This window comes from Abramis brama (genome assembly GCF_963993115.1).
Source record: "Abramis brama genome assembly, chromosome: 10".
Classification (NCBI taxonomy): domain Eukaryota; kingdom Metazoa; phylum Chordata; class Actinopteri; order Cypriniformes; family Leuciscidae; genus Abramis; species Abramis brama.
In genome coordinates, this window is record NC_139972.1 from 28,747,031 (window position 1) to 28,819,119 (window position 72,089).

At 36.7% G+C, this 72,089-nt stretch overlaps 5 protein-coding genes and 1 long non-coding RNA gene across 10 annotated transcripts; 1 reads left to right on the forward strand and 5 right to left on the reverse strand.

The window, feature by feature from the left end:
- Positions 1 to 3,439: 3,439 nt before the first annotated feature.
- On the reverse strand, positions 3,440 to 6,040 carry ctrl (chymotrypsin-like). The gene is made up of 7 exons (XM_084127041.1): positions 5,862 to 6,040; positions 5,551 to 5,654; positions 5,134 to 5,213; positions 4,971 to 5,052; positions 3,959 to 4,139; positions 3,729 to 3,859; positions 3,440 to 3,646 (listed from the first exon to the last, which is right to left on the reverse strand). The coding sequence occupies exons 1-7, from the start codon at positions 5,908 to 5,910 to the stop codon at positions 3,485 to 3,487; spliced, it is 789 nt and encodes a 262-aa protein (XP_083983167.1). The 5' UTR covers positions 5,911 to 6,040; the 3' UTR covers positions 3,440 to 3,484.
- Positions 6,041 to 9,302: 3,262 nt separating this feature from the next.
- Positions 9,303 to 11,903, reverse strand: LOC311090701 (chymotrypsin-like protease CTRL-1). The gene is made up of 7 exons (XM_084126163.1): positions 11,547 to 11,903; positions 11,285 to 11,433; positions 11,037 to 11,116; positions 10,689 to 10,770; positions 10,138 to 10,321; positions 9,883 to 10,013; positions 9,303 to 9,763 (listed from the first exon to the last, which is right to left on the reverse strand). Exons 1-7 carry the CDS (start codon positions 11,590 to 11,592, stop codon positions 9,602 to 9,604), a joined length of 834 nt encoding a protein of 277 aa, XP_083982289.1. The 5' UTR covers positions 11,593 to 11,903; the 3' UTR covers positions 9,303 to 9,601.
- hsc70 (heat shock cognate 70) lies at positions 11,826 to 24,814 on the reverse strand. Of its 5 annotated transcripts, none has more exons than XM_084126159.1 (9): positions 24,373 to 24,814; positions 22,351 to 22,560; positions 21,912 to 22,117; positions 20,854 to 21,006; positions 18,391 to 18,946; positions 18,104 to 18,306; positions 14,932 to 15,130; positions 14,579 to 14,811; positions 11,826 to 12,452 (listed from the first exon to the last, which is right to left on the reverse strand). In XM_084126159.1, the coding sequence occupies exons 2-9, from the start codon at positions 22,553 to 22,555 to the stop codon at positions 12,264 to 12,266; spliced, it is 1,944 nt and encodes a 647-aa protein (XP_083982285.1). In that variant the 5' UTR covers positions 22,556 to 22,560; positions 24,373 to 24,814; the 3' UTR covers positions 11,826 to 12,263. The 5 variants fall into 5 exon arrangements, with proteins under 5 accessions (XP_083982285.1, XP_083982284.1, XP_083982286.1 ...); XM_084126158.1 differs by having other exon boundaries at positions 22,351 to 22,556; positions 24,373 to 24,778; XM_084126160.1 differs by having other exon boundaries at positions 24,378 to 24,773.
- An 829-nt stretch (positions 24,815 to 25,643) lies between these two features.
- Positions 25,644 to 44,972, reverse strand: LOC311090976 (TBC1 domain family member 15). Its single transcript, XM_084126651.1, has 10 exons — positions 44,585 to 44,972; positions 40,246 to 40,431; positions 39,862 to 39,980; positions 39,588 to 39,691; positions 37,912 to 37,979; positions 29,012 to 29,158; positions 28,255 to 28,345; positions 28,023 to 28,171; positions 27,305 to 27,446; positions 25,644 to 27,006 (listed from the first exon to the last, which is right to left on the reverse strand). Exons 1-10 carry the CDS (start codon positions 44,829 to 44,831, stop codon positions 26,844 to 26,846), a joined length of 1,416 nt encoding a protein of 471 aa, XP_083982777.1. The 5' UTR covers positions 44,832 to 44,972; the 3' UTR covers positions 25,644 to 26,843.
- Positions 44,973 to 46,100: 1,128 nt separating this feature from the next.
- Positions 46,101 to 48,230, reverse strand: LOC311091646. The gene is made up of 4 exons (XR_014608136.1): positions 48,005 to 48,230; positions 47,621 to 47,681; positions 46,346 to 46,738; positions 46,101 to 46,245 (listed from the first exon to the last, which is right to left on the reverse strand). It is a non-coding gene; the product is annotated as an uncharacterized lncRNA (long non-coding RNA).
- A 2,225-nt stretch (positions 48,231 to 50,455) lies between these two features.
- Positions 50,456 to 56,999, forward strand: LOC311090383 (ras-specific guanine nucleotide-releasing factor RalGPS1-like; the record flags this gene model as incomplete). Its single annotated transcript, XM_084125640.1, has 5 exons — positions 50,456 to 50,646; positions 52,992 to 53,094; positions 55,147 to 55,239; positions 55,443 to 55,548; positions 56,896 to 56,999. The coding sequence occupies exons 1-5, from the start codon at positions 50,573 to 50,575 to the stop codon at positions 56,997 to 56,999; spliced, it is 480 nt and encodes a 159-aa protein (XP_083981766.1). The 5' UTR covers positions 50,456 to 50,572.
- Positions 57,000 to 72,089: the final 15,090 nt, after the last annotated feature.

Consider the following 72,089-nt stretch of genomic DNA (forward strand, 5'->3'; position numbering starts at 1 on the left):
CAGACAATCTGGTATTATCATGATAAGCAATTATCTCTGTGGTTAAAACATTAAAACACAGCACTCCACAGGAAAAGTGTTAAAAAAAACCATCGCATCCATGCACAACAAATATTTCTATTGATTGAATATAAAAAATGTTGTAACTTCCCAGTAATGATTTCATGTTTAAGTGTTTAACTCCATAATTTGAATGGCATATTTAATCTAAATGTTTATATCATAAGTAAAACATAGTTTATCATTATTTTATTTATTTAAACTGCGTCAGTTTCACTAAACGGCCCAACGCGCTCGCTGGCGCGGACATTTAAGAAGGGATGGATATTTGCTTCAAGTGACAGGCTTGGTGAGTGAAATTATATTTGTATTATCTTTCTGTAGATGTTTAATTTTCTTTAGATTTTCTGTCTAAAAAGACACTAATCTCCAGCTCACCATCGGTGTCGCCAAACTGCTCCATCTCCAAAACGTTCGTACGCATGGGTCAGAGTTTGCGCAAATTTTCCCGTCAAGTTTGTTTTTATAAATCACAACTTATGCGTCGGAAGTGGCATACGCCTCTTTCAGGGCCTGTTTTGTGCGTACGCAACGGTTATAAATGAGGCCCCAGGGGCCTCATGTATAAAACTTTGCGTAGATTTCATCCTTAAAGTGTGCGTACGCACATAAGGCAGAATTTGCGTACGCACAAAAGTTTTCAGATTTATAAAACCGTCCGTACGCCAGAACCTGCGCAGAATTCACTTTATAAATCCCAGTCAGCGGAAGATTGTGCGCACATGCGTCTCCACCCTGAAATAACCATATATGGAGCTTACAACGCCTAGTTTTACTATGCATATCCTCATCTGCATATCATTTGCATATGATTATTCATCCACGTGATAACGTTTAATGGTACAAGACACATTACATTAATAAAAATCATGTATTTGCCTATCCTTGTCTTGTTTTTGAATACATAAATCAAATAGTGTAAAATACATTTAATCTTTTCCACTGGCCGAATAGTTTTTTTAATTGATTTATATTTTTAATGGAAACAGATAGGCCTTGGGCATTATTTGCACGAAACTATTTTCTCAGACAATCTGGTATTATCATGATAAGCAATTATCTCTGTGGTTAAAACATTTAAACACAGCACGCTACAGGAAACGTGTTCAAAAACATCGCATCCACAACAAATATTTCTATTGATTGAATTTGAATATAAAAAATGTTGTAACTTCTCAGTAATGATTTCATGTTTAAGTGTTCTCCATTAATTTGAATGGCATATTTGATCTAAATGTTTATATCATAAGTAAAACATAGTTTATATCAGAAGTATTTTATTTATTTAAACTGTTATTTGCATCAGTTTCACTAAACGGCCCAACGCGCTCGCTGGCGCGGACATTTAAGAAGGGATGGATATTTGCTTCAAGTGACAGGTTGGTGAGCGAAATTATATTTGTATTATCTTGTATTTCTTTAGATTTTCTGTCTAAAAGTGATCTTCTGCAAGACACCAGTGCAGAGCTATAATGAAATAGAGTCAAAATTTTATTAAAATCAATGAATCTATCAAACTCCATCATAATCATATCATAATGATAATTCAGGTTGATGCAATTTGATTTATTGGGTGATGTAATAGGATAATTTAGAAGTTTTTCATTTTAAATAGTTATTGCTATTTGGGCCAGTTGGTGTCGCCAAAACACATACTCTTCTAAAAGAGTGCGTACGCACGGTCAAGAGCATCCTTACGGTGCGCACTTATCTACGCCTAGTTTATTTTTTATAAATCCCGATATGTGCGTGGAAAAATGCGTACGCATATTTCTATGCCCATTTTGTGCGTACGCAACGTTTATACATCAGGCCCCAGGTCTGAGATGTGGCTGCTGGCCAATCATACTTTAAAGCATTAATTTGCTCAGTTAATCTTCTAATTAGGTGCTACATTTAGTAATTTATTTATATGATTACACTGTCAGGTTACTGATTGGGTCTACATTAGTATTTAATTGACAAAAAAAAAAAAAAAACATTGATATGAAATGAATGTTGCACAGATGAGACTCTTACCCATTTTCTGTATCTCTGCAGCTTTGTGTTCCCACAACTTGGCAAAAGATTCAACAGCTGGTAACAGGATCTCCTCTTCTTATATGAAAGAAACAAGTGTGGGCTGAGAATGTGGAAAAGGAAAATATTTTTTCTGTTGAAAACTATTAGTCTGCTAACTTGTCTGCGCATGTTGCATGCCTACTTGGAGGGCAGGGCACAATATAATATATCAGTATTATATATATATATATATATATATATATATATATATATAATACTGATGTATTGACAACATTAAAATGTAAAATATTTACGTATTGACAGCACTGAAACATAAATTATTTACGTATGAACAACTTTACTGACGGACAAATTTGTACAGACGCACACACACACACACACACACACACACACACAGAGAGAGAGAGAGAGAGAATAACAACTTCAATGGTCTGTTCCTCCTTTCAGTGCGACGTGTTTTCCACACAATCCTGTGGTCTTATGGTCATGCAACAACAGTTACAACAATGCAATTGGCAGATAAAGTGTAAAAAAGGCCTTTGTGCCAATCACTTTGACTGATACCTTGGCAGAACTGTGAAGATGTGAACAAGAACCACAATCATGTCCCGCCTAAAGCAACTACACTAAGAAAGCAAATACAAATGTTAAAAATATTGCAATATTATAATAAAATATTAATTACATACAAACTATTTTTATTTATTTATACTACATTCAAAAAATTGGGGTCAGTATTTGAAAGAAATGAATTCATCAAGCACACATTAAATTGATCAAAACTGACATTAAAGACATAATAAAAATGTTACAAAATATTTATATATCAAATAAATGCACAACTATTTTCAACATTGAAACTAATGGTAAAAAAATATTAGAATGATGTCTTAAGGATCATGTGACACTGAAGACTGGAGTAATGATGCTGAAAATTCAGCTTTACCATCACTGGGATAAATGACTTTTTAACAAATATTTATATCTAAAACAGTTATTTTAAATTGTAATCATATTTTACAGTTTCTCTGTATTTTTATCAAATAAATTCAGCCTTATTGAGAACAAGAGACATCTTTCAAAAATATAAAAAAACGTAAAAAAAACAAAAAAAACAGTGCCTATTATTTCCCTGATGTTGTTGTGTATTATTAACAGTGCGCTCTGTTTTGTTTTTGTTTGGGTCGTGGCTCCTGGAAACAGCAATTCTGATGAATCTTACATCACCTCACTTTCAATACACCATGTTATCAATACATTCTTTGACACAAACTCATACTCACATTTATTTTTTTAATCCTTATCACCCTATGATTTATGTTATGTGCTCGAGTCACTTCCCATAATCTTTAGAAGGTGTTTTTAATATTTTTATTGGCATTATTTTCAAATAGTTGGAGCTCTAGTTGGAAGCGACGATCTGGTCAATCCATTGGCGGAGGTAAGAGACCCGGGCATAGACGGCTGGGGTGCGAACATTGCAGTCGCTGGTGCCCCAGGACACGATGCCCACCTGATACCAAACACCGGAACTCTCACACACCAGAGGACCACCAGAATCACCCTGTAGTTGACAGACAAACCCATATAAGCACATCAGAACTAAATCACTGTATGTATGTATATACATTTTTGTCCTCATATACCTGGCAAGAGGAAACACCAGAGGCTCCAGCACAGATCATGGCGTCTGTGATTCTGCTCTGACCCCAGTATTGCCTACATTGAGCCGGACTCAGAAGCGGCAGCGCGGTCTGCTGCAGGATATTAGGACTTGCTGTAAAAACAAAGCAAATAGAAGAAAACTAGAATATCCAGTCATTTTAGTCATGAATGTAATTGTTTTTGACATCAGTGATGTTGATGATATATTTACAGGTGGTTCCAGTTTTGCCCCATCCAGTGGTGACGCAGCGAGTGCCAGAGGGGATACTGGTGGAGGAGGCAGCCAGACACACAGGAGAGATACGGGACGTCAGCTGGGCTGGAGAGGACAGTTTCAGCAGGGTGACGTCGTTGTTGAAGTTCTGACTGTTGTAGTAAGGATGGGTGATGGCCTACAGTGGGAGGAAAAATGAACTCATGAGATTATTTATTATACAATACATACACTATACTGTTCAGAGGTTTGGGGTCAATACGATTTTTTAAAAATGTTTTTGAAAGAAGTCTCTTATGCTCACCAAGTCTGCATTTATTCGATCAAAAACACAGTAAAACAATTTAAAATCACTGATTTCTATTGTAATATATTTGAAGTGTATTCCTGTGATGCAAAGCTGAATTTTCAGCATCATTACTACAGTCTTCAGTGTCACATGATCCTTCAGAAATCATCATTCTAATATGATGATTTACTTAGTATTTCTTATTATTATCATCAATGTTGAAAACAGTTGTTCTGCTTCATATTTTTATATAATTTATATTTTTTACTTTATAAATGTCACATTTGATCCATTTTATGTGTCCTTGTTAAATAAAAATACTGACCTCAAACGTTTGAACAATAGTGTCTAATACAAAACAATAGATCCCAACATATTTGCCAATATAGCTAATAGAGAACGACCTCTGAAGTTTTCGTGATATCTGTCAGATAGTAGGGTCAATTACTCACGATATTAAAATAAAAACTCACAGCAACTTTAATCTTGTGGTATTACAAGCTGAAAAAAGAGCAAGGCATAGCAAAATGGACAAAAGAGTCTGTTTGTTGCAAGTATTTGTTAAATCCTGCCCCTAGTAAGCAAGCAACACTTTTTTTTAAACTATGGCAGAGTGACAAAATTCTGTGGTTTCTGAGGTAATGCCCATATCAGAGAACCACAGCAATGCAATCAGCAGATAGTGACTCAAAGGGATACAGTATGGTTAAAGCAGTATACCTTGGCGATCCTCATGACTTGAACAGATTCAGCGCTGGAGCCGCGGTTATGCTCTCCAAGGATAACATAGTGATATCCAGCCCTAGGGTAAGATTGAAAAAATAAGAAAAAAAGAACCAGGTAGGGTATGTTTATAAAGTAAAACAGATTTGAAGGTTCTTACTGAACACGACAGTGAGCAGCAGTGACGACCCAGTACTGGTTGATCAGCGATCCTCCGCAGAAATGGAAGCCATTGGATTGCTGGTTCATACATTAACAAATAAACATGATATAACTCAGTGAATGATGAACACATTGCCAGTAAAAAAATTTATCATGTATTTATACATATCATCTTATAGGACCCTCTACAGGGATGTTCAATTCTACTCATGGAGGGCCACTGTCCTGCAGAGTTTAGCTCCAACTCCAATTAAACACCTGAACCAGGTTATCAAGCTCTTACTGGGCATACTAGAAACTTCCAGGCAGGCGTGTTGAGGCAAGTTGGAGCTAAACTCTGCAGGACTGAGTTTGGACACTCCTGCTCTAGTTCCTTAGGAACAATAATTGCATAATTAAAACTAGCCTCAGTTACCTGGAGCGAGACCTGCCAGGGCCACGAACCGGACACTGCATTCTCTCCATTCACAATTTTGTTGTAGCCGCTAATTACTGGTCTAATGGAAGGCACTCCACAGCCTATGGTAAGGAAAATTAATGCATGCAAAAACATACAATCATGGGTAAACCAGCTTAGTTCTTTTTTTATTTGAGTACGGTAATATCATATTTTGAACCTAAGAAATTCCTCTGTTCTTTAAGCCAGCGATTGCAGGTTTTAAAACTAGCTACAGTTACCAGTTTCAGATACCACACTCATTGCAAGTTGCAACAAAAGAAACTCACCCAGAGTGGAGGCCACCAAAGCAAAACAACTTATGATCCAGAACATCATGGAGACATGAACCGTAATTTCCTACTGTTGTTCCCATTGAGTCTGACACCTGCTTTATATTCTCTTTAGCATCTGATAAAACTGGGAATCATCAAGGTGCTTCCATGCAGCTGGAAGGATCTCAGAGCTCAGGAACGTTCATATCTTGTTCAGTACAGTCATGTGACAAAAAGTATGTTGAAATATTGACAAGAATAATTAGGTCAACTGGGAAAAAAGGGTAGGCTGCCCACCTTTGTTAAAACTAATGTTTTCTGAATGCATTTAAGTGCAGCTATGAGACAAACTGAGACGCTATTCTTTCACCTGTAAATTTATAACCTGAAGTTCTAACTGAACCCATACAAGCAGCAGATACTAGACCATACAAGCAGCAGATACAAGAAAAAAAAATTAGGGGGTGGGGGAGATTTAAGATCTTTTCTCTATTCTAAGACACTAAATCATTTGTTAACACTTTACTTGAAGGGGTGTGCATAAGACTGACATGACACTTTCATAATAATGAATATGAAGGAGGTTTTATGCATGTTAATGACAACTGTCATTAAGTGTCATTCGCTCAGTATGTCATTTTTAATGCAAAGATGACATTGTTTGAGATTATTGTTTTGAGATTATTGTTTGAGTCTTTGTTATGACAACTTGACATAAACCAAGTCATAAATATGTCATAAACATGACATAGCAGATTAATTATCAAACTTAAGAAACTACTTAGCTTTATGGGTTAACATTACATTATATTACTGACCACTTTTTTTTCCCCAGTGGTACAAATTTAATGTGTCATTAAAATGTCATTAAAGGAACACTCCACCGTTTTTTTAAATAGGGCTTATTCACCGTCTTCCCTACATTTAGATAGGTGGGCAAACGCATTTTTGTCTCAGTGCATGCATTGTTTTAGTTTGGCAGCGCCGCCGCTAGCTTAGCTTAGCATAATGAATGGAATCCTTTGTTGCCAGCTAGCATGTCATGAGTAAAAGTGATAAAAAAAAACTAATAAAAAAAAACCGAATTACTTCTTGTGGCCTAGCAATGCAGATTAAGACTAGGCGATTCCCTATGCAGATATTGACATGGGACTATATTAGGGGAAAGCATAGGCAAAGCACTGCTACTTGGGCGCAGAGATATCACGCAACACCTGAAATCCCCCAACTTCTGTCAACATACCGGCGTGAATAGTAGCTGGCTATTTTTCCTACAGTAGACATAGTGAATGGCGATGAACATGGCAGATTTTGTGAGAGACGAAGAGGGTGACTTCTCGGATAGTCAAGATCCAGAACCATACCTCTATGAACCAGAGTTTGAGAGGAGGAGGTTCATCGATGACCAGGCTCAACGTGGGGGGATTTCATGTGTTGCGTGATATCTCTGCGCCCAAGTAGCAGTGCTTTGCCTGTGCTTCACCCCAATATAGTCCCAAGTCAATATCTGCCTAGGAAATTGCCTAGTCTTAATCTGTATCGCTATTTGTACTCATTGTGAATATGCAGGCCACAAGAAGAAATTAGTTGTTTTTAAAAAAAATGTTTTGATCACTTTTACTCACGACATGCTAGATGGCAACAAAGGATTCCATTCATTATGCTAAGCTAAGCTAGCGGCGGCGTTGCCAAACTAAAACAGTGCATGCACTGAGACAAAAATGCATTTGCCCACCTATCTAAATGTAGGAAAGACGGTGAATAAGCCCGATTTCAAAAAACAGAGTGTTTCTTTAAGTGTTAATACTCTGTCAAATAATTTTATAACAGTGTCATGAATATTTTTCTTGACCTCAACTACAGTGATACAAATTTAATTTGTCATTAAATGTCATTAAGTGTTAATACTGTCAAATTATTTTAAAACTAATACTGGAATACTGGAAAAAAAAAATGGTCAGAAATATATTCATGACAGTTATAATGGCCTCATGACAGCCAATGTCAAAACCAACCACATGACAGTTTAATGGAATGTTAACCCATAAAGCTATAGTTTCTTAAGTTTGATAATTAATCTTTTTAATATTTCTGTTTATGACACATTTTTGACAGGTTATGATGTATTGGTTTGTCAAGTTGTCATAACAAAGACATCTCAAACAATGTCATATTTGCATTAAAAATGTCATAACTGAGCATAAACATGCATAAAACCTCCTTCATATTCATGACATTTCATGCCATGATTATGAAGCTGTCATGTCAGTCTTATGCACACCCCTTCAAGTAAAGTGTTATCAATCATTTTTTAAATAAATATTTTTTTGTGTCTCAGTCACATTTCATGTGTTTTGTGGTTGTTTAACACCAAAGAACACTGTGAAAAGATGTCTAACCCGTGTGGTTTTTAGGATGAACAAGTAAACAAGTCAATCACTTAGCTAATCACTTTAATGCTGACACCTTGGGAATACTCTTTGTCTGCACAGGTTATGTACAGTAACCATGATAATGCTCTACAAGGACAACATATAGAAGAGAACAGGGGCCTGTTTCAATAAGGAGGTTCAACCAACTCTGAGTTCAAACTTGAACTCTGAGTTGATTTACCCTGATACTCATTTTCATGCTATAAAAAAAAAAAAAAAAACATGACAGGAACTAAAAATGAACATTAAAACCATAATTCAATCAGTTAAACCTTTAAGCATAAAAGGTTCATGGCTGTAGGCTACATGACTTTACAAACATTTGACATATTCAATAAATATAATTCAGTGTCTATTTCAATGTGCCGCACATGTTTCCATGTTGTATAATGCTCTTTTCACATAATTAAACGTTCTCTAATCCAGCAAATGCATTTGATTGCAAATGCCACTTGCTTTGATGTTTTTTTACGTTTTTTTTTTTATATACTAGTTTTTAAAGCCTATACTGTTCAAAAGTTTGGGGTTGGTACGTTTTTTTTCTTCTTTTCTTTTTCTTATAAGAAATATAAGAGAATAAGTCTCTTATTCTCACGAATACTGCTTTTTTGATAACAAATACAAACAGTAATACTGTGAAATATTATTACAGTTTTGAAATGACTGTTATCTATTTTATTATATTTTAAAATGTAATTTATTCCTGTGATGCAAAGCTGAATTTTCAGCATTATTAGTCCAGTCTTCAGTGTCACATGATCCTTCAGAAATCATTCTAATATGCTGATTTAGTGCTCAAGGAACATTTTATATTATTATCAATGTAGAATGTGATGCATATTTTCAGGATCTTTTAATAAAAGTAAAAAAAAAAAAAAAAAAACTTAGTGACCCCATTCTGTTTATTAACTTATTATTAAAAGTTTAAGTTTAAAAATTAAAGTTTTATTTTTAAAAAACAAGCACTAATGCTTATTTTTGTTCAAGATTTGATCATTGCATTTTAACAAATACTCAAAGCATACCATAATTAATTTCATATTTATTGAGTAACAAGTGTAATACAATTAGTTAATTACAATTAGATGAAAACAGATACATTGTGGTTACATAAGTAGTGTTTTTAATAATTGAATTGCCATATGAGGTATTTTCAGTATTCAAAACAATAGCATCATAAAACAGTGTTTTGATAACTGGAAACCTTGACTAATGGCTGAATGTTCAGACACATGAGAACCATAAACCATGAACAACAAGAGATAAAATGTAGTGATGATAGACTTATGTGTCCTCTGGAGGGTAAATACTCTTGCTGGTGCTCTAGTTGAATTGAACAATTCCATCAATCCATTTGCGAAAATAAGAGACACGGGTGTAAACTATTGGAACGTCAACATTGCAGTCTGTTTTGCCCCAGGAGACGATGCCCACCTGATACCAAACACCTGAACTCTCATACATCAGAGGACCACCAGAATCACCCTGTAGTTGACAGACAGACATCAGTGATTAACATTGTGACAATGTTAACATTATTTGTTTTTCAAATATTGAAATGGATAGTTTGTGTATAATATGTTTGTAAATCTATCTTCATATACCTGGCAAGATGAGGCTCCAGAGGCTCCAGCACAGATCATGGCATCAGTGATTTTGTTCTGACCAAATACTTGCCTACACTGAGCCTGACTCACTATCGGCAAGGTCGCCTGCTGCAAGAACCGAGGAGTAACTATAAGCAAAAGAATAATGTGAGACAGTAAGTGTATGAATGTTTGAGCAAGGATCAACTGCTGTTATTTTATTTATTTACTACACAATTGAAAATGTACAGGTGAGAAGAATTGCGGACTTACTCTCGGTTCTGGTTTTGCCCCAGCCAGTGGTGACACAAAGAGTCCCAGGGAGGATGTTGGTGGAGGAGCTAGGCAGACATATAGGAGAGACACGGGCCGTCATCTGTGCTGGACTGGACAATTTCAGCAGTGTAACATCATTGTTAAATTTGGTCTGTTTGTTGAAATTGGGATGGGTGATGACCTATAAGTGTAATGTAGCAAGTTTTTAAGAAATTAATACATACAGCAAGGACACATTCAATTGATCAGAAGTGACAGTAAAGACATTTATAATGCAAAAAAAGTATGTATTTCAAATAAATACTGCTCTTTTGAACTTTCTATTCATCAAATAATTCTGAAAAAAAAAAAAATCTGACTCTTAATCATGGTTAAGCAACACAAAACTCTTATATTAAACTGAAATAATATTCAACAATCTTATTGTTTTTACTACATTTTTTGATCATATAAATGCAGCCTTTAATATACTTTAACTTTGCAATGATAGTGCAATTTAAAGATTTAAAACATCTGTGTTAATGTAATAATCACATTAAAGATGATACCTTGGCAATTTTCTTGATCTGAATAAGTTCCTTATTGGAGCCACGGTCACTCTGTCCAAGGACAACATAATGATTTCCAGGCCTATAAAAGACAGCGGGAAAAGGAAAAGCAGGACAAGTTGAAAACTTTTTTTTTTTTTTTTATCAAAACCTAAATACCTGGATAGAATGATAGAATACATAATTGAATGATGGATTGAACGATAGATAGATAGATAGATAGATAGATAGATAGATAGATAGATAGATAGATAGATAGATAGATAGATAGACAGATAGACAGATAGATAGATAGATAGATAGATAGATAGATAGATAGATAGATAGATAGATACAATGAATACTTACTGAACTGAACAGTGGGCAGCAGTGAGGACCCAATAATTGTTGATCAGGGAACCACCACAGAAGTGCTCACCTCTGGAATTCTGGTTAAAATATAAAGAACTTCATGAGTACATGATTAAACAGAGAATGAAGCCCACGACCATTATGATATGATAATAAATTAGAAGTGGATCCATTAATAAAAACATTAAAAACATCTTGCTTTGGAAAATACTTAACGATTTTGTTTTTAAAACTTGTAACACTACCTGGATAGAGACCTGCCAGGGCCAAGGGTTTGCTTTCATTCCATTAATAACATGGATTACATTATTTCCCCCAACTACACTTGGAACATTATCCTCAATTTTACTCCTGGCAGCACTATCCCACGGCTGCAATTGAGGCACTCCACATCCTGTAAGCAAAGATCATTAAAAGACTAATAAGAAAAGTATCACTAAACATGTTATGTTTAGTTTTGTACAGTACAATGACATACATACATACATACATGACCTCAAAACTCACCTAGAGTGGAAGCCACCAAAGCAAACAAGCTAAAGATCCAGATCATGTTGTTGACAATTGCCTTGTGTCTTGCTGTTGTTTGCTATTAGTTCTCTCTCTGGATTTATATTCTCTCTAGCATCTGTTAAATTTCACAATTCATACAGGTGCTTTCATGCAGTTAGGAGGAGCTCAGGAATGTTTGTATCTGTCATATGAGGAAAAGATCAATAGTTGAGCCAACCAAACAAAAACAAAGGGATATTACGTTTCTGGAAAGCAAAAACATGAGACAAGATATTCAGGAAATAATATGCTTTATTTGTATTGAGTCATACAGAAAACGCTAAAACAAATGAATTGTAAAAGCAGATGTGTAAAAACCTCTCCCTGTGGAATAATTATGAATAATGACTATAACGACTAAATGAACAAGTTACAAGGCCTCACCTAGGCATTTTGTTGTAATTGTAGCATGACTAACCTTGTAAACACTGAATAATAGCTTACAGACAGAATAAAAGATTTCCAAACATGATGCCAACATAGGCTAATATGTTAAAGCTGTTTTGTAAGTGCCATATTGCTTTGGTCATAAGCTATAAGTTGGTCTTATGTGGCACATCAATGTAAGAAAACACTAGTTAACATGAAGCCTGTTTGAAATGCAGCAAGTTGACAACAATCTGATTTTGATTTGGTTTCTTATATGTGAGTCTGGATGTTCTGGTGTCAAGATTAGTCCACTTCCTCAATGGTAGGACCAGAGGAGGAACCACTTCCTGCCCCTCCAGGAAATCCCCCAGGCATTCCACCCGGCATTCCACCCGGCATGCCACCTGCGCCCTGATAGAGCTTGGTGATAATGGGGTTGCACACTTTTTCCAGCTCCTTCTGTTGGTGCTCGTACTCATCCTTTTCTGCAGTCTGCGGTACAAGACATAAGAAAAGTCTTGGAAGATGCTCTTTGTTCTGTGAGGTGACTCATTGCTTAATGCAGCATTTCCCAATACTGTTGCTAGAGGCACACCAACAGTTGGGTTCAATGGGGTTACAGGCACACCTTAAGAAAAAGTGCTTTACTACTCCCATAGTGTGTGATTGCAGAAAAAAAATACATATGTTTTTATTGAACATTGATGGAGCAACAGATTTTGTGTGAAAATAAATCATAAATGTATGAGGTGGTAAGGAGGGCCTTTTATCCCACACACAGGGTAAAAGGCTCACCAGCATGGGGTAAAAGGCACACAATATTGATACAAATACTTAATATATTTAGAATAATATCAAAGTTAATACTTGTTCAAAATAATACTTGTAGTTAATACTTGTATTTTCTGTTTATTTTGATAATTAATGAAATAATGTATTTTGTTCAATAAATATACGGTCATTATGTTCATTTTAAAAATACAGAAACAAAATTATTTTAAAAAGTTAAGATTCTATAGGCATTGAATGAGATCCCCTAATAATTTAATATACCTTGACAGTAGTAATAATTAATATGATATTTTATGATATTAAATGATTCATATATTTTCAAATATGATGGTTTCATTATAAATATGGTGATTATCTCTTAATGTCTTACATTAACATATGATGTTATCTATCTAAATATAATCATGTCATGTCAACTAATGGAAAAGTCAGTCGGCAGTTTATTGTCATGTTAATTGTTTAGCCAATCGTGGGGTGCCTTTTAGCCTAAATACCATACTTTTGCATATTCTTCCAGTATTGAAAAACTTGCTTTAATTACCTTGAAGAAAATTAAAAAACATTAATAATACAGTTGTTTCAAAATATAGTCAATAATGTTATTGATTTGTCATTTACTACATAAACCAACAACATTTTAAAAAACATTAAATATTAGATCAAAGTAGCGGCGAAACAACTTTGCGTTGCTGTCTGTGATTATGTTACTTAAGGATCAGCCAAATTTCCTTGTGCATCGTCAAATGTGGTTGTTAAGAAAAGTGCTGAGGTTCATTTTTGTGCCATCTAGAAGTGTAAAGTCAAATGTGCCTTTTCCCCCAGTGCACCTTTAGCCCCGTTGTACCCTTCATATGTTTTTTTTTTAACATTTCCTAATTAAACTCACTTGATTCAACTCATCAGCTCATTAGTAGAGACTCCAAGACTCCAAATAGATTGGTAAGATATTTGAGACATCCAAAATGTGTACTGTTGGTGTACCTTTAGGAACAAGGTTGGGAAACACTTGAAATAGTTGAACACACACACACACACACACACCCCAGAAAAATGGAATCCTGGTTTATCTCGTTTTTGTGTTTCACACTGCTTATAATTTACCCTGGATTTACAATTTACACTGTACATTCCTAAACACTGGGTTAACATTCTTATTTACATATTTACAAGTGGTGTCAATGAAGGCAGAACGTGACCTGTTTACATTAAGGCATTAGCATTTCGCAACCTCATATTATATATTGCTGACTTTACCATCAATGTTTTGTTTTTTTTTATGGACTTTTCGGACTAATAAGGTAAGAATAATGTGGTTTCTTTGTTACTTCAATTTACATGTTTTTCATCACCATTTTAATTTTTTCTCCTCAAACACCGAAACTACTGTTTATGGATATATGGAACAATGGATATAACAGTATTTATACAACAGTTTATACAAATGTTTCTATCATTGTCCAAAGCACATAAATATGAGGCTCATCATTGGGTATCTATTGCTAAGCATCGCCATAACATTTTAGCACCACAATGCAGAGCAGGGTTTCATAACCTGGGTAAACCCTGCTTCTAAATAATGATTTCTACCTGGGGTTAAAAGCGAGGTTTAGAACGATGATAACCCCACAATAATCAATCACAATGTAAAAGGTAATTTTTGGGGGGTGAAACACTCACACAAATGGATTTCACTTCCTCAAGGTGAGATATCAAATAAATATCCTTCAATTATATAATCATAACTGAAAGGGATAGCCTTAATCCTGTAAACAAGTGTGACCTGTAGATTGGCATGTAAGTTGTGCAGTTTCTAGGATGTTCCCTACCTGGTTCCTGTCCAGCCAGGCAATGACCTCATTGCATTTGTCAGTAATATTTTTTTTGTCCTCTGCACTGATCTTGTCCTGCAGCTTGTCATCCTCCACAGTGCTCTTCATGTTAAAGGCCAGGGACTCTAAAGTGTTCTTGGCGGTGACCTTCTCCTTCTGAGCTTCATCCTCTGCTTTGTATCGGTCAGCCTCTTGTACCATACGTTCAATGTCCTCCTTGCTCAAACGACCTGAAAGAAGCAGAAGAGAAACTAACGGTAAAAACTAAGACCAATTTTGAACTTCAGAGTTCTCTGGAATTAATGAGTATAAAGTCAACACTTTATTCAAGGTCAGAACAATTATTCTACCTTTGTCATTAGTAATCGTGATCTTGTTTTCTTTGCCAGTGCTTTTGTCCACTGCGGATACATTGAGAATGCCATTGGCATCAATGTCGAAGGTAACTTCAATCTGTGGCACACCACGAGGAGCGGGAGGGATGCCTGTCAACTCAAATTTTCCAAGAAGGTTGTTGTCCTTTGTCATGGCTCTCTCTCCTTCATATACCTAGGGGTTAGAAAATCAAAATGACTAAAACAGACTCTTATTGGTTACAAATGCCTCAATGGCTTTTGAAAGAACTGTTGAACTGTACCAACCCTTACGAAAAATAAGTTTATTCAAGTGTGCTATTAGTATACTTATTTTAAACTAAAAATAAAAAAGTATAATTTCAGTATACTTTTTATGGATATCTCAGGAATATACTTAAAATTGCACTTAAGTATACTTATACTGATACTTATACTGACAGAAAAGTCTAAGTATATTTGATACTTATACTTGTACTCAATCTTTTGATCGAGATTTTTGTGTAGGCTAAACCACTGGTAGTGTACATACGAATTTACTTCAAAACTACTTCACTCTTTCCCCGCCATTGACTGAATTTTCCCATGTAGGTATAGCTGCAGACCGGAGATCTCCAAAATGGGGCGTAAACTCCAAAAGGGGTTGGGGTCTTAATACACAAAGACTTGCACCATTGGCTCTGGCTTCAGCCAATTGTCATTGACTTAGATTTCAAAATAAAAATTCTTAAATCAAATATAATTTCTAGTTGATCTAATTGGATCTGATTTTAATCTATTGTATTGTTCTAAGCGATCGGGGCGTTTCGGGGCTAAAGATTTGCAGGGTAGAAGGGGGCTGGGGGGTTACAGACAATCTCAGCAATCTCTTTTCGTATTATCTTTTTTTTTTTTTTTTTTCCTTTTTTTTTATTGTGACAGGACAGTAGAGAGATGACAGGAAACTCGGTGGGAAAGCGACGGGGGATGGGATCGGGAAAGGTCAACGAGCCGGGACTCGAACTCGGGCCGCCCGAGTGCAAAGGCGCTACATGTCGTTGCACTGACCACAAGGCCATTGGCGCCAACGATCTTTTTAAATGCTTATCTTCTGAACTGCCATTTTCTTTAGCACACTATTCAGTGCAAATCCCGACATGCAGTCAATTTCATTGGTTAATGTTAGGGTGTAGGGTGGGTGTAGGGTAGGTTTAGGGGCTAGCATTTGTTGTAGCATTGTCTAGGAAATCAGCACTGTGATTGACATGACCAAATAAATCTTTAGACTTGGCTGCACTGGTCTAATCACACATACATGTCATGTGCCTGTCTGTCAATAGGAGGAAGCCCCCACCCCGATTTGGAGATCTCCAGGCTGCAGCTATACCCTTCTCAATTTTCCAGCTATCCATGTTTTCACTGTTATTCATTAGGGGGCGCTATTCCGCATCTGAAAATAGTACAGAATATCCAGATAAAAACACAAGTGAAGAAGCAAAAACAAGTTGTAAAAGATTGCTTACACGAATGTAAAATAATGCGGTCATAAAACATTAAACAGCATATAAGTTCAAAACTGTCTAACGTTACCGAATGAACCAAACGACACAGCAAGGGTTAACAACTGTGAAGCTTTTGGGGGTGTTGATGGACTCGATCTCCATCTGTGTTTTGATCATCGTTCAGAAACCGATCCGGACATGGTCTTTGACAAAAATGTGATTTTCTCAGCTTTTTGTTCAACATGAAACTTACCCACATTCAAGTGTTGATTAAAAAAAGTATGCATGAAGATAGAATAAAATGTTTTTAAAATGAGTTAAAGTGCAGTTAAAAGTATATTTCAAGTATAAAAAATGTACATCTAAATAGGAACATAGTAGTATACTTAAAGTGCAAAAATTATATATAAAAAGTAAACTATAAGTATGATGTTATGTTCACTTAAAGGGGTGGTACAATGCCCTTTTCACAAGATGTAAAATAAGTCTTTGATGTCCCCAGATTGTGTATGTGAAGTTTTAGCTCAAAATACCCCACAGATATTTTTATATAGCATGTTAAAGTTGTCACTTTTTGAGGGTGAGCAAAAACGCACTGTTTTTGTGTCTGTTCCTTTAAATGCAAATGAGCTGCTGCTTCCAGCACAGAGGCCGAAGCTACAATAGCTTGTGTCCTTTTACCTCACACAGGACTGGAAATTTCAAAAACCTTTAGCCTTTTATGTTCAAACCGAAGTCAGAAAGATGGAGAGACTCAAGAAGAAGTGACAACATGTAGACAACATTTCTGAATGGTTAGTTGGTGAATTTATGTAGCTTGTGTAGTTATCTTCTAGTCATTGATTAGCATATTCTGTCTTGATAATCTATAAATTGTAAATAATCTATAAATTTATGTAAATTTTAGGGTTAGTGATGTCACTAACCTGGTAGGAATGTTGTTTATTCCCTACCAGCCTTTTGTAGTCCTTAAAAAGCAATTTCTTTAAAAGAAAACATCTCCCTTTGCTTTGAACTTTGAGCATTGTAACTTGTTGTTAGATGTTGTTTATGCTCAAACAGCAACATTACACACTAAATAAAGTTAGAAAAGTGAAATCATATTCAACCACCCCTTTAAAGAAAATGTACAAGTATACTTGCAGTATAATACTAAACTAGTAGTTTACTGAGAGTATACTTCAGTGTACTTTCATAAGCTAAAAAAAAATAATAATTTTAAACTATCAGTATACCTATAAGTTGTGTAGGCTACTCAAAGTTTACTTCTGGTACACTTGAAGTATACTTAAAATTATACTTTTATACACTGAAGAGTGGGCCAATTTAGTCCCATGTAGAATTGAAACAGTACGCTAACAATTATATGTAATTAATTATATATTATTATATCTAGTACATTAATATTAGTATACTTATTACATAAAATGTGCTTAATAATAGTATACTTAATAAAATGAACTTGAAGTATACTTATATATTATATCCTTACATATTCTATTATTATTTTGTAAGAGAGACTTGGAAATGGATGTTCATGCTGATCCGACCTGGGATTTTTTAAAAGGGGAGGAAGACCAAGTATATATGGGTTGTTGTACCCATATATACTTGGTCTTCCTCCCCTTTTAAAAAATCCCAGGTCGGATCAGCATGAACATCCATTTCCAAGTCTCTCTTTGATTTACCTGGATCAGTACACCGGGCTGGTTGTCTGAGTAAGTGGTGAAGGTCTGGGTTTGCTTGGTGGGAATGGTGGTGTTCCTCTTAATTAACACAGTCATGACACCACCAGCCGTCTCAATGCCCAGAGAGAGAGGAGTGACATCCAACAGCAAAAGGTCTTGGACATTCTCGGATTTATCACCTGCTAAGATGGCTGCCTGGACAGCTAGGTGGGATTTGAGGAAAGATTAGTATGTCAAAAAGCAAAAGTGTTTAATAATTCATCTTAAGTGGAAATCAACCCTCTTACCAGCTCCATAAGCTACTGCTTCATCAGGATTGATGCTTTTGTTAAGATCCCGGCCGTTAAACAAGTCCTGAAGCAGTTTTTGGATCTTGGGAATGCGGGTGGAGCCACCAACCAGCACAATGTCATGGATCTGCGCCTTGTCCATCTTGGCATCCCGAAGAGACTTTTCCACCGGCTCCAGCGTACCACGGAACAGGTCGGCGTTGAGCTCCTCAAAACGTGCTCTGGTGATCGAAGTGTAGAAGTCGGAACCTTCGAACAGAGAGTCGATCTCAATGCTGGCTTGCGTGCTGGAGGAAAGGGTGCGCTTGGCGCGCTCACATGCTGTCCTCAGGCGTCGGACTGCACGTTTATTGCCGGTGATGTCTTTCTTGAACTTGCGCTTGAACTCGGCAATGAAGTGGTTGACCATTCGGTTGTCAAAATCCTCACCACCCAGATGGGTGTCACCTGCGGTAGACTTGACTTCAAAAATGCCATCCTCGATTGTTAGAATGGACACGTCAAATGTTCCACCACCCAAATCAAAGATGAGGACATTGCGCTCACCACCAACCTGTAGTGAATTGTGGCCATAAAGCAGTAGTTTAACCCTCCTAACTCTTTAATGTTACTGCACCCAACGTGCAAAGGTGAGATGCTGGACAACAAAAAAAGCCTACAAACAACTTCATCCAAACATCTTTACAACCAGTTAAGCATGTTTACTAGGGATGTGACGAGATCTCTTGCCTCCACTGTTGTTTTGTTGTTTTTATGAAAATAAAAAAAAACATTGTAAACTATTGTAAACGTCTGCTCTGCTCATCCAGCACGAGTTGCAGTTGCACACAGTGCAGCAGGAATCACAGTTCACTGATCGTGTGACGATAGCAGAGGATTCGTTGCGCAAAAGAGCCTAAGCGTCTGATAAATATCGTATCTTGTAGAATGTGCGCTCAGCACAGCACTTCCTATACACAGAGTACGTGAAAACGCGAGCTCCTCGATGCGTGCAAATTAGACTGCATACAATAGCCTGTCTCCCAATATCAAACCTATCTCTGGACTGTGTAGTTGTGGCTCTGGTCTCTGTTTTGGTCTCTCTTTGCACTTTTAATACTGAGAGAGTACTTTGATTACTTTGTTATTTATACTGTTTTTTTTTTATTATTTTATTTCTGTTCAATTTGTGGAAAGGAGTTGAATTAGGAGGTAACGCACAGCCTAAATCAGAAGTTCTGGAAGCTCATAATTCATGTAGCCTACAGTAAGGTATGAAGAGACTTGTGTTAAATCATACAGGAGAGAAGCCAGTCAGTTGTGTCTGAGGCAAAACATTTTACAGTGCTTGTATATTGTCTTTCAATGCATATGATAATTCATACTCGTAAAGTAGAACTGAAATGACATTCATTACAATATTATTACCAGTAGTTAAACATTTCAAAAGGCCAGTCATGCATTTTGTCATTGAGGATTTCTCAAAAATGTGAAATGTGTTCCGTGAACCAGGGGTCTCCAACACGTCGCTGGCGAGCTACCAGTAGCTCGTGGCCTGATTGGAGGTAGCTCGCCAAGGGGCCGGTCACATATCGCGTCTTTTGCGCGCTCAAGTTCGTTATTTCAAATAACTGAAGCGACGCGCTCATTTTTTCCAGGCGCAGCGAGATGAAAAAAAAATCTAAACTTTTCAGAATGCCGCAAACGCACCGCGGTCATGTGACAAGAACCAACCATTCAGCTTCACCCTTTCCGTAACAACATTGAAAGCTCAGCCAACATAAAGGATGGGGGTGCACCCAAACACTACGGGTGTTTTTCTCATCTCCGTAAATAAATCTAGTAGCAGAGCTACAGCAAGTGTTTTTCGGTGGTGGAAATCCATTAGCTATTAAAACTGTTTTTGTCCTTGTGGAGAGCGCAGGGCATGGTTGCATAGCAACGACAGACGCCACGGGAAAATCGGACCGAATTTTACTATTAATAATAAAAGATAAGCTAATGTGCTGAAATATGCGAGGTTTATCTTTTTATAAAACCATTTTTGTCAAAACTTTATTTGAACTTGTACATGTTAGTAGATAACATGTTGTAAGACCTTTAAAATCTGGCCATCATTTTTAATGTTATTATTTTAATGTTTATGTAAACAAAAAGTGCATATTGATGCTAATTTTATTTGTCATTTGCTGGTTTTTGACATAAAACTTGGTGAATTGATTTTATTGTGTTTGTGTAGTATTACTTTTTAAACAGGATTCTGTGATAAACGTGATCATTTTGGTCACTAAAATCATGAAATTAAATCAGTTTTAAAAAGTAGCTCTCAAATGAAAAAAGGTTGAAGACTCCTGCGCGTGTGAACCATATCTCGCATCTCGTCTCGTCTCGTGAGATAAGTGTCTCATCACACCCCTAATGTTTACCAAGTTATATATAAAGCCCTGAACTGGTAAAGTATAGCTCAGGATGTCTGTATACCTTTTTGTCCAATCCATATGCAATAGCAGCCGCTGTTGGTTCATTGATAATACGAAGGACATTAAGGCCGGCAATGGTTCCAGCATCCTTGGTGGCCTGGCGCTGAGAGTCATTAAAGTACGCAGGCACAGTAATAACCGCATTTGACACAGCCTGAAATAACAAGAAGATCAAAATCAAGTCCATGTCTTACTCAGAGATGTTTTATTTTTTGTGTAAAAGATTATGTTGGCTTTGATTCTGATAAACCCAGTGGCTTCTAGATATTAGTGTATATAAAAAGTGCTTAGTGACTTTTTTGTAGAGGAGAGATTTTTGTGATTAATAAGGAAAGAGTTTTTGCATTCATTATGATTACAGTTCACTTTGTTCAATATAAATTTGCTCATAAAGAAACAGTAGATGCTTTCAGGAATATTTCTGTGTTTTTAAGCAACACAGGTTCATAAAAAACAACCTTGCTGACACTAAGGATTGTGGCCAAGTTGACATCCTTCCTGGAACCAGTGTTATCTTCAAATATCTCTCAAAAGTCGAGGTACATTTCAAAATGTTTTAGAGATTTCTGAACATAAAACGCGTGCTGCGGAACCAGATATTAATCAGTGGTGAACGTCTCAAAACCATTCTAACTGTAGACGTCAAGATAAGATGCATAAAGCTGTGTTTGCAAAACTTTGCACAAATGCATGAGATATATTTTAGTCTTCACAACAGTACTTGGGTTTCTCTGTTTTGGTTTGGCACGTTCTATAAAAGTATGTGATAAATTAAAGGCTTTACGTCCATTATAAATTAGGCAGGATTCTTTTTACTTTGCATGTAGCAAGATTCAGGTAAAGACTTCAAATGTTGTACACACATTTTCTCATGAATTTAATGACAATTTGATCTTTAGAGCGATATGTTCTCTTTGCTTGGTCGTACATTTCCTGTATGCTTGAATGCACATTACATGTGAAGCAAAAGGGCCAGAAAGTGTCCTAAAATATGTAACAACCTAAATAGAAAAGATTTAAAAGCACCTAATTCCAATGCTTTTGCATAGTTCTATTCACCTTTCCCAGGTAAGCCTCAGAGATCTCCTTCATCTTAGTGAGGACCATAGAAGACACCTCTTCAGGGTAGAAGGTCTTCATCTCCCCTTTGTACTCCACTTCCACCTTGGGCTTGCTACCATCATTGATCACCTTAAAGGGCCAGTGCTTCATGTCAGACTGAACCACTGGGTCATCAAAGCGTCGACCAATCAGGCGCTTGGCATCTGTTGAACAAATAAGATGCATGCACAATGGCAACAAACAAGCATTACTTTAAAACTGCTGCTGGTTTCTGCTGGGTTAGAAATTACTGGATTACAGTATTAGCATTATAATAACTACATTGCCATCTGATGGAGAATAGTAACATATACAAGTGTCAATGTCAATCTTTCATTTTTTTTTTCTCATGTAAATCGCATCATGTTCTCGTAAATTCTGTTATGGGCTGCCTTACCGAACACTGTGTTGGTGGGGTTCATGGCAACTTGGTTCTTGGCTGCGTCTCCGATCAGTCTTTCAGTGTCTGTGAAAGCGACATAGCTGGGGGTCGTTCTGTTCCCCTGGTCATTGGCGATGATCTCCACCTTTCCATGCTGGAAGATTCCCACACAGGAGTAGGTGGTGCCCAAATCAATACCCACTGCTGGACCTTTTGACATCCTGTCTGGACCGGATGACCAATGGTAATTTTAGTCAAATATCTGAATAAAGTATTTTTAGAATAACAGGGAAGTAAAGTTTACTTTTTTGTATATGCAAGGTTATAAATGACAGCTAAAATGTGTTTATTAAAAAAATTATTAAAAAAATAATTCTGTCAAAAAAGAAATAAGACAATGCATATTGAACATGAGTAATCTGTTAATCATAAAAAAAACAAAAAAAAAAAAAACATTGGTCAATCTTTAAATATATAGAATATGTATAGACTGACTGTGGCATGTTTCTAGTTACATCCACATTATGCTGGCCTGTGCTGTCATCTGCTTTAGAAAGCTCTAGATTGCCTGCTTGGCTGCATGCCATGACCAATACTGTGTGGGTGTGTGTGTGTGTGTGTGTGTGTGTAACAGCATGCTGTGAATTTCTGTCACCTCATACTGCTTACTCAACAATTAATTGTAATTCATTTTAAAGATAGAATATTGTCTTATTTATCTTTAAACATTATAAAATGCAAAACCAAAAAGGCCTTAAAGAGGTTGGTATACAAGAGCGACTGGAGGTTTTGCTCCTGCTTAACTCTGCAGAGCAAATCAAATGAAGGATTTTAGGAACATCTTCTGAGACGAAGATATAGGCCTGACAAAGACGCAGACTGTTTCTTAAAGGAAAGCTGATGTCATGAGACAAGAGCACATTGAAAGTTAAGACACAAAGGGCCTAGTGCTGAAGGGGTCATGTGACCTACCATATCCACATGATTTGCTGCGCCTGCATGTGTGGCAGATATTTTTATTTTTTATGTAAATTTTAGTTTCAATTTTAGCCATTTCTGTGTGTGCTTTTGTCATTTTATATATATATATATATATATATATATATATATATATATATATATATATATATATATATATATATATATATAATTATTACTATTTTTATATATTATTTGTATTATACGTTTTATATATTTTAGTTTTTATATTTATTTACAGTAAATAATTATAGTGCTTTAAATTAAACTTAATTCAGTTTATTGCCTAGACAACATTTCTAATTTGTGTTTAGTTTAAGTTTATAAACTAAACATGATATGAATACATTGAGATTTTATTTTATTTCAGCTTTATTTATTTAATCGATAATAACCCTATCTACAGTACACACACATTTTTTAAAGACTAAAACTTATAATAATAATAATGATAATAATTGTACTTGATATAAATATACAAAATATTACAAATTAATTTTAATTTAAAATCTCCAGCATGCATGCATGCAAACTTACATACTTAAAAAAATGCATTCTAGGATGCACCTAATAAAGTTTTAATTACCATACTACATTTGTGTTACCATTTTTATTGCTTTACTATTTTTCCAAAACAAAAAAATGGTGTATGGTAGGTGTCCATTTCAACTGTGTATTCCATACATAAATGCCCTTCTTCTTCTAGCACAGGGGTTTTCAACTGTTTCCTGGAGCTTCCCCAGAATTAATATTTTGTGGATGACAAACTTCTACTCTTATCACAAAGTAAATAATAAGCTTGTTGTTTTTTCTTCTGGGAATTCTTTCTGGCATCTTTATATATTTTTTCACATGCTCAGTTTAATGTGGGAGTTGACAGATGGAAGCACAATCAGCTCAATTTGGTCTAGAACAACAAACAACTTTGTTTTAGCACTGTGTAAGAAAAAAAAAAAAAGGAAAATATGAATGCAGAACTGACAAACCGGTCCATATCTAAAACAGACCGAACAGAAAACCAAGCCAAACTGCTTGCAAAGCTTCAAAGAAAACTTTTACCTTACTGGAAAAGTTGTACTTGAGAGATAAAGAAGTGCAACGTGTGTCCGGTTCCCTTCAGCACGGGGTCCGCCCTCGGCCAAAGCTCTGCTATAGCGTGTTCCTGGTGCCTTTTGCACTCCTGCACTGCTGGACTCAGAGGCAGAAGCCCTGGACTCTTCTGGTATAAAGGGATTCCAGCTTGCAGTCACCTGACCCACAGGCAGAGAAAGTTCCAGGCTGCAGTTCTCATGTGCCAAACGCCTGCCATTCAGAGCAAGCACAGTGAGGTAACAACCAACCAAGGCAGTGCAACACCGAAGACACTGGTTTCCATTCATGGGGACATTCAGTCTTCATCAAGTATGACACAAACTCAATAAGTGCAGTGTCCTCATCTTTTTTATTTAGCAGATTTAAGCACTTTGAGATCTTTTCGTGGTGCTTTTTTGCCTCAAATGCCCAGTTGTGCTGTAGCATGCGAGATAAACACATGCTCTTACAAGATAAGTTCATCAGACAGTGTCAACCGAAACACTCACGAATAAGACTTTCTTGTAGGGATACGTCTGCTAAAAACAAAGTTAATCCAAAACAATGTATGTGCATATAACACTGTATGCAAATGTGATATTTCCCACTAATAGCATTCAAAATATTTAACAATGAATGATTTTATGAGCGGTTTTGAATATTTCATTTTGTAAGAGGTTGGCCTTTTTTTTTTTCAACCTTGTTACCATCTGTAAATAGTTGAAAACCTCAATTTGTAAGATTAAATAATAAAAACATATAAAAATGTATTTCAAATATTGGGCAAAGGAGTTGCAAATTTAGCCAAAATTCATATATATCATATATTCTCAAATAAATATTTTTCTTTAATTAATGGGAAATGTAAAATATTTGGATACACTTTATTTCAATGCTTTTCTTGGTTACCAAATACTTACATTTCTCATTAATGAAAGGAAAAATTCTCAAAGAAATATTTTCTTAAAATAACTTTGGTAAAAGGGTCAATCCTGAGCTTGCTGAATATGGTCAAAACTACAATATTTGTAAATAAAAAAATTGAGACCATGTACTTGTCTTCCCATCATGCTTTAGAAAAAGTCTGTCACTGTGTGTCAGAATTTTAAGGAATGTTACGCATTTTGTAATAAATTATGTGGTAACATTGTTGCACTAATATTATGATTTTTGGTGCGTACCCTATTCAAGGAAATTACCATGTATCATACCTCAGCTTTAACAGTAAAACTAATTCATTAGAGAAATAAACAGTCATATTCAAATCTCAATACTTTATTTCCAAAGAATATTTAATGGCTAGCACGCATGAGTCTATTCTGTATGAAGTGACTCACTAAAAACTGACAGCTTAAATGTCACATAGTAATCTTAAAATAAAACACTCACTCTCAGTATCTCTCTCTCTCACTCGCACACATACACACACACACAAATTCATGAACGACACTTTTGACTGAAAATACACAGCTACAGTAGATTCATTCATTCTGTTTAACATTGCAGTGTTTCTAAATTATTGCTACATTAATTAAAACATAAATCAACTGTGCAAACCTCAAAATATAATCCAAACATCAGTGGGCGGCATCAACATTACAGCACCCGTTTCATACATTTAATTCTCTTAGAAAACAACTTTAACATCACTCCCTCACTGAATGTGTCATAGTGTGTCAGTTCTTAATAAATAACCACCAAATGTTATGTGCAATATTCCATATCTCCAAGTGTCCACTCATATTTTGTGCATCTTAGATAATTAAACCAATGCAGTGTGGTCTCACGGTGAAGGGTGTCCTGGTTCAACGTGCTATTTCTGATCAGTACATACTTGAGCACTCTACGATTGGTAAGACAACACCACAGAGGGTCTTCTAGAGCTTCTCAGAACTGAGCCCGTGTTTCTATTATTATATTGTGCTGTAAAATACGCAAGCACTATTTTTCTAAGAGTGATTAACATTCACAGGTCGGGTCTCGCTTAGATCAGCAGTAAGGATTTCGGTTTTCTGTGTTTATCCAGCCGTTGCGCACAATAAAATCCTGATCGAATTTTGATTTACTTTAACAGACGAAGCATCTCTGCATTCAATAAGTCTTCAGTACTATCAAAAAACTGTTAAATTCCCAAATGCTACTTATATTTTCAAGCATGGTCAGGGTACAAGGTTAAATAAAAGTCTTATTTGATTATCTTAGAGTTGTTAAATTCGTGTTTTGCTGTTCTCATTATTTCTGGCACCATAATAGAAGCCTTAAAAGTTCAAATACTGAAGGAACTGTTTGGAAGGAGTCCATCTTGTTTCCGGTTCAAACTCTGGTTAAAAGCAGCAGCATTCTTTGGAATAAAATTCCCACTGGATTCCCAAAATCCCACTGGAGCATAAAGTCAGTTTTTCCACTTGTGCCTGTCAACAAGATTGTTTCTTGAAAAAGTCCATGCTGGCCTTTTGGTCTCAGGAAAAAAGGTTACGGAGTTGATATAAGAAATGGTCCTCTTTACTCTTGCGTGTGCGATAGAGGCCATTCAAATAGTCCCAGGATGAGCGTTTGCAGTAGTTGTAAATATGTTCCTCAGCTTTTTTCAGGGTGCTGTTCAGGTCCAGCTTGCCCTGCAGACTGAGCATGACAGCATGATTAGACTCTTAAGCTCCATGAATGGGAAAAAAATGCAATATACAGTGGCCCCAAAACACATTTAGACACTTAAGTCACATTAAAAATGTATAAATCTCATTGCATTACAAAAAGATATAGCAGTTTTTAACAAAACACTGCACAAAAATAAATTATCAACATTTCTTGTCCTATTAAGGTGTTCATAAAGGTTTCAATGTGAAAGCACACACACACACACATACACACACACACACACACACACACACACACACACACACACACACACACACACACACACCTGCTGGTGAACTGTATGAGCTGAACCTCGTTCCTGCAGCTGAGTAAAGTGTCTCTGTTCTCCAGCAAGATGGTGGCACACATGAAGAGTTCAAAGGTGAAATCTGTGTTAACGGCATGTAGCTCCGTCCCAGGTTCCTCCTCTGGCGATCACAAAGTCATGAATCAAAATAATTTAGTAAGGCAATAAATTATGTAAATAAAGTCAAATTTATTTATAGCACATTTAAATACAGCAAATCTGAACAAAGTGCTGAGAAAAGTTAAATACAGCACAATGAAATACATGAGACATACAAAAACTAGTGTTTATCTGCTGTTTTTTCTAATCAAGCATACAAAAAAACATTTAACCATCTGTCCCTCTTCGTTTAGGGGTCACACTTGGCTTATTCGTTGTTAAAAGTGACCAAAGCCTTGAAATATAATTTTTTTCCCCAAGAAAACCAAAACAATACATTTTTGTTCAATAATATTTTTGGATTATTTAGAATTTAGAGGGGATTTTATGATACTATGCAATATTTATACAATTTTATTAGCCATTTTTTCATAATTGAAGAATATATATTTTTCTAATATATTTATATTTTTTAAATTATTTGTCAATTAAAGAAGTATTCCATGTTAAAGTAGAGACAAGGCAATTTAAATTGCCATTTTTTAAGGTAGATTAGTGCCATCTAGTGGGAGTAAAATAAAAGTAAAATAAATATTACCCAGGCTGTGTTTTCGCGCCAGTCTCTCCTGATATCGAACGCGATCCACCTGCTGTGAGATGAGCTCCAGGTGATCACAGCTGAGAATCTCAAACAGACGCAGAGCATCGCTGTGCTCAAACTCCCGCTGGAAACCCAACAGAAGCCACCTGAATAAAAGACAAAGATAACATGTATAAAGTGACAAGAAGGGAAGGAAACCGAGAAAGCAAAAAAGAAAACCGACACACACCTGTGACAAAATGTGAGTCTTTCCATGTTATCTGTGACCAGATGAGAGTGTAGTTGAGGATCCAGTTCTTTTAGTAAAGCAGCTTCCAATTCTGATAAACACAACAGCAGAAAAAGCATTTGACATATTATTACCATTAAATCCAGTAAGAAATCATGGGCCGTTATTATTGCTAAAAACAGATCTGGGCCCGGTTCCCCAAAACGTTCTTATCGCTAAGTAGTTCTTGACCTATTCCTTAACCTCTCTCTTAACCTTATGGCACGATTCCCGAAACGTTTGTTCGCTAAGTATATCTTCTGTAAGTCACACTTTCGGAAGGTTGGTCTGGACCACTCTTAGCTTTACCTTATCACTGTTGCAGGTCTATATGAATATAATTCTGAAGTTTTAATACACCCAGACAGTATTAAATTAGGCTAATTCAAGTGTTTTCATGCAAAGAATAAAATTGTCATTACACTGATTGTTGTTAGATTTTTAATTATATTATTATACAATATTATTCATTTAATTAAAAAGCGCTTTTAAAGGCCAGTGAAAGCATAGGCTACTGTCAGTTAAGTCCTATTCGGACGCTAATTAATTTCTCATGGGCTTGTATGGTATTTTACACATTTACAGGGGTGAGTCTGTGATTTTAGTGCCGTCCAAATCCATAATATCAGTGTTTTTTCTCACCCAACCCGTGTAAAAATCCCTGGCCAAATTAGGGGAACCGGGCCCTAAACGGTTTGGAAAAACCAAGGAAACTCACCCATTTTGCGATACAGTCCATCAGCACGGAAGTCTTTGGAAAACTTCTCCATGTAGCAGGAGAAGCTCCAGTAAGTGTCCACTTCTGAGTCGAGAACCTCTAGAAAGCGACTGCACAGGTCATTCATACCCTGAGCGTAACTTACTTCTGCAGAGACCAGAGAAAGGGACAGTTCACCCAAAAAATGAAAATTCTGTCATCATTTACTCACCCTCAAGTTATTCCAAAACCTGTATGGACTTCCTTCTGCTGTTGAACACAAAAGAAGATATTTTGAAGAAAGTTTGTTGAATGGGCCCCATTCAAATCAATAGTATTTTATTTACCATTCTATAGAAGTCAGTGGGGTGCATCAACTGTTTGCTTAACCATATTCTTCAAAATATCTTTTGTGTTCAGCAGAATAAAGAAACTCATTCTGGTTTGAAACAACATGAGGGTGAGTAAATTTTATTTTTTGGGTGAACTGACACTTTAAAGGTTGTATCAGCGATTTCAGGCCCAAAAAAGGCCCAAACATAAATGATCACATTCATCTAATCTTTCCTAACGATCCGCTAGCTGCCCGCCCCATAAGCAGGCTGTCAAAAAAAATGCGTCTCTGTAGGCAGCCTAGGCTCTGAGATCTGCACACAAAAACAATTGGGTTCACCAACCACTCAAAACCAAAATAAATAGTGTTCCAACCAATCACCGACAGGGGTGGGTGTTGTGAGGAGGCAAAACCTCACTAGTTAGAAACTGACACTGACATGTACACATAGACACTGTACTTCAAAATTTAACCACTAGATGCCGCCCTTCATCAGCAAACAAAGATCTGAGCCCGTATTCATAAAGAATCTAAGAATCCTCTCAGAAAACTCTTAATTTAGCTTAAAAACTTTTATGTAGGAGTCTTAGTTTAAGAGTGATTCGGGACCGATCTGAGAGCAACTCTGAGCAAGGAAAAGACAAAAACTTTTATCTTAGTGAGGAGGCGGGGTTGACCCCGTTGCTATGTATGACAATCTTTTGACGACTGTGATTGGTTGGTTGTCCAAGAAGGAAAAAAAAAAGTGATTTTAAGTATAGGGTCTATTCTAAGCCTTCACTTTGAACTTACATGCGTAATTTTTCCTATTTGATCGTTCTCTCTCACACACACACACACACACACACATTATATATGTGTATATAAATCCTTTTTTTATTTACCATGCTGTTAATTTCCTATAAGGTATTTGATTGCTTAGAATGATAAAAATTGTTCCACTCTTTCCAGTTACACTGATTGCTGGCATGTCTATTTAAGTGGTGGTTTGAATGTTGGTTCCCTTTCGTAAAGGGAACTCCCGCTGCATCGATACTCGATACTTTGGGGAATGCCTTCGGCATGACGCATCTGAAGTCTGTAATGGAACTATTCCAATCTTGATTGGTGCTGTGTCTTTCGTCACTCGTGACGTCGCATGTGACGGTGATCCGGAAGCATTTATAAGGACAACGGAACATAGCCGCGTCAGCTTTCTGTCTTCAGCAAGCGTTCTGTGTGACTGTACGTCTTATTTGGTGTTGTTTGTCTATCTCAATATATATGGCGAATATAGAGAAATGACTCAGGCGGTGTGCGTCCCCTTGCTCACGCTGTTCGAGCGAGGATGACGCGCTCTCGTTCTGTGTTGTTTGTCTGGGAGTGAAGCATGCACGAGCAGTGCTCGAGGGCGCTGTCTGTGCAAACTGTTTTCAGTTATCTATGAAAAAGCTCCGCTCCCGTTTTGAGCCTGTTCGATCTATTAGATCAGGCTCGCGTTCCCAGTGCATCAGGTCCCGCGTCTGTTGAGGCAGCGCATCGCTTGTATGCATGGGATTCGCACGTGGAGCTGGCATATAACACTGAGACGGTTGCGACCCTTTCTCAGTGTTTATTAACCAGCTCCACTGGTCTCGCGCACGGTTCGGAAGCCCGCGCTGCGGCTTCTTCCGACCGTGTTAAAGACACAGCGTTTGATTTATCTGGCTCCGGATTCGCCACCCCATATTCACGTTATTGAGGAGTTGCTGGAGGTTGTAACCAGGGCAGTGGCTAAATTAAAATAAATGGCCATTTAATAAGCAGGAAGCGGTTAAGAAAAATAAAATGGAAAATGAGCGCTTCCTGCAGACCCAGTCACAATCTTCGTGTCAGAGCCTTCCCTTTTTTCACTGATCTGATCTCCATACTGAGGTATCGAGATCGTGGAAAAATCCAGGTTCATCTCAATTATTTTCCCCCTCATGTATATATTTTTATTCATTAGGGAATCTAATGAGAATGGTTATGAGGTGATGCCTCGGGTTGAGGAATATTTTGCGAAATATTTTCTCCCCGACATTGCGTCACCCCTGATAGCTCAGACACTTCCCTCCAAATCTCGTACATCGAATTTGTTAGGGAAAGCATATATGGTGGTGGGTCGTGCCTACACACGATGGGTTTATTACAGGCATACCAGGCTGACCTCCTCAAAGAAAATGATAACTGGGAGGTCTCACTCGACGGTATTACTAAATTTCGTAGAGTGGCTGACTTATCTCTCCGTATTATTAAGAGACGGCCCGTGCCGTCTAGCACTAGTCGTCTCAGAGAGACATTTATAGCTAAATCGCTTGGGGATCGGGGAGAAGGTCAGGGGAAAAAACCTTCCATCTCGATGCCCCCCTTTCGCCTTCTGGCCTCTTTGGCGACACGGCAAGGACCGTTGTCGAGAGGCTTCAGGAGGCAGAGCGACAATCAGCTATCCCCAGTTGTCAGTCCAGGTCTCATGGGGTTGCTGCCAGGGGGCAGCCTCATGGGACAGCCACCAGCTCCTCATACTTTGAGAAGGTTGCCTCTCGTGCCCCCCCTCCGTATAAGGCTTGGGGTCAGAGGAAACATTCTCGCACGAAGCCCTCCATACCGAAGACAGGTCTGAGGACTGTATCACGGGTTAAGAGGGTTTCGACTAAAAGGTCTTGTCGTAACACGCGGACCCTTATGGGCGCTCCCCCAGGAGAGCGAGTACAAGAGTCTCGCCCCATTATGCAGCCCTTAGGTAATCGATGTCTGCCTCCCGCCGCGCTTCGGGACACATCGGCTTCCAGCGAACACAAATCACAGTGTCTGCCCGAGGACGTTGCGGCCCTGTCGAGTTCGCTGCCTCTCAGGAGGTCTGTAGAGAGCATATTTCGGTTAGTTCCTGCCAGTTAGCTGCTTCAGGTCACCGAAGCCATTTGGGAATCTATAGCCGAGGCCAGTCTCGAGGGACTGGTCCCTATAATGGCAAATTTAGACACCCCCAGGGGTCTTCAGAAAATAGCCTAGGGGGTCCTGCTTACAGTGGAGCTAATATACAAATATTATCTACTAGGGGTGGTTCTCATGTTGGCCAGCCCCGAGCAGGGTCGGTTCTTGGAACAGGAAGTCTAGTCCCTCTTAACACAGGAAACCTCAAAGTGGGCTCTTCCTTGGTTACGGAAGCCCGGGTTCTACAGCCGGCACTTCATAGTTCCTATGAGGGGGGAGGAGTTAGGCCTTGTTTGGATCTCAGGGTACTGGATCAACCTCCGAGGGGGTTCAGATTCAAGATACCGACTGTCAGTCAGACCAGCTCCGAGGAGTGGTCTGTCGTGATAGATCCACAAGCTCCTTAACTCCTCGTTTCCTTCTAACCCCATCACAGGAAGTTTCCAAGATCCGCTTTTGGGGGAAAAGCGCATCGGTTCCGGATTCTTCCAGTCGGCCTAGCCTTACCCTTTCGCACCTTCACTAAATGTATGGACGCAGCCCTTGCTCCATTGAGACTTCAGGGGGTCCGTATCTTAAATTATATACATGACTGGCTCATTTTGGCTCAGTCGAAAGAACTAGCAATTCAACATCGAGATGTTGTTTTGCGTCATCTGAGGTGCTTGGGGTTGAGACTCAATGTGAAGAAAAGTTCCTTAACTCCTCTTCAGAGGACTACGTTCCTGGGAGTAGAGTGGGACTCAGTTACGATGCGGACACAATTGTCTCATGCTCGTATTAATACTATCTTAAACACAATGAAGAGTATTAGGTTAGGCCAGGCTATCACTGTCAAACACTTTCAAAGAGTTTCGGGTCTTATGGTGGTAGCACCCTTTGGTCTGCTCCATATGAGGGCCTTGCAGTGGTGGCTCAGGAACAAGGGATTTTCTCCTCTGGGAAACCCTTTTCGTATGATCAGAGTTACGCGCAGATGCCTTCGTTCTCTTGTCATGTGGAAGAAACCATGGTTCCTGTCTTAAGGCCCGGTTTTGGGAGCACCATGTCAGAGAAAGAGTTTGACTACGGATGCGTCCCTCACGGGCTGGGGTGCGGTTAAGGAGGGCCGTTACACCCGAGGTACTTGGAAGGACCATCATCTCACATGGCATATTAATCGCTTGGAGATGTTGGCTGTATTTTTTGCCCTGAGGCACTTCCTTGTGGACCTCACAGGCCATCATGTTCTTGTTAGGACAGACAATATGTCGGTGGTCTTTTATATCAACCGCCAAGGAGGTTTGAGATCTCGCCCTCTTTGTAGACTGGCGCATCAGATTCTTCTTGGTCCCAGGATAAATTTCTCTCGGTCAGATCTATTTATATTCCTGGGGTTGAAAATATGGGAGCAGACATCCTGTCGAGGCAGGGGCTGAGGCCCGGGGAATGGCGGCTCCACCCTTAAGTGGTTGAGCTTATATGGAGAGAGTTTGGCTGGGCGGAGGTTGACCTGTTCGCTTCTCATGAGAACTCTCATTGCCTGCTCTGGTACTCTCTCTCACATCCAGCTCCTTTAGGCTTGGATGCCATGGTACAGATGTGGCCGAGTAACGTCTGTACGCTTTCCCCCAATCGCTCTGCTCCCTGGGGTTCTAGAAAGGGTCAGGAGGTACGGAGTGAGACTACTCCTTGTAGCTCCGTACTGGCCGGCCCGAATTTGGTTTTCAGACCTTATAAGTCTTTTGGAGAGTCCTCCATGGGAAATCCCTATTAGGAGAGATCTCTTGTCTCAAGCTGGTGGTAAATTACTTCATCCAAGACCAGAGCTTTGGAGACTTTGGGTCTGGCCCCTGAAGGGGTCCCACCCATAACAAGGTTGCCCTTTCCACCGAGGTGGTCAGGTCATACATTCTAGAACCTCACTCTACTAGGAACTAAACAATTTAAGTTAGGGAGGGCATTGAACCCAGGGTTATTACTGCCCACTGGCTTCAGTACTGGTGTTCCATCCTACTCTCTAACGGGATCTCCCGTTCATGCTTAGGGCTTCTGTGGCGGCCTTAGTGCCCTCCGCAAGCCTCTAAGGGTGTGCACGTAGGGACATTCCCACTCAAACTCCATGTTCCTGTAGATTGGAGGATGAATCCTTTCATCCAGCCTATTGGCATCAGGCTGATGGGTTATCCCTGGCACCCATCATGTCCTGTGGATGACATATATTATATATATATATATGAGTATATATGAATATATAGAAGAATCTATTGAGTCTGCTTCCTGCTCGTCTTACTCCCTGGAAGAATGGTGGTGCTGCCCCCTCTTACTGGCTAGCATAGGAGCCACTCTGCATTATTTTTGCCCCGGTACTGAGGTGCCTGTAGGCAATATCATGATTCTTCAGGTATTCCATCCTCCATCGCATGTGTCGGATGATCAAGGTCATAGCCTTGGAGGTTCCTATATAGGCCTCAGGCTGAGAGGAGTCAGTCCATCTAGTTAGGTCAAGGGTTAGGAGCTATTTCCCTTTATTAAAAAGACAGCTGGTTATCTAGAACCATTCATATTTGAAGTACAAGGTGCGCTTTTGCCTTCACCTCTTATCTAATGCTTTCTACTGTCTGGGGCTCCCATCCAGGAGGTCAGTCGAGCCTCCGGCTCCAGACCTCCTCTTCCTACACCAAATCTTATGACAAGCTAGTTTGGATCTGCCCTCTACTCATTCTATCGTCCGTGAGTGTACCAGATGCTTTATACCAGGGCGTTTTTCTCTCAGTGTGGCGGCGTGGGTATTCGTTCCCCAAAGTATCGAGTATCGATGCAGCGGGAGTTCCCTTTACGAAAGGGAACGTCTCGGGTTACTAATGTACGCTGCATCCCTAGGCCACACTTTTCGCACCCCTGAGAACGACTTGCTTTGACCCTTCGAAAGCTGACGCGGCTATGTTCCGTTGTCCTTATATAGCTTCCGGATCACCGTCACATGTGACGTCACGAGTGACGAAAGACACAGCACCAATCAAGATTGGAATAGTTCCATTACAGACTTCAGATGCGTCATGCCGAAGGCATTCCCCAAAGTATCGAGTATCGATGCAGCGTCTCGTTCCCTACTCAGGGAACGAGGGTTACATTAGTAACCCGAGATGTTTTAATGTATCAAACATGGAATTTTCCCAGTGGCCAAATATCGTAATGTAGTGATTACTTTCATTTCAGGCGCTATGGCATTTCTGCGCTGTGTTGGAGATATTAGCGTGTCTCTAAAAAGATCAGTCACAAACATGGTCCCTGCACGATCTAATCTATAGCGTCTTATTAACTCACTGTTATCCATCGTCTGCAACACATTTCTTCTCCCTCTTCGTCTTTCTGCCATTTTCTCCTCTGCTAAAGAAACTCTTAAGCCTCTTAAAAGTCCTCGTCCGTGCTCCTAACAATTTTGACCTTAAGACCTCTTTTAAGGGTTAAGATGCTTTCTGAATTATTTTTTTCTTTACTAGGACTTTTTCTTAAATTTTAAGAGTAAACGCCCACATTTCTAAGAATTTTCTTAGAATTTTGTCACTAGGAGCTACTCTTTGCATTAAGATTCTTTATGAATACGGGCCCAGATCACTAACACCCAAATAAAATAGAATAGAAATAAGAGTTAAAAGGTTTGGGGTCAATAAGATTGTGCTGTGCTGCTTAACATTTTTATGGAAACTATATATATATATATATATATATATATATATATATATATATACACACACACACACACACACACACACACACACACACACACATACATTACTATTTGTAATGTTTTTGAAAGAAATGCAAGTCTGCATTTATCAAAAATACAGAAAAAAACAGTAATATTATGAAATATTATTACAATTTAAAATAATGGTTTTCTATTTGAATATACTTTCAAATAGAATTTATTTCTGTGATGCAAAGCTGAATTTTCAGCATCATTACTCCAGTATTCAGTGTCACATGATCCTTCAGAAATCATTCTAATATGATGATTTATTATCAATTTTGGAAACTTTTTTTTTAATTACATGTGATAATTTTTTTCAGGATTCTTTGAAAAAAAGAACAGAATTTATTTCAAATAGAAATATTTTGTAACAATAAACACTACCGTTCAAAAGTTTGGGGGTCAGTCATTTCTTTCTTTCTTTTTTTGAAAGAAATTAATACTTATTCAGCAAGGATGTGTTAAAAAAAAAGTGATAGTAATGATTTATATTGTTAGAAAAGATTCCTATTTTGAATCCCAATTCAAAATTTCTTTTAAAGTCCTGAAAAAAGTATCACAGGTTCCAAAAAAATATTAAGCAGCACAACGGTTTCCAACATTGATATGATTTCTGAAGGATAATGTGACACTAAAGACTGGATTAATGGCTGATGAAAATTCAGCTATTTTAAAGTACATTCAAATAGAAAACCATTATTTTAAATGGTAATAATATTTCACAAAATATTTTTGATCAAATAAATGCAAATAAATTATGCTTGATGAGCATAAAATACTTCTTTCAAAAACATACAAATTGTAATGATTCCAATGATTCCATTTTTACCAGTACTATATATATATATATTGAAGGGGGAGGATTGGAATCCACTGCTGCTTCAATGTATATGTAATGAGTGATTATAATCAAGGTATTAATCAATATTTTTCCTTTTAAATATCACATGGGTTGAATTACTTCTCTGGAGATTTTATTTTGTTATGGAAGTTACCAGTATGATTACTGAAATGTTCTTTTGATGTATTCTTTTTAATGTCTGTATTTTATATCTGAATGCAGTAACAGTGCTTGCCTATTTATCCCGGCTTCCAGAAATGAAATAGGAACATGTTTTGTGTTTGAGAAAGGTCTTCAAAGTGTTAAAACAAATAGGGTTCATTGAAGTCTATAGTTTAAGGGACAATTTCTCAGTTAAAGCCTATATTTTCCATTTAGACTAAAGTGTCCTATATCCTTGAGAAAAAGAACTTGTTATCTTGATGTTTTGAGACGAGACTCCTGTTTATAGTTAGAGCCTGGCCAAATCCAACCTTGGAAAAGCTGCGTGTCGGTGTGTGTGTTAGTCTTCTTGGTTACAGGTTAAGGAACCACTGGCATTATTGGAGATTGACTGAGTTGTTGTTCGGGACATGCTGGCGCCCAGCAACCCAAATCTGCGACCAGGAAGGTCAGAACGTGCCTAACTTCAGGGTCCGAGTGTCAGCTGCATAATCTATGTAGATATGCTTCAGTCTATCTGTACATGTGTGGAAAATGACTATGTTTATCAATTTCTTAGCCAATCAGAATCATTCAGCCTGTAAGCAATGACGTAGCTTAGACCTTGGAAATGGTATAACTGCTGTGATCTTTGTAACTGTAAGCGGGGCGGCCTACGAACTCCTGTGTGAGTCTTGAAGCTGACTTCTGCTGATGAAACTGCAAACTATCTTCAGTAAAACTTTTCTTCATTTTTTTTAGAATTCTGACTCCGGGTCTTCTTTCAAACATCTGGTCCTTGGGTCCTAAACTGTTAACCCCTAACAATATATATATATATATATATTTATATAAATAAATGTCTTTACTGTCACATTAGAACAATTATAAAGTGTTAATTTCTTTTAAAAAGACTCAAAGGTGTATTTACAAGCACATACCTGGGTGAAAAGCAGCATATGTGATTAGGATATCTCTTAACACAAGCAGGTTACCCAAACCTTCATTCCTGTGAAGAAACACAAGAGATTAGGGGCTCTTTATTCTTCAAAAGACTGATTTAATTAAGCGGGTGATTTTTAACAATGTAAAAAAAAAAAAAAACTATGATACAATCATACAGTGCATAAAATCATTTTGTGTGCTGTACATTAAAATTTTGTTAGCTGCAAAAAAATTAAATAATAATAATAATTAGTGCTATGATGAAAGTTTGATGTTGCTCCTGCAAAATAGCCTAATTTTATATTAGTTTATATTATTAACATTTCTTCGGTTAAGTTAAGAGTACCATTCCTTTATAATGTCATGAACTATACTTAAAAGCAAAATACATATGCTAAAAGTCAGTTTGAAAAGCATTAAGAGTCCATTTTTGCTAATATACCATTTAATGTCTATTTTGTATTAGTAATTATTGTGTATGCTTGCCTATATTTGCAATTTGTTATATATTGTAATTATTAAATGGCTGTTTAGAAGCCAACACTGTCTTTGTGAAAGAGCTACAGATTTCTGCTTTAATTGTAGATTTTGTATGTACTTTGATATTAAATTCTCCTTTCAAAGTGAGTTAAAATGACCATACTCAAAACTAGTTACTGTTTAACTGCAGTAAAACGGCGTGCCAGACTCCCGAGTGTTATTTGCATTGAGCTCCAAGGTTGTTTGATAAACTGGTGTGGCAATGGCATGTTTGCTTTGCGCTGGCAACTCACATTAGTGATGCAAATTGAGCCGTAAATTACACAACTCTGTGTGTGTGGTTTGTGTAAACAAACATGAGAAAGGAATTATTGACTTTACTTTATTTGGCAGAAATGTGTTGCCATGCAAAACACATGCAATTATCGTTCTATTTAAAAAAAAAACTATTTTGGTGTAAATTAAACACTAAAATGGAGTTTAAAAAAAGAATAATCAAGTCATGAAGATGGATAGACTTGTAGATTTGTGTAGATCAAGATGTATGTAGCTATAGAAGAATCAAACATGGAAATCTGAACAAGGAAGTCTTTGCTGTAAGGAAATGAACAGATGTAATAATAATGTCTTCGATAATGAGCACCATAAAGCCATAACAATATGTGAACAATAAGACCCAACAAAGTAACAGAATCATATTTATAACTTCCAGATCAAAACTCTCAAAACTTAAAAGGATTGTATGGCAGCTTGTTTCTGCCATGGAATAAAAAAGAAAAAAGGTAATTGCAACTTTTTATCTCACAATTCTGACTTTTTTTCTCTTGCAACTGCGAGTTTATCTTTCAAAATTATGAGAATAAAAGTCAGAATTGCAAAAAAAAAAAAAAAAAGTCAATACTGCAATATTGAGTTCACAATATTTTTTTTCTTTCTTGCAACTGGGAGTTTATATCACAATTCTGAGAAACAAAAATCAGAATTAGATGTTATAAACAGAATTTTGAGAAATAAAGTCAGAATTGCGAGTTTGTGTCTCTGACTTTTTCTTCTCGGAATTGTGAGATATAAACTTGCGATTGTTAGAAAAAACAGTCAAAAATGTGAGATAAAAAGTTGCAATTAGCAAATGCTTCGACCAGCATTTTCTTTATTTAGCATATTAAACTGTACAAATGATACAAGTTCTCACCGGTAGTAAGGAAGATCTCGGTCGGTTCGAGGAACATCTTTGTCAATGATGCGAATGGCCTCCTGAAGCTCTTCCAGGTCAAAGGTTACCCGTTCAAATAGCACCTGCACATTAAAGTCAGTATGAAATCAAAACTGACGCTGACCTGACATACTGTACATTCTTATTACACAATTGTTTATTTATTGTTAATGTTTTTTTTTTTATTCGAATACAATACATTTTTACATCACCAAGGCCATTTTTTTTTTTTTTTTACAGTTTACAGTTTTACCTGAGCCTGAAGTTGCAAAAAGGACAACTTTTCTTGGGCCTCTTCTGACTGATACTGCTGCTGATTCTGCTCTCCGTCCTGCCTCTGGTCAAAAAACTTCACTGCTGTCAACAGTTCAGCTGAAAAACGATTTATTTATTATTAGTTGGGGTTTAACATCACCACAGAACTTGTCAGTTCTGAATATATATATATATATATATATATATATATATATATATATATATATATATATATATATATACAGTATATATATATTAAAGGTTTATATATATTAGAGGTTTTCAATATCAAGACTGAACATTTTATTGCAGTCACTAAGGGTCAATAAGGGCAAACCGTTCCATTTTAAAAGTGCTTGTTCTGCCGTGGAATATGATTTACCATCAGTGCCATTAAGACGCAGGCGAACGGCTCCAGGAAGCAGGTGTTGCCACTTCCTCTTCATGACCTGATAGCGCACCGCCATCTGTTCCAGCAGCAGGTGGCGCTCTAGAGCCGTAGAGCTGCAGGGGTACATCCCAAACAGAAAACGCCATACCTGACCCCGTTCGTCAGGGGACACGCCACCTGAATCGCACAAACAGAACACAAGATAGACATTTGAAGATGATTAGCTGGTATAATAAGAACACAACGCTCGGGATATTCGCTATTTCACAATGTCAGTTGCTTTTGTTCTACTAGTATACTGACTATTTTTGAAAGTTGTACTTTACAAGAAATGTAAAAAAAAAAATATATATAAAAAAAATATTTGTAAGAGTGCTATGCATTTAAAAAAACAGATGAAAATTATTATTAATAAAATATTATTAAAGTTAAAAATGTCCCTTTTATTTATTTATTATTGCATCATTAGGATCTCTAAAGTTGTTAACTATCTTTTCAAACGGGTCCGTGGACCCCCAGGGGCCGCAAGGCAGTGCTATGGAGTCAGTGGAAAAGATTAGAGAAAAACAGGGTAAACTTTAAATAAAAATTTTAAAATAAATATTGTATCATTTAATAATACAAATAATAAAAAATAAGATTAAATGAACAAACTGAATTAACACATCATTTGATCACGTGATCATATTTCATCACAAATAAAATATATAAATAAAATAAGTACAATTATTAAAAAAAATACATACAAATAGAAACACATTTAATAATGTAACAAAATAATATAATATAAAAATATTTAATAAAATAAAACCATTATTTGGTAATTATAAATTAAAATATATAGATGCCTTTAATATAAAATATATAGATGGGGGGGGGGGGGGGGTCATATTGTGGGCGCTGTGGCATCTAGAATACTCAAAACCCCTGAACTAACTGATAACTTGCTTACTAAGGAGTATCAATTGAGATTGTCAGTGTCCTTGCATACAATTGATTGGAAAGGCAATGCATCAGTTTTAACAAATAAACAGTTTAAACAAATGTATTGACCAAAAAAAACAGAGCATCATCACTTAAGATACCAACATTTAATTGCATCACTTTAAAGAAATGTCAAACCTAAGCATTCATATCGTATTAGCATTAGCAATTCAGCATTTCACAATGAGCTCGCCCAGTCTGGGCAGAGAGTTTGAGGCTCCACACAGAACAAAAACAACCTCTAATCCCCTTCTTACAGAGCTGATTATGTAATTCATTCGCTTTGCATAGATTCTCATTTCATTGAATAGAAGGAATGTGTTTTGGAGATGAGAGGCCTTCACAGGCACGGCAGAAGTTGCACTGAAGGACAGTTAGTGAAATGCCAGTTCGGCTTTGAATCGTGACGTATGACTTTAAACGTTACTGATGTGGTCATGTTTGCATCACACTCTCGTGCCACATTCTTGTGTTGTAAGATGAGGGTGCGTTGCTGAATATTAAGCTTCAAATGTAACTGGATCGCATGAACGCTAAAAGGTGCAGATCTGAGTTACTTTACAGACACATTGAGTGGAATACGACAAACCATCAAGGAAAATCACATAACTTAAGAGTCTGGTTGGATCATTATTGCAGTGATTATTATGTTTCTAGCATGTTACATGTCTGGCAACAGTTCTTCTAATCCTAACTGATGGAGTGTGTAGCTTTATTATTTCTTAAACAACCATGTAAGAAGACTCATCATGGCCATATTCCAGGATGATAATGTCAAGATTCATCAGGCTTAAGTTGTGAAAGAATGGTTGGGAGGAGCATGAAGAATCATTTTCACACATGAATGGGCACCTCTGAGTTCAGACCTTAAATTCATTGAAAGTGAATTTGTGCTGGAGGAGACTTTACAGAGTGCTGGACTCTTGCATTGCCAATACAAGTTCTTGACCAAAATTGATGCACCTCTTGATGGAAATATCATCACAACATTTATTTCCATCTAGAGGTGCATCAATTTTTGCAATGCAAGAGTCAAGCACTCTAAAGTCTCCTCCAGCACATCTAATCTAACAAGCTGCTACATTTAAGACCTATATCAGGAGTTCAGGGTTAGTAGTTGCTCCATATGCTGACATGGCTAATTCACAGATATCACACGATACTGGAGCATGACTAATCATTTGATTTTAAAATTAAACAGACCTACTGATAAAACTGATACTGATAATCCACAACTCTAAGGATTAGCCATGACACAACCACTTGTGAGAGGTTTCTATGAATTAAACTAGCAACCATGCTGTCTGTCGTCAAATCTAAGGCATGACTAAAAGGAATCTTATGATTGTAGTTTTACACAGTGCAGATTCTATAGCTCTCTGGATTACTATGAAACCATTCTTCATCTGTTTGATTGGGAAACATGTCACTTGACAAGCACTTGACAAGAAGAGGGCCTTTGGGTAGACCAGTGATTCCAGACGGTCATCCAGTCCTTTTATAAAGTATGTTAAACTAAGACTTTTACATGTCAATTGCTTATCTTTGAACGCAACAAAGATGAACTGATATAGATAACAGTGATTAGATGACCTACATCAACAAATACTGAAACACACTTGAACATAAAGGTATAGGGATTTCCACTGACATCTGTGTTTTTTATAATGAGCTAATTATATTTGTACCCCCTACACCTAACACTCACACAAACTGTTTTGCATTTTTACATTTTCATTAAGACTTTATTACATTTATGTATTAAAGTCGGCATGAAACGGAAGTTGCGATAGTCTTTTCTTCCCTTTTGTGCCGTATATCTAAGTGAAACGGCTTCTCAAACAAGAAAAAAAATGTGGGGCGGGATTTGATTTTGTCCATGGGGAATTAATTGGATGGTTGTGGTTTGCTATTGGTCAATCTCATGTGAGTGACAGGTTGTCCCGCCCACATGCCACTAAACACATCATCAGAAAAGAGAAGAGATGTCGCTGCAAGAGGGAGGGACAGTTATTTTGATTAAATATTATGAGGGCACATGAAGAAAAGTAATGATGTGCACATATAAATAATTTATAATAAACACTTAAATATTCTAACTTTTTTTTTTTTTTTAAGAAAGAATGATAATAAAGTCACAAGTCACTCCTACAGGCATCAAACAAAACACAAATAAGATTAGATTACATTAAATTAAATTCCTATTTTTTTCAGAATCTCAGGCCGTACTTCAGGAAATTGTTAATTCTAATAGAAATAGAAATAGAAATCTGGTTTAAAATTCTGAAATTTCATAGAATTCCTTTAACATTTTAACAAGAGTTTGTGCCACTGTAATTTATTAGCCTATATTTTTATAAATAACCAACCAATACATAGAAAATCTGACAAAAAAGTAGTAGAAATCTACAACTGATCTCAAAACAGTGCAAAGTAAAATAAAGTGTTAAGTAACAAATATAAAGTAATACAAATTATATAAAAGGCAAAAAAAAAAAAAAGTGTATAAGCAAGTATGAGTTTGTGTTTAGCAAATGTATCAGTGCTGGGTGTAATGCAATTAATAAGTAATTATTTACTGTAATTTAATAACTTTTCCCTTGAAAAAGTCAAGTTAGGGATTACTCTTAATTTGGCTAATTGTATTAAATACTGTGTAGACTATAGAACAACTCTATATAAAATAACAGTGGATTTAACATCAAAATGTAACATCTAATGTTAAAACGTATATGTTTAATGTAACATTCTCCTCTTAAATACTTTGGTCAGTTCAGGAACAACTTATACAACTCTATATTATTTATTTGAAAGAATAAAAGAGCAGTTTCATGTCTATATCCTTGTATTGTTCAACTGGTCAGGGCTGATTTGGGATTTAGAAAGTAATGAGTAATTCAATACTTTTTAAAGAGAGTAATTAGTACAGTAATCTAATTACACAGTTGAAGATGTAAGCTAGTAATTAATTACTTTTTCTAGAGTAACTTACCTAACACTGGTGGCTATAGGCCTACTCACTATTTTATGCTATCTCCTTTTTTCATCCTTTATTGGTCAAGCAGAAATACACTAAAAATGTAGTGTTGCAATCCCCACACATGATATTTCAAGTGATAAAGTAGATGAAAGTTATCTACAAATATAAACAAGAGAACCTGCTGATCCAGTAACATTGTCATAATCAAATGATAATCCATACATTAAAAACAGAGACCTAGGTCTGTCACCTCAGGAGGCCTTTGGTCATGTTTCTAGTTATTAATTTCCAACAGCTTTAAACTAGGTTAATTATGTTATCATACCAACTCTCCACACACTATATGGATGATGATCGATTATTTACCGTTTTTAAATATATGCATTCTGAGTCTGGATTCGTCCACTCGCCCCTCAGCGTCCATCACACCTGGCAGCGAGATGCGCGCGCAGGCAGACGCAGGTGAGGCCACAGGGGCGACGGACCGACAGATGTTGTTATTCCCTGTAGAAACGCTGCACTTCATTCCCTTAAACTTGCCAAAGCTTCCATTAATGTCCAGATGGTTTTTACCTTTCCCTTCTACATGTGATTCATCACAAGATGCGATCATTGTGCTATATCCTTTGAAGTGTCTTTCTCTCAGGCATTAAAGTTGTCGCGATGTCACGAGCTGATAAATTCAGAAGGTAAAAAGTCTTCGGCGGTCTTTCTGAAAGTTCATTTTAGACGTACGAGAAAGTGTTTTGATAGTGAGCACACCCCTCATCCCTGTCATATGACCATCTCTCTCTCTCTCTCTCTCTCTCTCTCTCTCTCTCTCTCTCTCTCTCTCTCTCTCTCTCTCTCTCTCTCAGTTTGAAAGCCCTCGGAGCTGCAAGCGCTGAGGACATAAAGGTCAATGTTTCCCCCTTGTGGTGAGTGTTTTTTGCCCTTTCTTTATTTACAAGATGTATATGTTATCATATCTTATCTGTATATAGCTGCGTGCGCAACTTCCATTCCATCATATTCAAGAGACCGAAAATATTATCATGCTTTATTCCTCCAAATGATGAAATAATGAGAACGAAGAATCTTTTATATGCTCATTTCCATTGATATTAATGTTTGCATACAGCTCAGCAAACAGGTTATGCAGATAATGGCTATGTCTGCAAATACTGGCACAAAGTGTATCAGTGTACATATACCTGCACATACACCACTAACCATTAACCACTAGATGCCGCCCTTCATCAGCAAACAAAGATCAGATCACAAACACCCAAATAAAAAATGTGAGACCCATATGTTTTTTAGAGTGATACTGTTGGACCACATGGGTTTCAGTATAAAACCAAATACAAAGCTGGTACAAAAGGGCATTTTATCTTGGAAAAAAAATCATTTACTTTTGTCATCACTGGTACAACCTAATGGAAAACATTTCTTGTGGAATGAATGTAGTGACTGTTGAACTCTGCATAACCCGGGCACACCAACAGTAATTTTCCCAGTGCCCACACACTGATTCACATCTTTCATTGTTATTAATTTGAGAAAATGAAGGGTGTTTTCAATATGATTTGAAGATATAATATTTTTTTCAATGTTTTGTGCATTCTCACCAAAGCACTGCGCTGTACTTTTACTTATCTGATTGCTCTACATTATTTCATTCCGTTATGTCCTTTTATAAACTACTGTTCAAAACTACTGTTCACATGTGCTTGTGTTCTAGTCCTGTTTGTTGTGAGCACGCTTTTTCTTAGATTATTTAAAAAAATTGTTAAAGATTTATATTTTTCATTTGATTTTTTTCTCCTTAAATGATGACAGTTTAAGCACTTTCAGCTACCATTGTATATTAAATATGCCATATGAATAAACATGCCTTGCATCGAGAAAACATGAGGATTGGATTTAATGTGGAGAAAAAAGTGCAATGGAACTCATAAATATAAATACCACAAGTTTAGATAATAAAACAATTAAAACAAGAAAGGGGAAAATCAGGTCAACTCTGGATTCATCCTCCACTCCATCTGGTCAGAGAACAAGAGAGTGATAATGAGAAATTGTACAAAAACATAAAAGTTCCACAGCTATTTTACAAAGAGTTTACAAAGAGAAAATTATCCTCACCTGTAATATTGGAAGTACAAAGTGGGCTTCCCTGAGTCACATTTTCAGTCCTAAAATGGACAAAAAGTCGAGTCCCAGTCCCACAATGCTGCTCAAATGTGCCATTGATTTTGCAGATATAATTACAGCTGAACATGCCGGTGTCGTTGAGCTCTAATGAGGTCAGGGTAAAGCTTGAGCGTGAGTTGTTTGCTTTTTCAGAATGTCTCCCACTAAACTGAGCAAGCTTGTTGATGTTCTCATGTTTCCCAACTCTTTCATAGTACCAGTTTACTAAACAGATGGCTTCCTGAATGTCTCCATGAGTGTGACAGTGTATGGTGATGTTTCCTCCGGGTGTGCTGTACACCTCACCTGGCCACTGCTTCACGCTGTTTTGTGTGTGAGCCTTTCCTGTGAAAAAGAACCAGAATGGAGAAACATCCAAAATATATTTAAGATGTTTAATCTTGATGCCGCACTCTTAGAAAAAAGCTCATTGGGGTTTTATATAGATTACATTACGCATTTTAGGTAATATAATATTATATCGGATACATTTTTTAGTACTTTTGACCCAACTCATTTATCACATTGATTTCATTGATTTCAAGTATTGGCCTATTGATATAAAAATGCAAGGAGAAAGAAAATGTATTCCACTCATTGTTATCAACAACGTGAAGTGCATTAAACATGTCTGGCTTTTTCAAATTGGAGCTTGTGTGGGAACATCAGGGGGTAAAATTGAGGAAAAGCTGACAATCAATTAAAATATTTTAAAATAAAAACAATCAAAATAAAACATATCACACAAATATGTCTGCACTTACTAAAATATATATATATTTGCTTGTTTATTCTGTGTGGCCTCTCAATTTTCCATGTAATAACTGCCTAGTGGTCGTTCTTGTGGGCGTAATTCCACAAAACATTTCCGAACATATATAAGCAATAGTTTTTTTTAGAAAGGACATTTTAAAAGAGAAAATTCTTAGAATTATGGAGAATCATTGAATTATGAATAATTTACTGTCATTTTGTGAATATTTAGTAATCAATAAAAAAGTAACTGTAGTCTGATTACGAGTATTTTAAAATGTAATATGATCTAATTACAAGTATTTAATTTTAGGAATCTGATTATGTAATTATGTCAGTTACTACCCAGCTCTGTATTATATTTATATTCTATTTTGAAATAATAGGATGCATTTTGATCCATTAATATATTTTAAGTTTAAAGCCATTAGTTGTAAATACAATAGAAACTGAAAATAAGAGTAAGTGTGTTACCTGAGGGATATAAAGCAAAGAAGACAGCGGCAAAAACAACCTCATGGAATAACATCTCTGTCTGTAAATTTGAAAAACAATGATCTTATAACAGATTCAGTGCCATTTTCTGTTGCTTATTATATACAGCATGACTTATTTAGACCTATCAGAAAAAAACTTGGCTCTCTTCTCTTCTTATTGATGGCTTTTAACGTTACATTAAGTAGGCTACACGTAGTAAAACACATCATTTAATGTGAAGAACGTTACGGAGCACATTTCCGACATCCTGAAATATTGAAACATGAAAACATATGATCTGTCTTGTCATTTTGGGGGTACAGTCTCTGATAACATTTGAAATAAATGCTGAATTGTTTCAGTCGATGCTGTCTGACTTACCTCTGAGCTTCTCACAAATCAGTGGCTTCCTACAATATTGTTGTTGTTATCAGAACCAGAATCTATCCGCATGTCAGTCAGTGAGGGGGCTTTCACGCATATCTGTTACGGTCTCACTTCCTGTGCCTTATTAATATTCAGGAAGGATGAAGGTTAACTAACAAGTTAAAGACTTGAATTAGTTTACAGCTGTCATCCATTACTTTTCATGCAAAGTTTGTGTTTTGGCCAAAGCAGTGTTTTGAAAAAATACATTGCATGTTTATGCTTTCAGATATAATCAAATAGTGAGGTCTTACTTTGTTTTTCTACACAGAAGGCTGTTAGGTGCTAACAGGAAATCTATGATGTGACAATGACATGCCTGTCCCACATGAAACATTCAGACTACAGCTAAACTGGATGCACGCTCACGCTTTTCACAAGAAGTGCAATGAAAACCTGGGTAATACTTTACAATAATGTCTTTTGTTAAAGTTAGTTAATGCAATAACTAATACGAACAACATATTCTTGCAGCATTTCCTACACTTTGTTAATCTTAGTTAATAAAAATGATCATGTTCTTGTTCACAGTGCATTAATGTTAACCCTTAAATGCATGAATGTCTCGCTAATCTTTATTACATATTTGGGTCTTTAGCGACTCGGATCTATATCAAACACGGATGGATCTCTACCTGTTGCGATAATATAAAACTCTCCTGATATGTGTCATGGTGTGGTGCAGGCAGAAGAGTCTACTGTGGAAAAACTACTGTCTACTGTAAAATGCACTTTACACACTCACTGCATGTCCCGGGTGTTATCCCTCCACTTCAAATAAATAAATGCATGCATACATACATGTGGAAGTACTTGGAAGTACACAGGCCTAGCGTGAATGTGACACTTTTGGTTACACTTTATTTTAATGTGTCTGTGTTACAGTGTAATTAAACATTTATTACTTAGTAAAAATAATTAACTAAATGTACTTACTATAGGTTTAGTCTTGTTAATAGTGGTTGGCTTAGGGTTAGTTGCATGTTATTATGCATCATTTATAGTTATTACAATTGCACTTTATTTTAGAAAATGGCCCAAAAGTCTGTGATTACTAATAAGAGGTAATCTAACTGGTAACCTTTATAAGGTCACATTAGTTTACAAGTTAATGCATTAACTAATAATGAGCAATACATTAGTCGGTAACCTTATTGTAAAGTGTTGCCATAAATCCTTCATATGATCAACTGCCATGTATCTTTTCATGCTTAAGGTTAAAAATGAGAGTTCTAAAAAGAATGTTTTTTTAATTAAATTTTTCATTCAAATTTCAACTGTACTTATTTCTGTTGTTTTTTAATTGTCGTTTCCCGTTATAAATGTTTAACATCCATTTATGTCCATTCCACAGAAAAGCGTAGATATACATACAGCAAAACACAATAACACAACTAAAGCAAACAAAAACTGGTCTCAGAACAGTTTAAGGTTTAAATGGATAGTTCGCCTGACAATGAAAAGTCATTTAATCACCCTTACGTCGTTCCAAACCCGTATGACTTTCTTTCTTCTGTGAAACACAAAAGGAAATGTTTAGCAGATGTTCACGCAGCTCTTTTCCATGTGACCGAAGGGCTGTTAAACACCATGAAGCATTTCAATATTTGCACTATTTACGACTAGTCTTAAGTTTGCACAGGAACATATGAATACAGAAGACTTGATATATATATATATAGTGTTTAATATATAATATAAGTCGAATGAACTGTGAAATGATGTTTTTGTAAGTTGAAAGTAATCACTGTACTGTATGTTTTAACTGCATGGAAAAGAGAAAGTGAGTAAATTATGAGAAACTCTAATTGTTGGGTGTACTATCCTTCAACCTGATTCAATAATTGTATTATTTTTTCATTAGTCAGTGAGACTCCGTGTACACTTAAAAAATTATATATATTTAGACCTACATTTAAGATTTATGTTTTTGAATTGCATTTACAATTTCCATCCATTTGATTTACACAATTTTAACTAATAAACTTAATGTGATGCATATTTGTCAGTCATACATAAATGAAACGGGTAATATTTCTATGATTGGACTAATAAAATGAATGTGTTTAAATACACAATAACTAGGTTTATGTATCTATTATCAATAAATCCAATTTGTTTCATACATTTTATTTGCTGTAATACAGCTAACCATATTTTTACAGTTCATACTTTTTCACTGAATAACAATGCACAGATTTATGCTGATTCTACTCAATTTGAATAAATGCATTTTTAGATTATGTGAATAAAATCAAAAAGATGCAAATAGCTAATAATAAACCGTTTTTTTTTTTTTAGTGCAGAAATCTTACCCGTTTCTTTTAATTATGACAGACAAATATTCATCACATTAAGTTTATTTGTTTGTTTATGTTAAAGTTGTGTAATTCAAACAGAGGGAAATTGTATATGCAATTCGAATCCCTAAATTTAGGCCTAATTATTTCTTTTGAGTGCAGTTGTCGGCTCAAATTGCACTGACGTTAAACTGATTGTGCCGAATGTGCAAACAGGGGCCGCATGTACTCGACTCTGGGCCCTAACTGGAGGGTCCCTCACCGCAACTCCCCCAGAGACCGCAGCCATGCCCACAGGTACAAACTCCACGGGGTCAAAGGTCACCTCTCCATTCCTCTGGGGCGTCGGGGTCACCTGTCTCGGCATGCAGCGTTTCTTCTTTAACATCCCAGTTTTCCCTCTCTTTTGGGTTTAGACCAAAGACTGTCATGTCTGTCATCCGTTTTCTCTTTTTCCAGATGTCAGGATGTTTATAGACCAGAATTACTGTATATATAGAAGAGAAAAGCTCTGTTCCCAAACCTAATGAGCTGTCTTATGGTCCTCTGTCCTCTGGGCCTACCTAGAGACTTCCTTCTGATGGAGAATCATAACTGGAGTAACACTGTACATGGGCAGCATTCATATCACATTTACTTTTACATTCAGTCATCCAGAACAGGGGAGGCAAGGCAGTGCTAGGGCGTAAAAAAAATTAAATGAACAAATAATAAAAAACAAGATTACACTAAATCAATAAATTAACTGACTAAAATAGACAATGGCAGTTAGGTTAAAATAATTAATAAAACAAACAAAAACATTAAATAAATAAAATATAAAAATAAATTATTCTTTAAAAAATAAAAAAAGAAGATTAAACTAATTAAATAGATTTAGTAAAATAAATAAACAATAACAATTATGTTTAAATAAATAATAAAACCATGATTAAACTAACTAACTAAATAAACTTAGTAAAATAAATAAATAAACAATAACACTAAGATTAATTAATAAAGTTAATATAGGGACCAATTACAATAAGGACCTCACACCATCGGTGCTCGGGCCCTAATAAATAATATTATAAATAATAATATTTAAATTAAAAAATAAATAATTAATTTAAATAAATAATACATCTAACAGAGCAGTACTTTAATTAGTCCAAAAATACATCATATAATGTAATAGAAACAAAATATTTTCTATATAATATTTTACACATATTTATAATATAAATGTTACACAATATAAATTGGGTCTTTATAAATGAAAGCATATGTCTGATTTTTAAATGTTAGGATGGGGTCCCTCACACAAGGATGATCATATCTGGGCATCTAAAAGATTGAAAGCCTCAGAAACTTTTATCCGGTGCAACAACACGTTTAAGTGCTTTGATTGTGGTTTCTTTGAGTGAAGATTCTAGAAGCAATGTAAGTGTGATACAAACACACAGGAGACTCGAATCCACACACTGCAACAGTGACTGTCCAATGATGGTATAGTGTAAAATGAAGGAGTTCATTGTAAAATATATCCAGATACAGTAGTGGCAAAAAGTGATGTCCAGAGCAGATATTTGTTTTTATCTCCCAACAAGTTCAATTAAACAATCAAAATATGAGGAAAATATTTCATAATTTTTACATTTTCCAAATATGAGTGAAGAACAAAACACTAAACTTGGTTAATTATTTGGCAACCTACAGCTACAGGTTTTATTTTACTATTATGCAAAAAAATGCATAGATCTCACGGGAAAAAGCATTGACTACAACATAATCCGTTATTAATATTCCGTTGGTTCTCACTTGTTTTTGCATGCGTTCTGTAAACATTTTTAATAATATTTGCATAAAGTGTCAAGATGTCCAATTTCCTAAGCCGGACATCACCTTTGGGCCGCTACTGTATGTGCAAATATATCGGTAACACTTTACAATAAGGTTCCTTTATTAAACATTAGTTAATGTATTAACTAACATGAACTAACAATGATCAATACATTTATTACTGTTTTTGTTCATCTTTGTTAATGTTAGTTAATAAAAATAAAGCTGTTCATTGTTTGTTCATGTTAGTTCACAGTGCATTAACTAATGTTAACAAGATTTTAATAAAGTATTAGTATGTTGAAATTAACATTAACAAAGATGAACAAATGCTGTATAAGTGCAGTTCATTATCAGTTAATGTTAACTTATGTAGTTAACTAATGAACCTTATTGTAAAGTGTTACCAATATATCAGTAGTTTGAGAGAGTAAAGAAATGGGTAGTGTAGGTCTTCACTGGAAGTTCAGATATGAAAGGCTGTTGACCTTCAGTGTTTACATGGAGAGTCAGCGAGTTAAAAGGCTTCCTATAGGCAGCTCACTGGGTTTTGACACAGAGCCGGTATCTTTTGAGTGGGTGTTTGCTGGTGAAGGGAATCTTTCTGTCCTTTTTACACTCACACGTGCTCATCTTTACTCCATCGCATCCTCAGATCAGATGTGCACTGCAACTTCTGTTCTCTTAGGGCTCATTACATGGTTAGAGAAGCAACTATCACCATATGTCCACTGAACACACACACACACACACACACACACACACACAGGGGTCGGTTGTTGTATTCGAGGTGTTCAGCTGATGTGTTTTCCCACTGTCAGTCCGTCAGTAGCAGAGTCCAGTGTGAGTCCCGGAGAGCCAGGCGTCATGATGGAGGGGCCGGTGAAGAGGAAAACCCTGATGAAGGAGGGCAAGAAGCCTACGGTAAAAACACATCACACTGGGATGATGCTTCAAAACACTAATAATAACATGTTTCATGTATATAGCGCCTTTCCCAAGCTCAAGGATGCTTCACAATAACAGCAAAGAACAAACAGTCAGTTCATACATAATAAATGGACAGTAGATATTTGCCCAAGACATGAGCGATTGCAGTTGCACATCACATTCCAGTCAAATACACACAGAAACAATAACAACACGGTTTACAGACAGCTAGAAGGTGAGAGTTGAAGCAAAGGTCAGATTCAAAAGACTAATGGTACATAAGGATACATTATGACTGTAATACAGAGTTATGGGAAATGTCTCCACTATGTAACTTTTTGTGTTCAACGAAGACCTCATAAAACTCCAAACTCTAATCCCTAATCCACTAAGCCTCATATAATTATTTATATTTTACGGATTTCCTGACTGCATACTTTCATCATTTGTCCATGCATGTTTACATCATAAACATAAATAAAGGAAAGAAAGGCTTTAAGCCTCAAAATGAAGAAAAAGCAACAGTACACATAATAAAACATCAATATATTACATATTTTCCATAATAATACATATTTTGCATAGCAGCACATTTGCTGTGCATTGACTAGTTTCACAAAACACTGGTTATGTTGGTAACAATGCCACTCTCTAAACCAGCTTTGGTGTATTTGCCTTTAAATAGCCTTGCCAAGTTATAGTTTCCACTGTTATACCTGATCTGATATTAGCAACCGCCGTCTAATGTCAGCGTTGCCAACCAACTTACTTTAAAACAATTGATTTCAACAAGTCAGAACTACAACAGATATAAGCTACTTCCCTGCTCAGTTTTCAAATATATGTATCTGTTATTAGAAAAGTTTTGGCGTCATTAATAAAGTTTGAACTGATAAAGTGATCATCTGCGATCATGAGCATAACTCGCATAATTACCAAAACAATATTCCTCCACTAGTAACCTGTGCTTCGACCTTTAAATATCTTTCAGCATTTTCCAATATTTGGCGTATAATGATATTTCTGCATTTGCTTTGAAATGGTGCACACATGAGTAACTGCAGATCTCATACTTCTAGAGCATGGAAATACAAACGGAGAGCTCTCCAGATATTGGTTTGCTGATTTGACAACATACTTTACAAAGAAAAAGGATGCAATGGGGCAAGTTTGTAGCTTCGACTTTATTTGGTTAAAGGTTGCATGAGGTTTCAGGGCTTTACAGGGCTCAACGTTTGAGAAAACATTCACAATTCCCAGCAGGTGTTCCTGTGGCTTTGAGCTGAATATTGACTCAACCGCTCCATCTAGTGACCAACATCTACAAAAACAGGCCATAATCTAACTCTGCTGTGTGCCTTCTTTGAAACAATGTATCTAGAAAGAATATCCAAAAGATTTCCCTTGAAATTAAAATAATCAAGACATATTTTCCAATGACAGCTTTGAACTAATTTAACACAATTATTAATATTGCCAAAAACTCATAGCCAGTATTGCCCAGCTCTGTGCAGTTATATAGTTATTTACTGTTCAGTATGTACTGTATGTATGCACACTACCGTTCAAAAGTGTAACGTCTGTAATATTTTGAAAGTAGTCTCTTATACTCACTAAGACTGATTTTCTGATTTTAATCAAAAGTACAGTAATACTGTGAAATATTATTACAATTTCAAATTGTTTTTTTCCTATTGTAATATATTGTAAAATGTCACAGTGTCACATGATCCTTCAGAAATCATTCTAATATGATGATTTGTTGCTCAAGAAACATTCCTGATTATTGTCATGTTGAAAACAGTTTTTGCTGCTTAATGTTTTTTTGTGGAAACCGTGATACATTTTTTTCTGGATTCTTTGATGAATAGAAAGTTCAAAAGCATTTATTTGAAATATAATCTTTTGTAACATTAAAGTCTTTAAAGTCATATTTGAATAAATGAATGCATTCTTGCTGAATATAAGTGTCAGTTTATTTAATTTATTTTTTAAATCGTAGTGTATGTGGATTCTGTGTGATGTTTTATTTTATGCTTGTTCTAGCTTGCCTCATGGAGCCGGTACTGGATCTCACTGTGTGGTTCGACTCTGATATTCTACAGATCTAAAGCCCTGCGAGCCGCTGAGCGGAAACATGTAAGTGTTTCTGCCATGATACAGGCTAAAAGAATGTCAGAGCAATTCCTCATTTAAAAAAAAAAATTATTAAAAAAAAAAAAATTGTCAAAACATTGATGGAGGTTTATGTGATTCTTTTAAGAAGAAAAAAATCGAATCATTTGAAATGGAAGAACTGCTAAATAAAGATAACACGTCTGAAATGTTCCTCCTGAAAACAGTACAAGTCTCGGGCGTGTAAGAAAGTGTCGGTTCTGGGCTGGATGGTTGTTCTGCCGGATGATCTGGATCAACCCAACATCTTCCAGCTCAACGATCCTGATAAAGGTACGTCTCTTCCACAGTAGTTTTTCAGTAGTTTAAAAAGTCAAAAGTTTTGCAAACGTTTACTCACAATATAACTCAAACAGGTACATAGAAGACGGGCAGAAGGTAGCCTACACACTCTTAATACAACGGAGATTGAACAATGAACAAGTTAACACACAGGGCTTAAATGCATAGGGAAACAGATCAGGGAGATGAGACAGCTGACAAGACTAACGAGGAAACAGGTGTGACAGATGAACTAATGAAGGTTGGCATGGAAACCAAGGAGTGGCAGGAACACGTGATATTTTTATAACCGTGACTTTTTTTTACGCGGTTCGGCCGTTCGTCCACACGGAAACGCAGTATCAGGGGCCCATTCTTCGTATGTTGCTAACTCAGTTAGCTGGATTTGATTGTTGACGATTTGGCATGATCTTGATCATGATTGTTTGGTTCTTCGAAGCTCATCCTGGACTTGCTGTCATAGCAACAGGTCCATAAGATTAAACCTGCTCGGGAGCAGGCTTATTTCATGTAAACAGGATTAGATCCCGGCTTCATAAGCGGAGCTGATACGGGAAGTCCAGCGCAGCGCGATAGTGCACTTTCTGAGAGATATATTTTTTCTTGTGACTCGTGAGATTGTCGTTTACATTATTAATTTGTTGGAAACGCACATTTATTTTTGACTTGTTGGAGTCGGGCTTTAACTACAGCACAAACTGTTTGCATTGCCCTAATATTATTTGCGAGTGCCTCTTTCCTTTACACTATTGGAGAAGCGGAGAACTTGATGGAAAGTGCTGTCTGTCGTGTCACAGTTTACCTGGCGCTTTTAGGTTTAAAAAACAGTTTTAGGTTTTTTTGTGGCATTTCCAAGCATCTTAAGACCCAATGTTGTAAAGCAGTTTTTTTTTTTTTAACCAGTTTTTTTATTTTTTATTTTATTTTTTAGGCTATCATAATTTTTTATGAAGATCATGCAATCATGACCATGCCGATTACAGTATATGTCACTCAGGCTTATAGGCTAGACCATAGACTGCCATCAAGGCCTCAATGAAGGGGATTATGTGAACAGAAAGGGGGTTCACAATGTAAATGTGCAGCCCAGTTACTATTGTGATTCTTAATATTCCAGATTAGTAATATTATATTAAATTAAAAAAGGCAGTTGACTAAAATCTTCCATATCACAAATGTGAAAGCAAAATGGCAAGGATCTGTGCGTGACTTAATAATTTTCAGAGATTCACATTTATGCACATTATTTGAAAGTGGTAAGAAAAGTTCCACAATTAAATATCAAGCTCACTGTACACACACTTATGCTGATCCTAACAGAACTGCATTTTTTCATAGGTGATTATGACGTGTTCCTGCCTGCAGACAGGTGTTTTATGACCCCATTCCCTGACCCAAACCAGTTACAATGCAGCTCTAGCCAAGACAAGGGCACACAATGAAATGAACTTTGGCTAACTAAAGGGAAGATTTCAGTGTCTGAAAAGTCTGAGGGTTGCACACCTGACAGGGCCTGTGACATTGTTACATGTGCCATATTACACAACATTGCCAAAAAAAGAAAGAAAAAAGCCAGTGGTCAAGTGCCTGCAACAAGAGATATTAGACACATGATTCATGCAACAAATAAAAAGGAAAAGTTGGCAATACACTGCCCACCTGTAGGCCTATGTCTCCTCTGTCTGTGCAGACTCTTCTGTAGGCCTTTCTGTAGATGTGGAATCCTGCAACTTATATTGCAGCCATAAAGCATACAAGTATAAATTAAGTAAAGTTATTTATGCACTTGCAGGCTAGTTCCTCCATATGACAGTTATCTGAGAGGGTTTATTCAATGGAAACAAATGGACATTACAAAGTCTTATACTTTCTTTCCTTTGGAAAGTTAGAAAATGTCCACTTACTGCACATATTTCAGCCACCACTTTCTTGGGAACAGATACAAGTGTTGGTGTATTATGTAAAAGTGCACAAAAGAGGAAAACACAATGTCATTACAATGCACTACACTCGGGAAAATGTGATCAATAACTCATGGCAAAATATTTTTACATTAACATAAGTTTATCCGTTTTCACTTTCACAAGTCAAAGCAATTCATCATTACTCAAGATTTGACAGTTGAAATGACTATACGGCCTTAATTTAATGCAGCAAAAATTATTTTACAGTGTAGGCTACTAAGATCTTTTCTATTTTTTTCTCAGCCTTTCTCTTGGTTGCTTTTATAAACAAACACCATTTATTTAACAGTGCCTTTTATAAAAGAGACTATAATATAACTAAAAATTAGCCTACCATTATGTAGAATATTTGGTAACACATTACGACCCGCAAACAACTGCGTAAGTAAACCGAAATTACGGTGTACGTTTCTGTAATTATAGTGTACTTCCGTGTAGGTATAAGGGATCAATATGTTAAGTTTTGGGTAATAAAGGGGTAACAAGCAGATATACAACCTGCAAAGAACTTGGTAAGTAAACTGAAATTACGGTGTACGTTTCTGTAATTATAGTGTACTTCCGTGTAGGTATAAGGGAACAATATGTTAAGTTTTGGGTACTAAAGGGGTACAACCAGATATACAAGCAAATTATTTATAATGTAATTATTTTAAAACTAACAGGTACCTATTCTTTTAATATATTCCAGGCAAAAATTGTAAGTCTGTTGTATATAAAAGGTTTTATCACATTTCTGGCAAAATATGTTCTTGTGCAATGTAGTTACAGGGTAATTTTGACATTGGTGGGTTGTAAATGAAACTTTTATATATATATATATATATATATATATATATATATATATATATATATATATATATATATATATGGCTGTATGTAAGCACAGTATGATAAAAATGTAATCTGAAACAATTTTATAAACACCTGATTTTGAAAAAATATATATAATGGGGGGATATAATGTGTTACTTTGTTGTTTGAGTATACTGTAGAAAAGACAATGTTTTATTAAGATAAAAAAGTGTTTTGAAATTTTTTTGTAAAATAAAAGTCAGAAATTAAATGGGATCCTTTATTGTATATTTACTGCACTTACCCTGTAACTACACAGAACAAGGGGGTAACAAGCGCCACTTTAATTTACAGCCCGCAGGAGTTACACTTACCCTGTAAATACACAGTTGAAACGGGTAACAAACACTACTTACTATGTAACAATACGAAACAACACTATTTGCACAGTAATTACAGAGAAAGGTACTCTTATTAAGAAAAACAAAACAAAAAACTTTTAATTACACAGTATATTTGCCCTGACATTTAAGTGTCATTGCAATACAATGTGATAAGGTAAGTACTAAGTACTACATGGTCAAAATTAAAATCATAGCAGAAACTAATTTTTTTGGCTTAACGTTAAGTAGTTTAGTAAGAAAAGCCAATAAATAGCATTGCCCATGTTTTTCGAAATCAGGTGTTTATAAAATTGTTTTAGATTCAATTTTTATCATACTGTGCATATATATATATATATATATATATATAAAGTTTAATTTACAACCCACAGATGTCAAAATTACCCTGTAACTACATTGCACAAGAACATATTTTGCCAGAAATGTGATAAAAACTTTTATATACAACAGACGTACAATTTTTGCCTGGAATATATTAACAGAATAGGTACCTGTTAGTTTCAAAATAATTACATTATAAATAATTTGCTTGTATATCTGGTTGTACCCCTTTATTACCCAAAACTTAACATATTGTTCCCTTATACCTACACGGAAGTACACTATAATTACAGAAACGTACACCGTGATTTCGGTTTACTTACGCAGTTGTTTGCGGGTCGTAATATAAAGTGTTACCGAATATTTTTGTACTTCACTTTTATTTGTTCCCATGTTCTAGTGTGGTGACTCTGACATTACAATGAACAAAGTAATTATGCAATTATTAAAATACAAAAATATAGGCTAATAAGTGATAAAAACATCTAACATGGCCACTTCTAACGGATTTAAATTGTCTGCTACTTTTTGCCAGCCCTCTCTCCTGGCTTTTGCAGACTTTGAGGTGTTCCCTGGCGTTTTGATTAAACATTAAAATTCCGAATAAACTTCGACTATTAGTTCATGCTCTGCTGAGGAGAAAAACTGAGCGCGCTCTTTGGCCACGCTGAGCAGTATAGGACCGGCACTGCTTAACATTGTCTTTCTGCACAGTTGTGGGTGGCATGTCAAACATTAATCTGTAAATGAAGATATGGCAAGATTTAATTTTCTCATTTGCATTTTTCTGTTCCTCTTTTTGATTAAGGAGGTCTATTTGGAGTATATTTTCAAGGTATCCACACGCTGCCTCTTAAGTCTGTTAAGGCCATCATCCTGCTTGTATTTTTGAGCCTGGTTTCTGCTTCTAGTAAAATAAAAAACAAAATGAATTAAATTATTGTTATGTCCTCAAAACAAATATTATGGTACTAATTAACCACAGATGTGTCACGAAACGTGGCTGAATAAATTCGCACCGTGAGGAATGGTTCAGGGAACAAACTTTAATAACAAAACTCAGTAGATAACCACTTGTACAAACAAGCTTCGACAAAGACAGACAACACATGACAGAAAACTCAGAACTTAAGGCCACATTTACACATAGCCAGGTATTTAGAGAAACAAATATTTACCCCCCTCCGTTTTCAATTATAACATTGTGCACACAACATCGTTTTCAAAACAGTTGTCATTTACATCAACCGGCATAAATATGCTGTCGAGCGCCATCATAACTATGCCAAACCTATGGGTGGCAGTGTAGGGAAAAGGATAAAGCCATGCAAGCCAATCAGAATCGCATAATGTGACGTTTGAGAACCTAAAACCCCGTTTCTCCCAGTTGACACGGCAACACATAACCGGCGTTATCAGAAATCTCCACTTTAGCCAGAGTTTTTAGAAATGATCATTTTCTGTGATAAAAACAGGGGTTTCGTGTAAATGAGAGGCCAAACCGCAGAGAAATATATGTCTTCCCTTTGTGTAAACAGGGCCTAAGTAAACAGATCAAACAAAGGGAGCTAATAAGATAATTAATGGATGACAGGTGAATTAGATGACTAATGACAACTCAGGAAAACTAAGACACAGGACTGAACCAAAAATGCAATAAAACATAAGAGACAGTTCATATATGTTACAAGATCTAAAACATGGATAAGAGCTATAGGCCAACATTATCACACCTGAAATTTTTTTATTTAACATAGAAATATATATTCAGCTGATCCTAAAGACTATCTGTTTTTACATTTTAAACGAGAGGTCAAGGGCATCAAATCGATAGGAATTTTGACAACAATTTATTTTAATTTAACAGTGTAACATGCAGTTGTTGAAGTCTAATGCTACTAAATGTTTTTGTAGGCTTAAATGTTTTTGTTCTGTAAAAAAGTAGATTATGGTGATAGCAGCGCCAAAGTCATGGGTTAATTTTTCAGGGAATGCATGAACTGATAATTCACCTGTGTTGTGGAAAGTTACTTCAATATACCCAAGTATTTTTGTCATGAGCAACTTTTACAATAGGGTCAATAAAGCTGTAAAGGTATTACTTTTACTAGTAATTAGAATGGTATTTCAGTGCACTTAACTTCTAACTTTTGGGAGTTGATCAAAACAGTTCTCTTTTGGATATATAATAACAATGAGATATTCTGTAGCCTACTGATTTTCAGTTTGTCGCATGTTTAGACCTTGTATGTGTGTTGCACAACACATGTTGCACTTGGCGATCACGGTGGGGATTTATATGGTAGTGGACCATGATGGTCATAGAAGAAGTGAAGGGGCAGTACCCCCCAATTATGGTGGGGTAATTCGCACTCTGGTGGACAGGGCAAGCTTGCTTGCTCTCTGCCTTCCCAAAGTTATACGCTGTGCAGGTGTGGCATTGTTTCTTTCTGCCAAAACAATAATCCCAGGCCACGATAGTTAGCCAAAATCATCCATGGCCGTTATTTTATTGGGCATATTTTACCCTGTGGGGTCATATTTGACCATGTGTGTCATATTTTAACCTGTGGGTCATATTTTACCCTGTGGGTCATATTTTACCCTGTGGGCCCACTTTATAAATTTAGATTCAGCTGTTTTGATTGACAATTTGTCTCTGTGTTTCTCAGAACACCATCTTTCACACACATTCATACACCCCTCTCTGGCCAGAGAATTATACCTTTTTGTCTGCCATAGCAGTTTATGAACTGAATGGGGAACATATATTAGGAGTGGAATACCATTAAATCTGAATGGTAACAACTTTTCCAGCGTAGCTACTGAACGTAGACACACTGTGAGTCTGCTTTGCGCGGGTGCAAAATAGGAATGATACATGCGTCGGTGTACAAAGTCAGTTGCGCTGGGTGCAAAATAGGGCCCTATATCTTATTATTTATTCATTACTTTAAGTGATTGCCTAAATTCAAAAGTAGTGAATTGCTTAAATTCTATTGCTCAGCTTTATATATCTCATCTACATAAATACATAATTAAAGTCTAACTCATAAAAGTTTCTTTATGATTCAAAATTTCCCAATTATCACAGAGTATTTCACATGTGCATATTCCTATTATTATGATTGATCATTTTAACAATTTCTGCAATGTTTAATTTATTTCAAAATGTAAAAATTCATAAATCTCAGGATAACAATATTTATCTATTTATCTTGTTTCCATATTTCTTTATTTATTTTTCTTTATTAACCTTTCTTTAATTCAATCAAAATCAAAGTCTTTTTCAAACAAAACTTCAAACAAAAAGCAAGTTTCAGTATTGCAGCATCTCTGGGTATTTTCCCCTCCCGGATCTGGGGCCCGTTCTTCGTACGTCGCTAACTCAGTTAGCTGGATTTGATTGTTGGCGATTTGGCATGATCTTGGATTGTTTGGTTCTTCGAAGCTCATCCTGGACTTGCTGTCATAGCAACAGGTGCGCAATCTTAAACCTGCTCGGGAGCAGGCTTATTTCATGTTAACAGGATTAGATCGCGCCTTCATAAGCGGAGCTGATACGGGAAGTCCAGCGCAGCGCGATAGTGCACTTTCTGAGAGATATATTTTTTCTCGTGAATCGTGAGATTGTCGTTTACATTATTAATTTGTTGGAAACGCACATTTATTTTCGACTTGTCGGAGTCGGGCTTTAACTACACCACAAACTGTTTACATTGCCCTAAGATTATTTGCGGCTCTTTCCTTTACACTATTGGAGATGCGCGAACTTGATGGAAAGTGGTGTTTGTCGTGTCATTCGGAGTTTACCTGGCGCTTTTAGGTTTTAAAAAAAAGTTTTGGTTTTTTTGTGGCATTTCCAACTAATTAAGACCCAATGCTGTAAAGCAGTTTTTTTAAGGCTATCATAATTTTTTTATGAAGATCATGCAATCATGACCATGCCGATTACAGTATGTGTCACTCAGGCTTCACTAACGTGATTGGTACCATAGACTATATAGGCTAGACCATAGACTGCCATCAAGGCCTCAATGAAGGGGATTATGTGAACAGAAAGGGGGTTCACAATGCAAATGTGCAGCCCAGTTACTATTGTGATTCTTAATATTCCAGATTAATAATATTATATCAAATAAAAAAAAGGCAGTTGACTAAAATCTTCCATATCACAAATGTGAAAGCAAAATGGCAAGGATCTGTGCATGACTTAATAATTTTCAGAGATTCACATTCATGCACATTATTTGAAAGTGGTAAGGAAAGTTCCACAATTAAATATCAAGCTCACTGTACATACACTTATGCTGATCCAGAACTGCATTTTTTATAGGTGATTATGACATGTTCCTGCCTGCAGACAGGTGTTTTATGACCCCATTCCCTGACCCAAACCATTTACAATGCAGCTCTAGCCAGGACAAGGGCACACAATGAAATGAACTTTGGCTAACTAAAGGGAAGATTTCAGTGTCTGAAAAGTCTGAGGGGTTGCACACCTGACAGGGCCTGTGACATTGTTGCATGTGCCATATTATACAACATTGCCAAAAAAACAACAACAAAAAAACACTTTTCAGACAAATATGCTTAGTTCCTTGAGTTTTATTTCAATTGTTCTTTGTAAAGAAAAGCCAGTGGTCAAGTGCCTGCAACAAGAGATATTAGACACATGCCTCATGCAACAAATAAAAAGGAAAAGTTGGCTATACACTGCCCACCTGTAGGCCTATGTCTCCTCTGTCTGTGCAGACTCTTCTGTAGGCCTTTCTGTAGATGTGGAATCCTGCAACTTATATTGCAGCCATAAAGCATACAAGTATAAATTAAGTTATTTATGCACTTGCAGGTAGGCTAGTTCCTCCATATGACAGTTATCTGAGAGGGTTTATTCACTTTCCAGTGCAATGGAAACAAATGGACATTACAAAGTCTTATACTTTCTTTCCTTTGGAAAGTTAGAAAATGTCCACTTACTGCACATATTTCAGCCACCACTTTCTTGGGAACAGATACAAGTGTTGGTGTATTATGTAAAAGTGCACAAAAGAGGAAAACACAATGTCTTTACAATGAACTACACTGGGGAAAAATAACTCATGGCAAAATATTTTTACATTAACATAAGTTTATCAGTTTTCACTTTCACAAGTCAAAGCAATTCATCATTACTCAAGATTTAACAGTTGAAATGACTATACAGCCTTAATTTAATGCAGCAAAATTATTTTACAGTGTAGGCTACTAAGATATTTTCTTTCTTTTTTTCTCAGCCTTTTTCTTGGTTGCTTTTATAAACAGACAACCATTTATTTAACAGTGCCTTTTATAAAATAGACTATAATATAACTGAAAATTACCATTATGTAGAATATTTTTGTACTTCACTTTTATTTGTTCCCATGTTCTAGTGTGGTGACTGACATTACAATGAACAAAGTAATTATGCAATTATTAAAATACAAAAATATAGGCTAATAAGTGATAAAAACATCTAACATGGCCACTTCTAACAGATTTAAATTGTCTGCTACTTTTTGCCAGCCCTCTCTCCTGGCTTTTGCAGACTTTGAGGTGTTCCCTGGCGTTTTGATTAAACATTAAAATTCTGAATAAACTTCGACTATTAGTTCTTGCTCTGCTGAGGAGAAAAACTGAGCGCGCTCTTTGGCCATGCTGAACAGCCAATAGCAGCGTTGCTGATCAATGTTTCTACTATCGATACATATCCCCTTTTAAACCAGCACATGAACGCGCAATTATCTCAGATAACTCAATCCAGCGATACTAATCATATCCGGCAAGTGTGTTCGAAGAACCGAGTTAGCCAGATCATGATTCGCACGATGATATCATCTTGGATGTGTCATTTGATCTCGGATGTAATAAGCAACGTACGAAGAACGAGCCCCAGGTCACTGAAACCAAACATTTTTGAAACCCCTGCCAGGGTGAGGATTTTCAGAAACACCGGTTGCAGTGTTGTCGTGTAGACAGTAAAACCGGGGTTTTTGCTTCTGATTCAGGCTTCTGATTGGCCAACGTGGCTTTACGATTAGGGTTATATCGCCGCCTGCTGGTGTGGCATGCTCTTGACAGCGCTTGATAGCGTGTTTTTGCGTTTTTATGTAGGTAGAGATTTTTTTTAAACCGAGCATGTGTGGACGGGATTATTTTTTTAAACGCAGGAGGAAAAACTCCGGTTATAAAAATACCCGTGTCTGTGTGGACTAGGCCTCAGACAGAACACAATGGTGATAGTGGGAGAGGGAGGCTGGGAGGGAATTCAGGGCTCAGGAACAGACACTGCATGAAAAGTGGGATTTTCGTCCCCGTAAACGGCCGGAAATCTCCATAATTTTCGGCAGTTAACGACAATTTACAGCCTGTGAACGTCGCGTTCGTCTGTGCCACATATTGATGGAAACGAACCATGACATATGTGGAGAGCTCGCGGAGGTGCTAATGGCTCTAATTTGCATATGAATAGCAGCGCCCGCGCCTTGCCAGAGAATGGCTTGAATTTCCTCACTTGGTATTGGTTGAAACCACTACATTTAAACAAGAAAAATCACTCGTGATTGGTTGGCAGACCTGTTACTATTGGTGACCCTGGGTCATTTTAAATTTAAACCCCACCCCAAAATTATAATTATATGTATATATATATATATATATGTGATGTTATGATGTATATTCATGTCATTGTTATCCTATGGACTACACTATAGACCCTTTTACTGTTTGTACACAACGATGACGTATGCGCGCGCATATTGGCAACGGAAGTATGGCGAGAATCAGCAGCGTGTCAAGCTACGCGAGCGGATTAAACAACAGACGCGAGCATTTTTTATTATGTCCTCGCTCCAATCAACACATTTAATCGCCTGCAGCCACTATTCTGAAACGGCCGTGATCCTGTCGGAATCCTATAAAACTTAAGCCCCTTGGTGGAATATCGATTAGTGCAACCGTAAACGCAACAACCAGACATTTTGATGCTGGGAAACCGTTTTGATAAACTTTCGGAGGTGCCAACACGTTAGAGCCAGTGGGGAAAAACACCACTTCCGTTGCCAAAATGCGCGTGCAACTATTTGATCACGTGGGCTGTAAAAGGGTCTATTACCATCATCAAGGACATGAATGAATTTATTGAGGAAAGGAAAATTTGCCAGGGACGTGCTGTTTATTCAAAGAAAGAGCTTTATTAGCACAAAAACAAACACACAACTAATATCATATATCATATATGTACAAAGCATAGGAGATTTGCCCACACAACAAATGGGAAGCTCATGAGAAGCACAAAATCCTACAGCACCGTGAAGTGTCTGTTTTCTGCTTCAGAGCTATAGGTAACTAGCGGCATTCTGTCTGAATTCGGTCCATTTTGCAGACGTCTGTGGTGCGTTGCCCTGTACTTTGGAGTCGCCTCTAATCTCGACTGCAGCGTGGCACAGAGCTCGGTGAGCTCCTGGCTGCGAAAGGACGGAGGTCGCACAATCCATCCAGACACCCCGCCGACGATGCTGTCTTCCTCATCAGACATCAGGTCTATGGTAGCGCACTTCCGAAGGCCCACCTCATCCTCAGCTAGCACACTCTGTCTCGCTTCTAGCAGCTGTAAAAAACAATAAAGACAATCAGTACTGCGCAATGCACTGCGTATGGACAACACACATCTATTAATGCACCTGAAAAATAGTCACATTGACCAAAAACGAATCTAATAAATCTTACCCTCTTTCTTCTCGCTCGACTCGCTTCTCGCTTTGTACCTGAAGCTCCTGCGCACTGTCGCATAATATGTCTTAAAGGCACCTGGAAAACAATTAAATGAGAGTGATGTTAATAAGAACAACATAAGTCACAGTAAAATTAAACAATAAAGGAGAAAAAATTCAACCGGGTGAAATTGAAGAAATACACACTGGAAGCAAACTATGCTTTTTGAAATTGGGGTTTTATTCTGACTGCTGTTTAAAATAAGTGACAGCGGTCAATGGAAGCACAATTAAACAGATAAAAGTCTGATTAAGAAAAAAGTTTGCCTTGTTTGAAGAGATTTCACAAGAAAAAATTAGATTTCACTAGTTAAAAAAAAACAAACAAAAAAAACACAAAAAACAAGAAATTGTAGAAACAGTTTACAGTAAATTTGAAGATGCAAGAAAGCTATACAATCTTCTGTTCGTGAACAGTTGTATTATGCACAGTGGTTGAGCTCTAGGAGATTGTGATGCTGTTTGCATGGAATGCACATTTTACCTTTGTGGCAAAGCCTGATTGAAATTAATTGTTGAAATAAATGGTTTTGTGTCTTTTTTACATAACATTGGCTATTGCTAATGACACATAGTAACTAATCTAGCTACTTTCATTAAATATATCAATTTAAGCTAAAATTTAAGAGTCTATAATTAGGCTATACTGAGCCTGATCTATTTATACCAGAGACTTTCTTAGAATGAAGTAAATACCTTTTAGAAAAATGTTACCTGGGGTAAAACTCCCCCTGCCCTGATTTGCATTTGTATAGCTCACAGAATTTTCATTTACATGTTAAAGCCTCCCCTAGAATTAGGGGGAGGGGGGTCATGGGGGGACAACTGCCAAGCAAGGTCCACGTCAATTTCCGACAATTCACGTCAGTTTTCGGTGTTGCCTGCAAATTACCGTGTGCAGCCGTAAACCTGAACTTCCACGACAATCTACAGTGCCGCTTACTGACGAAAATCCCACTTTTCATGCAGTGAGATCTGGGAATATGGACAGTCCTTGGGGCAGGAACAGGTCTAGGAACAGGAACAGATTAAGGAACAGGAACAGATCTTGGGACAAGAACAGGTATTGGCGTGGCGACGGCCATCCTGGCTGAGGGCTCAGGCGGCGAGGCGGCGGCCTTCTTGGCTGAAGACAAGGGCTCAGGCATGGCAGGTAGTGATGTGACATTTGAACCGAGGCGTCGGAGCTTGTGTCGAGAAAAAATGGGTGTGCCAGATGAAGCCGCGATTCGAGGCTTGTGTTGACTAATGACAAACGAGGCCTCAGTTTGTGTGGATACGTCATCGGTTCGGTCTGAGTGTTGCTTCCGGAAAAAGGGGGTTCGAATCTCGCGCCACCTTGTGGGTGTTGTCAGGAGTAGTAGAAGCAGTTGTAGTAGTGTCAGAGAGTTAGATAACTATCATTGTCATTGTCGTTATTGTGTCATATATGTGTTAGGGCTGTATATTATTACATTATCAGGTTAGAATAGTTATAGTATATTGTTATTATTAATTATAGTAGCTATATCATAGTATTGTTATATTAATTATTTAAGATTATTTGGATTGCTTTGGATTTTTGGATCTGGACTGGATTGCTTTTTGACTTGGATTACCCTTTTGGATTTGTTTGCTTTTTGTGACCTCTTCCTTATTCCTGGTAATGGAGCCAGCAAGAAAGAGGAAATCCTCCCCTGTCTCAACAGAAGCATCAGTGTCCTCATTTATACCAGCTGGCACTGGCATTTGTATGTTCCCCTGCATCCTCTGTTCCTTGTGAAAGGATCTTTTCCAAGGCTGGAGAGATTTTGTCCGAGGAAGAATCATCTAAACCCCAACACACTTGAAATAAATCTGTTTCTCAATAAAAATATATTGTAATCCTTCCTTCACCCACCCCAAACTGCAGTGTTGCAGGTTGCTCCTCTATATCCCCAGTCCAATAAGCACAACACTGCACTAAAACTGTCTACACTGGTTCAGAATTAATTAATTAATTCTGCTATTTCTTTGCACAGTAGCTAGGTGTCACTAGTGAGCAATGCTGAATGAAGCTTTGATAATGAACCTTTGGCTGAAGCAATGGGCTGCGAGGTCTCAGTGGTTCAGGAAGCCTCATTTGCCATCACTAATGGCAGGCTAAGGATGGCTGAAGCGAAACAGTCGTTCCGAAGCTTTGCGAGATCCCGAAGCGCAGATGTGTCGAAACACTGATCCGAAGCGTGATTCGAAACACCCATGTCACGTGACTATGACCAAACGAAGCCTCGAAGTGTTTCACTAAGTGTTTCATCAGGTGTGGTCCGCCGAATCAGCGTTTGATTGGAACGGTCGGGAACAGACCACACAATCGCACATCTGTATAAAAGTGAAATAAACGCATTTTGACCTCGTGGGTTTTTGTGAGAGGATTTTTTCAAAGGCTGGAGAAATTATCTGTAAAAAAAGAAGTAGGCTAAGTCCTTCCACAGCAGATAAATTAATATTTTTGAATAAAAATCTCTAAAAAAGTGAGACATTGTGGCTTGATTTCTTTTATTAATATTCATTTTTCATGACCAAAATAACATTATGCACAGTGAGGAGCCTATAGGTTACAAGCTTCACATATTAGAACATTATAATAATAAAAAAACAACTTTTTTTAATGGCTCGTCAAGGTTGTTTCAGATCAACACCTGCAAGTGACCACTAGGTGTCACCGTTGAGACGGGTGTCGGATTGATTCGAAGCCTCGAAACAATATGGCACATTTGGTTCAACTGTTTCATTGGTTCACGAGGCCTCGATTTTGCCATCACTATGGCAGGCATGACGTGAAGATTCTCTGGTTGGTCAGGCATGTTGTGAAAAAGTGCAAACTTTTACTCACAATATAACTCAAACAGGTACATAGAAGACAGGCAGAAGGTACACACTTAATACAACAGAGATCAGAAAATGAACAAGGTAACACACAGGGCTTAAATGCATAGGGAAACAGATCAGGGAAATGAGACACAGCTGACAAGACTAATGAGGAAACAGGTGTGACAGATTAACTAATGAAGGTTACCATGGAAACCAAGGAGTGGCGGGAAGACAGAACAAAGGAAGACATGTGACTACTCGGACTACAAGACTCAGACAAAACACAACTGTGACAATATTAGAGTAACAATTACAGAAGAATCAAAACATATTTTGTTACCATTTTGGAACTTGGGAGAGTTTGGTTTGAGCAGATGTTTTATACCATCATCAAAGTCCTCATCAGAGCTCATTTCCCAGAACATTCAGCATCTGGCTCATATTTGCGATCTAACATATTCTCAAAACTATCATTTTCAACATCTTCAAAATCAATATTTGATCACTGACAGCTTCTTCACCTGATCCATCATCGAGTGACAGTGACACTAATATTTGATTGTGTTCAGTACTTGCTCTGCAGTAAATCGTGAGCCATTTCAAGTTTTGCTGATGATACGTCCTATTCTTTTGTTTTCTGCCTGCTGTAACTATCAGTGCAACGTCACTTCATCATTGTGTATCAAACATATAATAAAGGTCATAAAATATTCAATTACTGTAGTGCAGAAAAGGTATACTGTACTTACACTGTTACACACCTTGGGTCGTTAGCGACCCTATACAATTTTTTACAAAGAATGTATGGGAAATAAAAAAAATAAAAAAAAATAAAAATTGTTATGTTGTTAATAATGAATTGATTGAGGAATACAAATGTGATGGATTTTTTAATAAATAAAATAGTAAACTGTAATTTAAACTAATCATAACATATAATTCTAACATCTAACCTCACTTCTCCTTTAGGCCAAACATTCTAACAGTTGAACAAAATGTACTCAGAAGATTGTTGGTGTGCCAAAACCAGTGGAAATTTTGAGATGCTGGCTAGACAATATCAAACATATAATAGTCTATAATAGTCTCATGACATATTGAGTAATCAAATGAACTTCTAACCTTTAAATCTCTAGATCTAAATTTGCTCTGCCAGTAACAGAGGGTGAAATGGGAGCTTGTTTTGCACAGATTAAACCAATCATATTGAAGGAAGGTGACCATGAGTAATATGTCAAAATTAATATTACTGTTGTATATGTCTCTATCCTATAAAAACCTGATGTATTCTTCTTTCTGATAGAGATTCTCTGAGAAATGCTCGAGAACTCTCCCGGCCGTGATTAAAGCATTTAAAGGGCATTTTGCTGAAGTCTGGTTATTGCTGCAAGTTAGTTAGTGAAGCTTACTAGACACTTACTAGACACAACATAGTGTTATGGGACGAGATGTTATCCGACTTAAAGCCAGTTGTCGACGGTAGACGCAGTTCTAGATTATAAAGATTAAGTGTCGACTGTAGACGATTGTTCATCATTTATGTCTAGGATGCTTAGAAATCATAATTGCATGTGAATGTGAACAAACAATTATGATATATTTGCAATTCTACCAATTTACCTGGATGCAGATTAGAATGCTGTTTTGTGTCTTGCTGAATGCAGACATTGTTTAAAAATATAAAATAAAGATACCTTCAGAACATCTTCTTTTGTCTTCCACAGAAGAAAGTCATAAAAGCTTTGGAATGACACAAAGATGAGTAACTGATGAAATGACAGAATTTTAAATTTTGTATAAACTTTCCTTTTAAGTGTTAGGGTTAGGGTTAATAGAGTAGAAATTCTTTGTTCAATAACATTTTAAATTTACATTTACATGTTACTGTTTAATCTGGAACTATGAAGATGTGTCTATCTTTTCATCTTTCTTGACAGGTATTTATCAAATCAAGAACATATTATTTTAATCTGTAGTCCTAGACAGCTGCAAACTACTGAACGTAAATTGTTTGATAGTAATGAACTGAGAAGTTCATTCTCAATTCATGACACGTCTTTAATTGACAATGGGTTTAAACCACATTTAACCTATTTACAGTAGTCAGTTAGTTAGTTTTCAAGGTTTGGGTTAAATAGACTAATTTGTACAATCAGTCACTAGATATCCCCCCTCTTCCTTGTAAATCTGAAGTGGAAATATGACGTATATTTTTACGTGTCATGAATGAAGATGGCTATTGCAGATCAGTCACGATCCCTGAAATGTGTTTTATAAGAGTGTTTTCTTTTAGTACCTTCTGCTTTTGATGTCCTGTGAGAAAAAAACGATGATGGTTATACAAGTTAAATCCAAAGTAATTGCCAAAACGATTAATTTATGTTCTTAAAGGATTTTGTGGATCAAATACATTTAGCCTTTTT

Excerpts from the sequence above, each read along its gene's own strand:
- ctrl (XM_084127041.1), bottom strand. The coding sequence starts at position 5,910 with ATGATGTTCTGGATCATAAGTTGTTTTGCTTTGGTGGCCTCCACTCTG. Across the intron at positions 3,860-3,958 it reads GGGCAAAACTGGAACCACCT|CAAGTCCTAATATCCTGCAG; the intron begins GTAAATATATCA and ends TTGTTTTTACAG. Across the intron at positions 3,647-3,728 it reads CTGGTGTTTCCTCTTGCCAG|GGTGATTCTGGTGGTCCTCT; the intron begins GTATATGAGGAC and ends TGTCAACTACAG.
- LOC311090701 (XM_084126163.1), bottom strand. The coding sequence starts at position 11,592 with ATGATCTGGATCTTTAGCTTGTTTGCTTTGGTGGCTTCCACTCTAG. Across the intron at positions 11,117-11,284 it reads CCTGGCAGGTCTCTATCCAG|AATTCCAGAGGTGAGCACTT; the intron begins GTAGTGTTACAA and ends TATTTTAACCAG. Across the intron at positions 9,764-9,882 it reads CTGGAGCCTCATCTTGCCAG|GGTGATTCTGGTGGTCCTCT; the intron begins GTATATGAAGAT and ends TGTCAACTACAG.
- hsc70 (XM_084126158.1), bottom strand. The coding sequence starts at position 24,692 with ATGAATGGAAACCAGTGTCTTCGGTGTTGCACTGCCTTGGTTGGTTGT. Across the intron at positions 18,307-18,390 it reads AGCAGTAGCTTATGGAGCTG|CTGTCCAGGCAGCCATCTTA; the intron begins GTAAGAGGGTTG and ends AATCCCACCTAG. Across the intron at positions 12,453-14,578 it reads CCTGGCTGGACAGGAACCAG|ACTGCAGAAAAGGATGAGTA; the intron begins GTAGGGAACATC and ends CTTGTACCGCAG.
- LOC311090976 (XM_084126651.1), bottom strand. The coding sequence starts at position 44,831 with ATGATCGCATCTTGTGATGAATCACATGTAGAAGGGAAAGGTAAAAAC. Across the intron at positions 39,981-40,245 it reads GCGTCTTAATGGCACTGATG|CTGAACTGTTGACAGCAGTG; the intron begins GTAAATCATATT and ends ATCGTTTTTCAG. Across the intron at positions 27,447-28,022 it reads GGCGCGAAAACACAGCCTGG|AGGAGGAACCTGGGACGGAG; the intron begins GTAATATTTATT and ends TGTGATCGCCAG.